General features: G+C 33.0%; 4 protein-coding genes and 1 non-coding gene across 7 annotated transcripts; 2 read left to right on the top strand and 3 right to left on the bottom strand.

The window, feature by feature from the left end:
• Positions 1 to 138: 138 nt before the first annotated feature.
• LOC129297005 (aldehyde dehydrogenase family 2 member C4-like) lies at positions 139 to 2,077 on the bottom strand (the record flags this gene model as incomplete). Its single annotated transcript, XM_054935402.1, has 4 exons — positions 1,906 to 2,077; positions 902 to 1,044; positions 370 to 757; positions 139 to 215 (listed from the first exon to the last, which is right to left on the bottom strand). Coding segments are annotated over exons 1-4 (717 nt in total), but the record flags the coding sequence as incomplete, so codon positions are not given.
• Positions 2,078 to 2,434: 357 nt separating this feature from the next.
• Positions 2,435 to 2,538, top strand: LOC129297006 (U6 spliceosomal RNA). Its single transcript, XR_008590087.1, has one exon. It is a non-coding gene; the product is annotated as a U6 spliceosomal RNA (small nuclear RNA).
• Positions 2,539 to 5,544: 3,006 nt separating this feature from the next.
• On the bottom strand, positions 5,545 to 6,751 carry LOC129297001 (multiprotein-bridging factor 1c-like). Of its 3 annotated transcripts, none has more exons than XR_008590085.1 (2): positions 5,994 to 6,674; positions 5,545 to 5,789 (listed from the first exon to the last, which is right to left on the bottom strand). XR_008590085.1 is itself a non-coding variant. In XM_054935399.1 (2 exons), the coding sequence occupies exon 2, from the start codon at positions 6,489 to 6,491 to the stop codon at positions 6,054 to 6,056; it is 438 nt and encodes a 145-aa protein (XP_054791374.1). In that variant the 5' UTR covers positions 6,492 to 6,515; positions 6,685 to 6,751; the 3' UTR covers positions 5,819 to 6,053. The 3 variants fall into 3 exon arrangements, 1 of the variants encoding a protein (XP_054791374.1); XR_008590084.1 differs by having other exon boundaries at positions 5,939 to 6,674; XM_054935399.1 differs by lacking the exon at positions 5,545 to 5,789 and adding an exon at positions 6,685 to 6,751 and having other exon boundaries at positions 5,819 to 6,515.
• Positions 6,752 to 17,504: 10,753 nt separating this feature from the next.
• On the top strand, positions 17,505 to 28,962 carry LOC129297003 (DNA mismatch repair protein MSH7-like). The gene is made up of 17 exons (XM_054935400.1): positions 17,505 to 17,979; positions 18,647 to 19,178; positions 19,313 to 19,408; positions 19,507 to 19,562; positions 19,915 to 19,981; positions 20,578 to 20,673; positions 23,211 to 23,339; positions 23,436 to 23,469; positions 23,567 to 23,614; positions 24,275 to 24,471; positions 24,564 to 24,690; positions 24,811 to 25,088; positions 25,613 to 25,807; positions 26,079 to 26,486; positions 26,766 to 26,862; positions 27,993 to 28,120; positions 28,271 to 28,962. The coding sequence occupies exons 1-17, from the start codon at positions 17,651 to 17,653 to the stop codon at positions 28,745 to 28,747; spliced, it is 3,294 nt and encodes a 1,097-aa protein (XP_054791375.1). The 5' UTR covers positions 17,505 to 17,650; the 3' UTR covers positions 28,748 to 28,962.
• A 1,405-nt stretch (positions 28,963 to 30,367) lies between these two features.
• Positions 30,368 to 33,110, bottom strand: LOC129297004 (trihelix transcription factor ENAP1-like). Its single transcript, XM_054935401.1, has 2 exons — positions 31,835 to 33,110; positions 30,368 to 30,664 (listed from the first exon to the last, which is right to left on the bottom strand). The coding sequence occupies exon 1, from the start codon at positions 32,886 to 32,888 to the stop codon at positions 31,836 to 31,838; it is 1,053 nt and encodes a 350-aa protein (XP_054791376.1). The 5' UTR covers positions 32,889 to 33,110; the 3' UTR covers positions 30,368 to 30,664; position 31,835.
• Between the last annotated feature and the right edge of the window lie 18,392 nt (positions 33,111 to 51,502).

Consider the following 51,502-nt stretch of genomic DNA (forward strand, 5'->3'; position numbering starts at 1 on the left):
ACCGGTAAAACTCACCTTCAAGACATATTCCAGATCTCTTTATCAGACAGGTAGTTCATGCACAAAAAATAAAAAAAATATAATAAAATAAAACCAATGCTATGAAACTCCAAAGTACATCACATGCATGCAAATTACCGCATCAATGTTCATGTGAGAGCTTATTGCAGCCCCTGCAGTCCGGCCAAACCCAGTTATCACATTGAGCACCCCGTCTGGGATTCCAGCCTTCAAAAAGAAAAACCCAATTGTCTTAAAGAAATTGAATCAATCTAAATATGCTGTTCAGTGTTCATCAAGTAGGTTGTTCCGTTTTCATATTCGGTCTAATTTATTGTCTCTGATCAGTCAAGTGAGCTTAAATTGAACCATACCAGCTTGGAAAGGTGGGCATAAAAGAGAGCAGTGAGAGGAGTTTGCTCAGCAGTTTAAGGACCATGGTGCAGCCAGCAGCCAAGGCCGGGCTAACTTTGGCGAAGAACATGTGGGTAGGGAAATTCCAGGGGATGATATGGCCAACAACACCAATAGGTTCCATTAAAGTATAAGCGTGAAGATTCCTTGACGATTTCAACACCTCTCCATGAATCTTATCCGCAGCACCCGCATAGTAACGAAGAAGACTAGCTACATGGGGAATGTCTACCGCCTTACATGTCGTGTATAGCTTACCCCCATCAATGGTGTCCAACGCAGCTATCTCCTCTACGTTCTCTTCAATTAGATCGGCCCATCTCATCATTATCTTCGCTCTCTCCTGCTTGGTATTTCATCGAACATTTAACATGGTACTTGCTAGTTACTAAACTGCTACTTCAATAACGGCTTCGAACTATATCCATTTGGATTGCTAATTGTTAAGTATCAAAAGAAGAAAAAGAAGGCGAAGACATAAACGTACAGAGCCGGTCATGCGTGGCCATGGACCAGAATCGAAAGCCTCACGTGCCGCCTTCGCGGCGAGATCAACGTCTTCTTCAGTCCCCTCTGCTATTTCGGTGATCACTTCCTCTGTTCTTGGGTCCACAGTCTCAAATGTCTTTCCTATTTACATTTTAAAAAAAGAAACATCCAGACAGCGCAATTATCAGCATTAAATATTTAATGTATGTGTATATATATATATATATATAAAATAAAAAATTTACCTGAAATCTATGTAAAAATTTATTACTTTTATAATTCTATATAATAAAATATATTTAATAAAATTTATAAAAAAATATGAATAATATGACTGTATTTTCGAATCCATATATCATGCAGAGAGAGAGAGGTAGTAAATTTAATAATTATCTATAAGGTTGGCAAAAAAATAATTACCTATATCATATTTGTCCTTAGCATTTTATTTTGATCTATAAGTAGATTTGAACCCCTAATTTCTATTCATATACAATTCCAACATTGTGCTTAGCAAATTTTAATTGTAGCAGCAGTCATTAAGTTTAATTCATTGCCTTCAGTTTTAAGTCTTAGGTTTCCACTACAAGTTGACTTGGATAAGATCATAAGTGGCAATTACAGCACAGAACTACGCGCTCTTTTTGAGTCAAAAAATATGAAATATTAAAGAATTATATTAACATTTTCAGTCCTTAAAATTATGTAATTTTTTACAAAACAACAACAAATCTAAGCAGGATCAGCTATGTGAAAATATTATATTATTGCACTCTATCAACATTTAAATAATTAATGTTAAGTTTTGAATAAAAAATATCTATGATTATGATAAGAACAAAACTAGATGTAAATCTCATATAAACTTCTTACAAATTTACAAAATATTTATTTATTGCAAAAGTAAACTGTATTCCTTATGAGAAGAAGACAGAGTTAACGGGGGAAAGGAATTTTAGAGACAGAGAAAAAAAAAAAAAACAGAAAAGGAAAAGTTAGAACCTGAAATGGAATCAACGAATTGTCCATTGATGAAAAGTTTGGTGAACTTTATGGTTGGAATGTTGGAGAAGGGATGAGAATGGACATCAATATCAGATAAACTTGCCATTTCTGTAGCTGCTAAATTACCTGTCACGTTACGTTATGAGGGCAAAAATCAGAAAGTTGAAGTAAAAAAGAGTATATATATACAAAGAGAGAGAAGAAGATCATGCTTTTAACAACTATAATGAATTGGTGTGTAATATGCATTTTGGTTTCATGTGATGTTTCTTTTCCTTTTTTGGTGCCACTTTGGAGCACCAATTTATGGCCAATACAAAGAATGTATCCATGAAATCCTTACTCAATTCTTTTATTTCCTCTTCGTGAAAGAGGATATTACATTTTTTCCCTAATGAACTATCTTGTATGTTTTTCCATAAAGCATATGGTATCTTGGACTTACCTCACTTTAATTAGAGAAATTATTAGTAGTCTAGACTAGTTTCACCCAAGTCAGGGCAAAGATCTACCACTAATAAACTATGTGCCTTTGGGAATATTTGACAAAAATGGATCGACATAGAAAAAAATTGGCATTGTCACTGTGCAAGGATGACACACATAAATTGAGAAATAAATTATTTATCTTTTTTTTTTGAAGAAAAGTTTAGCAAAGTTGACTCTAGGGAACTTACCAAGGCCATCCAAGGCATATTTTTAGGCTTGAAGAGTGTTTATAAAAATATTTATAAATTATTTATCAACAAATCCTCACATCAATAGCGAAATTTAAGTCACAATCTTATAAGTTACAAGCCTAACCCTAACTATGTCTTGTTAATAATTAATCCGACTTGATATTAGGTTGGTATATGAGGAAAAGCTATGTTTTAGTATGATTCTTTATTTATAAAATTTGAAATTAATATCTTATTTAAAAAGGGTTGAATCTGTTAATACTCAACCTAATTGACAAGTTACAAGGCATAACATTTGAATTTGATTATTATATACAATCATTAAAATTTATGTACTTAAAAAAACTAAGATAGCATAAAGAAACAAGTTGAGATTGAGAGTGACAAACTAAAATTTGAAACAAGAACAGATCAGAAACGATGGGCTTACCTTGTGAAAGACAAGAATGATAAATAAGAGCATACATGAAAGTGATGAAAATACCAATATATAACGATGAAGACGGAAAATTATAGAAAAGTTGTGACATTTTTCAGATAACTAGAGTGTATAATAAATTTAATGTTATAAAAAAAATTATAATAAATATGGATTTAATTAGATTTAGATCAAAATCTAAATCCTTAAATTTGTATGCATGGATCCAAATAGCATTTATCTCAAATTCAATTTCAAATTGAAATCTAAATCCCACTAAGTCTAAACATAGCCTTAACACATCTATTAAGAAACAAAATAAATCAGATATATGAGGCATGTTTGATTTGTTTTTCTACATAATCAAATGCACGAAAGTGTCAGAACTCAGAAGAAGGCTAGAAGTTAGAATATTACCTCAACCTTCTCTCTTCTCGCTGAAATAAAGCTATGAATATTTGTGAAATAATGAGAACCACACGAACTTGGTGGGGAATGAAGGGAGATCCCAACAGCCCTCTATTTACACACACACATATAGCCTTCATGACTTAAACTTATCAAGAAATATTGACTTTAATTCTATCTCACATTCATGTATTCAATTAATTCATGAATACATGTGTGTCCTTAAATTTATTAATCAATGCATGCATGTCCTACATTTATTATGGATATATTATGACTTTGGCCAAATTCCTATTTTTCTTGGTGTTTATATAACTATGACATTCCATATTTTTCAATATTCACATAAATGGAAAATTAATCCATTTGATCTTATATACTAAGAACCAATAATTTTGATTAATTTAAATAAGCCTAAAAAATCTTAACGCTTGGTAAAGGTCTTATTCCACTTCTTTCGCAGCTCGTCCAATTCTTTCAAAATTTAGAATGAAGCATTTACATAAGACACATCTCCAGCCCGCATATTAATTTTAATTTTAGAGTGTATTTGTTTGACAAATTTTAATTTTTAAATTAAAAATTAAAATTATTTTAGAAAAGATAAAAGATAATTTTAAAAAATTTCAAGTATTTGGATCAAACCAAACAAGTTCAAAAGTTTGAGAGGTTATAGTCGAATTTAACTATATAAATTTTTTTATAAACTCGAGTATTTTAAAACCAGCCCAAATAAACCCAATTCATTTGAATTTTTGGGCTCTAAGTAATAGTACATGCAAGCAATATAATCAAGTGAAAAGATGTTGTGTATGCATGAACAAAGAAAAATTATATATAAATCCTGTGAAGCAAATTTATTTATAAATAAATTTTACAAATATAAAAAACTACAGTCAAGTCCTTTAAGATTTAAGTGTAATTTAAAATGCAAAGATAATAATACCCTTATTAAACACATATTATGTCAATTAAATAATTAATTTATAACTACTTGATTAGTAATTTATAATTATAATTTAACTTTTTATAACTATAACTTCACATATAAAATAATTAAATAATCATGAGTTACTAACAAAGTTTAACATTAATTATTTATAATTACTTCATCAATAATTTATAACTATAATTTTAACTTTTTACAACTATAACTTCACATATTCAATAATTAAATTAATCAATTTAATTATTGAATATATGAAGTTATAACTATAAAAAAATTTAAATTATAATTGTAAATTATTAATGATATAATTATTAATTTAATTATTAAATATATGAAGTTACAACTATAAAAAATTTAAATTATAATTGTAAATTATTAATGATGTAATTATAATTATTTAAATGATGTAGTGTGTGTATGTGTTTTTTTTAATAAGAACATTATTTTTTTATTAAAATTTTAAATTATATTCAAGTCTCAAGTGATTTACTTGTGACTTTTAAATTTTATAAAATTTATTTATAAATAAATCAGCTCTACAAAACTCATAGATAATTTTTTCATGAACAATGACTCTCCTGTGCCTCCCTCTCTTTCTCGCCTCCTAGGTTTATCCCATTTTTTAAAAAATGAGTATACTGCATTCGAACAATTAATTTCCAAAATTTAACCAAGTGTATCAGGCTTTGAGCTAATTATTTTTTCTAAAAACTTATCATCCTGTTATAAAAATTAATCTAAAATGCAAGGACCTGTTTGTGTTTCTCTTTCAAAAAATTGTTTTTTATTTTTAAAAATAAAAAAATAAAAAAATTTATTTAAATAAGTATTTTTTATTTAATTGTTTCTAAAATTATTTTTATTTTTTATTTTCAAAATCAAAAAAATAAAAATAAATTTAAGTTGTTTTGATTTTATTTTATTTTTAAAATAAATTATATTTAATATTAAAAATTATAATTAACTTGATCAATTTTTATTATTAATTACTATTATTAATTATTTATAATTATTACTATTAATCATTTTTTAATCAAATAAATTTTTATTTTATTTTACTTTAAAAATAATTTTAAAAACTATATTAAAAATAATTTAACTTCTTGAACAAAACCAATATTTGAAATTGATAAACACAAGCAACAGGAGCAATGAAATCCAAGGTGTAGAATGGCGCAAGAATGGCCTGTGGAGAACAGGGCGCAAGAGAAATATTTTGAGTGCAGGTTCTTGTTCTTGAAAATATTTACATCACTGCATATATTTTTTCATCTGGATGCTATCAGTAAATGATGTTCGCCAACTTGAATTGTCTCGAGCTTGAATGAGTTTCTAGAATCCTCTGCTCGTTTCACGAAATCTTTGTCATGATCTGAGTTTTGTCTCCATCCAGCACCTTCAGATGAGTGGATCCGTTTCCAGAATACTGCATTTGTTTAAAGATTAACAGTCGTATCAAAATCATTCACTGATGAACTCAATCACACTCATACAATTCACAAAATATACCTCCATCAAAAGGTTTCATTACAAGTAAATCAAAACAGTCACACAGAATCTCTTTCTACATATTACATGTTTAATTTCACAGGCCGTTGATCACGCTAATTTTCATTTTACATCTTTTTACCGTCCACATCAACTGAACATGGCTAAATGGTGGCATGGCAATCTTCGAGTCCTTCAATCCTCACTTGCCGCTGATCTTTCCTCTGAGTTTCACGCCTAGAACTCTCTCCATCTTCGCCAGCACGGCCTGATTCGGCACCGCTTTCCCGTTCTCGTACTCCTGCACCACCTGTGGCCGCTCGTTAATCTGCTTCGCAAGATCCGCTTGGCTCATCTTCTTCTCCAGCCTAGCCTTCTGTATGGCTGTTCTCACCTCTGCGCGTACCTTCTCCAGAGCCGCCGGCTCGGTTTCTTCATCCAGCTTCCTCGTGTTGACAACCGGAGCGTTTTTCTTATTCGATCCGGCGTCAAACTTCTTGATCGTCTGGACCTCTGCTCCTGATCGGAGTGCCTGATTCACGGCCTTTGGGTTGCGCAGGTTCTGGGCCTTAGGCTTGTTCTTGTGTAGAACCACCGGTTCCCAGTCTTGGGTTATGGTTCCGGTTGATCGGCTTGGCATAGTCCAAGAAAAATATCAATGAAGCTGAACACAGATCGACAAAAGTTACGCTTGAGAGAAGGTGATGAAGCAGTGAACGAAATAAGAAAGGACTGGAAAGGGGATTTATAGAAGTGGTGTGTGTCTGGAACGTTCTAAGGGGAGGATTTGGTTATATTGGTCCGAGTTTTCTCTGGAAAGTTCGAGGACGTACCAATTTCCAAGAGACGGTTTGTGACACAATGGAAGATGTTGGAAAGCAGAACAAAACTGAATAATTCATTATGTTGAAAAAATGCCGCACACGGGCGTGCAGAATGTCAGCATGTATCCAGGCTGCATTGCCAAGTCAAAAGAAATATTAAGAAAGACAAGCTTACAAACTCGGCCCAAAACACTGAGAATGTCAGCACGGCCTACATAACACTGGCCCAATATTCAACTTTCAACACTCTCTTTTTAAGTTGGATCAAAAAATGTTAAAGGTTCCTAACTTGTGCAACACAAGCTCATGCATTTCTCTACCATGAGCCTTGGTTAAAATATTTTCTTATTGTTCTCCTAACACCACATGCTTTAAACTAATCAACTCACTTTAAAGCTTTTCGCATACAAAATGACAGTCAATCTCAATGTGTTTTATTCTTTCATAATAAACTAGATTTGAAATAATTTGAATTGCATCTTTACTGTCACAATGAATATACATAAGAGCTAAATCATAAACATGCAAATTTGTAAATAAACCAGCAAGTCATATAATCTCAGACACAACACTTCCCATGACACTATACTCTACTTCAGTAGAAGATATTGAAACAATAGTTTGTTTCTTCAATTTTCAGGAAATAATGGCCCCACCTAGTTTAACTAAAAATCCTGTAACGAATCTATGAGCTTCCAGGCATGAAGCCCAATCTGAATCACAATATCCTTCTAACTTCATGTTTTCAAAAGAAGGAAAGAAGAGACCTCTACTAAGGTCCTTTTTAAGATATTTGATACCATTTAAAGCAACCTTTAGATGTGATTTATTTAGGGTGCTTATAAATTTAATCAATAACTAGATTGTATAGCTTATATTAGGCCTATAGTTGTGGTCGAATATAATACTTTTCCTATTAATCATCTATATCTAGTAGGGTCCTTTAATAGGTCATCTTTTCCTCCCTTTTTAGGCTCACTGTGAAGCTTTAAGCTTGGATTTATAGGAACATGTCTTGGTTTTGAGGCTTCTAAACCAATAGTAGCTATCAAGTCTAAAATATATTTCCTTTGATTTAGTATTAAACCATTTTCTAATTTAGCAACCTCAATGCCAAGGAAATATTTTGATAACCCCAAATCCTTCATTTCAAAATTAGCATGCATAAAATCTTTAGTTTTCTTTATCCCTTCATGACTGTTTCTAGTAATAACAAGATCATCAACATAAGCTAGAACAATAATAAACTCATCTTTATTTTGTTTGGTAAATAGCAAGTAATCATGTTTGCTTTGAACAAAACCACTAGAAATTAATGCTTCACACAGCTTTACATTCCATTGTCTCATTGCTTGTTTTAAACCATATAGGGATTTATTTAGTTTGCAAACCTTTTTCTCCCCCTGTTTACTAAATCCCATAGGAATTTTCATGGAGACTTCTTGATCTACGTCCTCTTGAAGAAAAGCATTATCAACATCCATTTGAATCATGTCCCATTTATTATATATAGTAATGGCTAAAACTGACCAAACAGTGGTCATTTTCACAACAAGCGAAAAAGTTTTAGAATAGTCTATAGCTTCTATTTGACTAAAACCTTTAGTTACTAACTTGACTTTTAACTTATTTAAGGTTCCATCAACATTAAGCTTCTTCTTAAAGACCTATTTGCAGCCTATAGCTTTCTTTCCTGAGGGTGAATCCACTATTTTCCATGTCCTATTATTTCTAAAGAAGTTATCTCATTTTGCATTTCTCTAATCCATCTTTTATCTCTTACTACTTCTTCAAAAGTATTAGGTTCATTTATATCATCTGTTAAAACTATGAAGCCTTTGTAGGATTCAAAAATGTTTGCATAGCTAATACTATGTTGCATAGGATACAAGATCTTCCTATTTCTTTTCCTATCTATTTTGTTCAAATAGTCCACGTCAGAGCAATCATAATCTCTAACCCGATTGGGAGGATTCCTATGTCCAATGGGTTTGTTAATATCTGGGTTGCTGTTTGTTTTCTTAATAGAATCAAGATTACTATTAAACATGTTATTATCTTGATTTGATTCATAGGCTTACTAACAGATTGCAAGGGCAAATTAGAAGACATAATAGGACTAGGAATGTCATCAAAGATAAAAAGGTCTTGGAAATGTACCTAATTCTGTTGATTGACACTACATGACTGTTCTAGAAAAGGAAATTTATTTTCAAGAAAAACAACATCATGATTCACAAAAATGTCATGATTTTTAATGTCATAAAGAATATATCCCTTTTGATCGATGGGATATCCTAGAAACACACATTCTATAAACCTAGCTTTAAATTTATCTAACCTCCCAAGAATCTGAGCACATGCCAGACATCTAAACACTTTCATATTTAACAACTCAAGCTGCCTTTTGTATAATATTTCATATGGTGTTTTAAAATTCATGATCTTTAAGGGAATTCTATTAATGATATAAACAACAATTCTAATGGCTTCCCCCCAAAACTGAATAGACAATTAGCCTAAAACATTAGACTTTGAGAAACTTCAAACACATGCCTATGTTTTCTTTCTAAAACCCCATTTTTTATGGGTTATGCACAAAATTAGTTTCATGAATAATCCCATTTTTAGTGAAATATGTTAAAAAATCATGATTGAAAAATTCAACTCCATTGTCACTTCGAATACATTTAATTTTAGTAGAAAATTGATTTGTTATGAGGTGGATGAATTGTTTTAGATAACAGAAAGTTTCCCGTTTGTTATGCATGAGATAAATCCAAGTTGTTCAAAAGAAATCATCAACTATAGTGAGAAAAAATTTGTAATCTTGGTGAGTAGGGTGTTTATAAGGACCCCAAATGTCAATGTGAAGCAAATCAAAACAACAGGCAGTTTTTATTTGATTGAAAGGAAAAGGCAATCGAGACTGGTTTGCTTTAAAGCAAAATATCACAACTGGAAGAATTAATAGAAGATAATTGGCCTTGTAATGGAAATACATGTTTAAGAATTGAGTCAAATGGGTGCCTTAATCTTAAGTATCATATATTATCATCAAAAATAAAATTGCTAGTATGAATATTAGATGGTAAAGTCAAGCTTTCATCTACCCAATATAGACTAGATTGCTTTCTACCAATCATTTGGTTCTGCCATTAGAGAGATCCTATAATACACATACATTAGGAAAAAATGTGACCACACATTCCAGATCTTTTGTTAGGTGAGATATAGATATCAAGTCATAATAAATTCCAGGTGGATATAGAACATTTTCCAAAACAATATTTTCAAAAATCCTAACATTACCAATGTGTGTAACTATGAGTTTATCAGCATTAGGTATCTTTATTTTAAGTGGAGACCCATTGTATTCTTGATAAGTATCGAGAAAAGATAATTTGCTTACTACGTGACAAGATTCTCCTAAGTCTAATAACCAATGTGGTTGTGCATTATGTGTAAAGGTATGAGAAAAGGAATAGAAATTTGAACTTGAAGAGTTGCCCAAGTCTTTTGTAGTTATTCCTCCAACTAAGAGTGTCTTGGTTGAAAGAGATTGGATTTCCTTCTTCAAATTATCAATAATCTTCTCATAATTATTCGGAGTCAAAAGCTGGCGATCAAATGAAAAGTCCTGTTGTGGCTTGGAGACACTGTGGAAAGTGGAAGCTTGAATTTGATTTGTTCGACTAAGTTGATGTCCTCGTCCTTTTCCTCCTTGGAAATTTAGAGGGAATCTAATAATATGAAATTAATTATCCCTCATGTGGTCCTTTCTATGGTAGTAAGAATACTCATTTGAGGAATTGGTCTTACAACGGCCCTTTGCATATCATCCTCTACCTCTTGTAGTTGTAGTTGAAGTTGAGTAATTGAATGTTTGAAGGGACGAGGATGAAATGGAGCATTCCACTTCTTCTTGTGAAATTATAGAATATGCTTGATTAATTGATGGTAAGGGCTTTATGAGGAGAATCTTGCTTCTGATTGATTGATAGGAGTTGTTGAGTCCTATGAGGAATTGAAAGAGTTTTAATCACTGAATGTTCTTGGCATATTCAACGGAAGAGTGACATTTATAGGTAAGCAGGGGAACAATTGTAGAATATTCTTCCCAAAGTTCTTTCAACTTTATGAAGTAACTTGAAACGAATGTACCTCCTTGATTAAGTGTGTTGATGAAAGGATGAAGATTGTTGATTTTCGTTCCATTGATGACATCAAATTGCTCTCGAAGATCATTCCAAACGTCTTGGGCATTTTCAAAGAAGGTAATACTAGCTGCAATCTCCTTAGAAACTGAGTTAATAGCTACTAGAGGACGACTACATTGCTTCAGTCCCACTAACTTCGAAGTGCCTCATTTTAGGATTCTCTCTTGCAAGAATTGTCGATCAAGACGATCTTGTTCTTCACTCTAAGAGCCATTCTCATGGTGCGATTCCAGATAGCATAATTTGTGCTTTCAATAAGCGGTTGAGCGACTAGGTTTAAAGCTTGGGTGTTCAATGGGTAAAGATAGAGTGGATGATTCATATTGATTGCGGAAGCTGAGGATCATGTATATGGATTTGGTTTATGTCATGGTGAATCTTGGAAGAGAAGAATGATGATTTGTGATGTTTCTAATCGATAATGCAATTATTAAGTGACAGACAGAGAGATGAACACGACGGTGAAGGGATCAATGAACCAAGATTGCAAAGAAGAAGCAGGTTTAGGGTTAGACAGACGAAACAAATCGGGTCTATGTACTGGCCCATGTTGGACAACAGAACAAAACTGAATAATTTATTACGTTGAAAAATTGCCACACACGGGCATACAGAATGTCAACATGTATCCAGGCTACATAGCCAAGTCAGAAAGAAATACAAAGAAAGACAAGCTAACAAACTCGGCCCAAAACACTGAGAAACACTAAGACAAGATTACAAGCACGGCCCATATGAGTTATGACACTGGCCCAATATTCAACTTTGAGCAGAAGACTCTTGCATGTTATTCATCTTAAGTTCTTAGCGGTGATGAAGCTTGCGTGGATTCTGACTCAGCAAATGGATAATATGATTACAGGAGTGAATGCACGTAACATGGCGCGAGAATACAAAGGAAGAAAAAACAGTGAGATTAAAATTAATCATCAACCAACGGATTGATTAAATAAAATCATTAAAATTTGGAAAATTTTTATTTCTGTTGCGTCGCGGCGGTCATGATGGCATGAGTAGCTACATGACTTGTAACGGGTGTCCTAAATTAGGACTTAATCATCATACTAACCATGGTTAATCAAGGACTAACCCAAATGGATTATATAATACGAGATTAACCTAAATAAATTCTTAATATGTATTTATTTTTTTTTAAACTATTTAATATAAAGGAATCCCAAGTCTTTAAAATATTTTAAGAATTCATATCATTCGATTAAACATATGCGGAAGCATGATAATAATTATTTTTACTTGCACAAATATTTTGACCCATTAATATAATACAAGCATCAAAACACAATCTCAAGAGCCCAAAATACCTTTCCATCCTACACAAAACCCATAGTGCAAATGGATCAAGAATATATTATCCTAATTGGCAATATCATAAACTAAATACACATATCAACATAAAAGGAGAGAGGCCTACAGAAGTGATTATTATCACTTGGCCTATTGCTCCTTTCCTCTGTTCTTCTCAGATGAGCTAGTTCCTGTAATATATTAAAAGAGAGGGGTGAGTACAACCACTCAGTAACCAAGGTATATCTAAGTTATACAAATACATGATAATTAATCATGAATGCAAGTGACCAATAAATTTATCAAGATGACCATTCAAACAATCACATTAATAACATGTTAATCACATTAACATTGAACTCATATGAATAATTTCAAGAATAAAGTCAAGTATAAAATTTGCACAAATAGCCACATATACATTATTCGCATAATTACTACATGTTCTCATTTCTATAATTATAATCATATTCTCAACATAGCCATCAATAACTCAAATGGCATGATAATAATAATATGCATGATCAATCTCTTCCTTATATCCCCCCTTATTTCCTCTGACATGAAATCCGTGGGCCAACAACCGGAAGGGATCATCCATGTGGTGAGACTACCCAAAGCCTTAATCATATCATGAGGGGCTACCGGGCCAGGGTTACCTTACTCACTTATGAACACGGTTTCCCCCAAATCACACACTATGGGGTGTCATACCCAAAACTAGCTCTACCCAAAACTCCAGGTAGGCCAATAGGGTCAAGTCCCTTAATAGGAACAATGCTACAGTACCTTACAAGGTAAGTAGCGGCTATAACCCCTAGGATTATTGGTTAATAGCCAAATACCATATGGATTTTGTGTAATTGCTAACTCCTTCACTAAGGCGAACTCCCGCCATATGATCATACTAATAAAAAATACATTTTAAAAACTCATATATATAATTCATAATTTATAGTCAAGATTGTGCACAGCATCATCAACATCAATCTCATTACTTATACCAAGTCACAATTAACTTGATCACAAATCATAAGGTCTCAACAAAACCACATGCATTACAAACAACTATTTCAAATTTAAATATATATATATATATATATTCTTTTGTTTCACCAACATAATTAATTAATTAATATACAAATGCATAAAATAGATTTCCCCCGGTTACCTCAACCTTTGAGAGGTTAAAGGTTACCCCTCAAGTTACAACACTTCCAAAACTTTCCAAAGCTTGAATGGTGTCAAAAGAAAATTAATCTACAATTGATCATATCCCAATATGTCAATAATATTATTAACACAATTTTCACTCATACTCTAACACCTAAATATTTATTTTATTTTATTTTATTTTATATTTATTTATTTATTTATTTATTTATTTTAAGAAATTAGTCTTAGTCTCTTGAATTCTAAAATTTAATTTCATGTATTTGAACGTATCTACTTGGTTTAATAGTCTCCTTCACAATAATTTCATTCAAATATTTTTCTAATATCAAAATTTCTCTTTTTATTCCAAAAATTCGCACATAAAAATACCCAAAAATTGCAAACTTAATTTTTAAGCCTAGAATCATTATTCTATAGCCATAATAATTTATTTCTCATCTCAAATAATCATCTAAATATCAACAAATCAATTTATATTTTTTAGATTTAACTAAAAATCTACCCATAGAAATCTAGGGATAAACTTAAATGCCTCAAATTCTAATTCTATCAACAAAATAATACTTTAGAATTTTTATTACACTACTAACAACCTCAAAACCATATTTATTCAACATAAATTCATCCCTCTTCCAAATCCTAAATTTTCTACCACCACAAAATCAGAAACCAAAGAGAAAATATGACTAAGAAAAATGTTTAGAACACTTACCTAGTTTTAGAATATTTGAAATCTCATATGAAGTATCCCATTATGGAGCTTCACCTTCTAAATCAGTCAGCCTCTCCATCAATGTCGCTCGCTCTCTCGCTCGCTCTCTGCCTCAGCTCGCGCAGGGATGAAATGAAGAAATGAAGGAAGGAGGGTGATTTTATAAAAAAAAATACCGCGGGTCCCACATATTTTTTTTGTCTCCTCTTTCCTCTCTCTTCTTTTTTTTATATTATTATATATATATTGTCATGATTGCCGTGGGAGAGCACCGAAAGCAATTTCTTCTTCTCCTTCTTCTTCTTTCTTTCTTTAGACATTTTCTCTTTTTTTTAATAATAATAATAATAATTTAATATTTTTTTAATTAATTAATTAATTATTTTTTTAATTTTAATTTAAAATTATATCCTGATTAGATTTAACAATCATCTCCTTTTAATTTGCTTACCTCTAAATATTTTTTTTAAAAAATTTCTATTAACTCAAATTAACTATTAAAATTTAAATTGGGATGTTACATGGCTCTATTGTCTTTTTTTTTCAAAATTTTTTTACACATAATCATTTTTTCCCCCAAAAATTTTACCCGTAATTTAATTTCCTAAGAAAAGGAGACATGCACATATTTGTGTGCACACACAAACATGTGCATACTAGTTCAAAATCTAGAATTTCTTTCAAACGAGATAAATGACATTTCTACTACAAGATAACTAGTCATTGACATAATTTTAATGCACGTGCAATTGGTCTGCTACAAGTTATATATATATATATATATATATAAAATAAAAATTTATATGAGCTTGGTCTTAAATATTCATTAAAATTAAGGCATGCTTTAAAACTTGATGAGCGCTTATAAAAATATTTATAAATTATCTACCAATAAAGTTTATACATTGACGGTGAAAGTTGAATTCACAATTTTATAATTTATGGGTCAAATTCTTATAAATTAAACTAACTTTTATTTTACAAGTTATCTCATATATATAAAATAGTTTAAAAGGTGAAGATATGGGCATCAACCAAACCATATGAGTTGAAGTCATATTTTTAGTTTAAATGGACCAATTCATTTACTATTTTTTTTCCATTTTCCATAAATGTAAAAAATTACATCTAAGTAATACATGCTAATATGTCATGTCACTTAAAATTCAAAATAAATTATAATAAAAATACAAATCCGTGAGCTAGTAGATCCACTACAATCCAAAATATATATATATATATATATATATCAGCCATGCCATGTGTCATCAAAATAAAAATTTCAAAAGTGCGTGAGGAGTCAAAAATTTAGGTCGTCTGCTGAAAAGTACGAAGAGTCAACAAGGAGGGGAAATTGGAAACAATTCAACTTCAAGGCTCTGGGTTGAGTTCTATTTTTTTCCCCCAATATGTTTTTTTTTTTAGTGTGTAACGCCAGCATTTTATGTTATTGCTTTTTGACAAAAGCAGGGCTAAGCCCAGAATTTAAAGTAATTATATATCAAGAGAATAGGATCCCAAACAAATAGTAGAAACAATGCTCCTTATAAAGTTAGGAGTACCCTCCTTTACTAATCTATGTGCTGCTTGATTTTGGCCTTGTTCCACAAATTTAATTCTAACTTTCTAATTCCAATGCAGTATATTAATGATCTCAACTGGAACCCAGCTTCTCGTGTGGTTATGTGACCTTGCTCTATCAATCTGATCAACAAGGCTTTTGCCATCAGACTCGAAGGATCCCTTTGAAGCCGAAATCCAAGACCATGCATAGGATCTTTAGTATAGCCCACTCCTCTGCTTCATAGGCACTGAACGATCCCAAATGATGACAAAATCCCATGATCCAGTATCCAGTATGCTCCCTTAGAACACCTCTACATCTTGCTATATCACTTACGAGGAATATAGTTCCATCTGCATTTATATCCTGACCCAACCATTCGGAGGAGGACTCCAATTACTGGGTTGTGGGTGAATTTTAGAATGAAATGAATTCTTCATACTATGAGCATCCACAAAAGTTTGTCAAGTGTTGATAATTACCACCAATGGATTATTCAGTTTCTGAAAATCTGAGTCAAAGCTAAAACTATTTCTCCATTTCACAATTTACAGATTATGACACCCACAATAAGCCCCAGTTCAAATTACTGTAGATTCCAAGATTCTACTTCAGGTTAAATTTCATCCACTCTATCAAGGAATTAGCAAAGAAAGTAGAAGGATACCTTTGCTTCACGAGTCTTCTGCATATTCTCTGAGCGTAGGGGCAGTCTCACCTAATATGTAGTGTATCTTCTACCTCGGATTGACCCCAGCTACAAAGATGAGAGCTTTGAGACTAACGCCGGAAATTTTGATCCGTCCCTCCTGATTTCATCTGGATTAAGTGGGCTAACATTGGCCCATTTTAGTTCAAAGCGTAAATGGTATACGTTAAAAAGCCCATTTTCATCTAACACACCCACAGTCGCAAATCAAGGAGAGTTAAGTGGACTCAAAAAGACTAGTATCTTATAATCTGATAAATTAAAATTTAAATCTTTGTAGGCAGATGTACTGACATTTAGTATCTGACATCTTGAATAAGACCAGTTCTGATAAAGAGATACCCGTGTGTAAAATAAGAAGAAAACTTGTATATTTGATTTAAATTATTAACTTTAAATAATGAATAAAAAAATTTGAATTATTTTGATTTCGAATTAAAAAAAAACTGAATGAAACTTTTTATTTCCTGAATTACCAAAAAAAGTGTGTTAAAAAGAATATGAAGTTACAATTGGCCTGCTGATATTATGCAAATACTAAGTAATACTTCCTCAAAAAATATAAGAGATTTTTAATCAAATATCTCTATTAATAAAATAGTTATTTATTTTTAAATTAATATCATATTTTTATATTTGCCTTTTATTTAATAGGTTATTTTATTTTTAAATAAATATAAAATAATTTATTTATTATAAATACTTTAAAAAATATAGTAATTATACTTTAAAACATTAAAAATCTCTCAACATTTTTTTTTAAATAGAGCGAGTATTACTTGCTAACTGCTCATTTTATATTTTACTTTGGTTCACGGTTTGATTGAATTTTTTTTTTTAAGCACTTGATTTGTTTGACTTATTTGAAGGGAAGATTCCACTAAAAACCCCTGGATCAAAGATAATAATAAAAAGAACAACTAAATTTTTTAAAATTCACTATAAATCTAGGACATTAATTTAAATTAAAATTCTGTGAAAAATGACAAGATTCTCCCCATTGAAAGAAAAAAGAAATTTGCTCAATAAAATTTCAGAAATTTAAAGATTATTTTTATTATTATATCTGGTCCAGCAGTAAAATTTTCCCTTCTTTGAACCCATTTTGGTTCTTTTTTACTTGAAAGCCGAAAGCCTGAAATTGGAGTTGGAGAAAAGAGTGGAGCGAAGCCGATTTCCATTCAATGGGTTTAGCGCGCTTACCATTCTTGGCGCCAAAATTTGACGACTTATAATTTCCTCTTATTCGTCGTCAGGCGCTCTCTGTTTCTTTATTGCTCATCGAAAAGATGAATCGCCAGAGGTCTTTACTCTCATTCTTCCAAAAATCTTCGTCGACCAACTCAGATTCCGGCTTGGGCGGCAACCGTGGAGCTCCCAGTTTGCCGATTAAAGGAGACAAGCACAGTGTTCCGTCTGCTTTCACTCAACCGGCGTCGCTTCTCGCAAATGATTCATCCGCTGAAGTCAGGGGAACTGACACGCCGCCAGAGAAGGTGCCACGTCAGATTTTGCCGTCCACTTTCTCTTCAAATGATAAAAGCAATGGCGCTACTCCGTTTTCGAGAATCATGCATAAATTTGTAAGAGACGAAGATGGTGGCAAAGTTACTCGGAGGTATTTTTAATTTGTTTTTACCTTAGATAGTTTTTTCTCCGGTGAAAGAAAAACTGAGAGTACTAAATGCAATTTGAACGTCATTTATCGTCCCTATTTTTTTAGCACACATACTATCTCCGGGGAAGCTGAAATGTGTGCAATTTTGAAAGCTTTATTAAAGCCAAATTGCGTTCATGTTTTATTCATCTAATAGAAATGGTAATCCTGAGATTGAAAAGATTTATTCTATAACTTTCATGTAATTGAAATCCAAAAGGAGACATCAATATACTATCCTTCTTCAAGGATGATATTATGGAAATGACGCTTTCTCTAGTCATTCAAAATTTATAAGAAGTCCGTGCTGACGATTTGCGGGCGCTTCAATAAATTGATGTCACAACGTAGATTAACTTGAAGCACAGTAACGGATTTTCATACTCACACACAATTTATATTTTTGTTAACCACGTTAAATACACTATACACATTTTCACATGCGTTGCATAGAATCTCAGAAATAAACTACATTGATTATGACTTGTAAATGGTGTCACTTATTTTATATGTATGTATGTATGTATGTATGTATGTATGTATGTATATTCATATTGATGATTGTAATACTTTTGCTTCACATCACTTTTGTTTCTTGTAAAACAATGCCATGAGAAAATTTTTGCAGGAGCCTGTCATCCATTGACATATTGACTAAAACATCGCCAGCATCCGGAAGATGTGTGAATGCAAACCTTAAAGAACAGTCCAAACAAGAAGGAGCTTTCCAACCTATCATAAAAGATGATGTTGCAATTTCCAATAAGGCTGATCAGGAAGACATCATTCCTGTTGAACACAATGAGGATATTCCTAGACCTGAAACCCCAGGGATGCAGCCTCTTGCCTCTCGTGCAAAGCGATGTCGAGATGATGGTTCCAAGTTTAGTTCCTTGCTAGATTCTAGCAAAAGAGTCAAATTTTTGGAGGATTTAACATCCCTGAAAAGGACAAAAAAGGAAGTAGACATGGTTAGCAAGTTTGAGTGGCTGGATCCTTGTCGTATTAGAGATGCTAATGGAAGGAAGCCTGATGATCCTCTGTATGACAGGACAACCCTTTATATACCTCCAGAAGTTTTGAAAAAAATGTCAGCATCTCAGAAACAGTATTGGAGTGTCAAATGTAAATACATGGATGTTGTGCTATTCTTCAAAGTGGTTAGTCAATTCAGTTCTTTGAATATCAGCATATAAAAGCCTATTCTACCAAGTTTATTTATTTATATACTTTTGTTTTGATACTAAATTCATTATTTGAAATTTTATTGCACCACAAATTATGGTCACTTCAGGGGAAATTTTATGAGCTTTATGAAATGGATGCTGAAATTGGCCATAAGGAGCTTGACTGGAAAATGACATTAAGTGGTGTAGGAAAATGTCGGCAGGTGGTTCTAATTCAATGATTGCTTCTTCTTTTTTCCTTGACCCTTTTTTGGTTATTCGTCCATCTGGAAAAGCAAGTGATTTGTTATTTTTTCTTCAGGTTGGTATCCCTGAAAGTGGGATTGATGACGCTGTTCAGAAATTGGTAGCTCGTGGGTAAGGATGGAGTTGGAATTTTATTAGCCAGATCATTGTTTATTTCTGCTATTTAATGCCATTGGGATGATATAAATTTGTATTATATACAAATACAATTAATTAATGTGGTGTCTGAGGATGTTTAACAATGACTCATGAGATCACACCATGTCTACCACTTGTTAAAATTAATTAATGTGGCTGTCTGAGGATGTTTAACAATGACTCATGAGATCACACCATGTCTACCACTTGTTATCTTTCCTAACTCAAGATAAAGAGTACAAAAATCTAATCTTATTATAGATGTCAATTCCATAGTGCTTATTGTTGTAGAATCATGTGTTTTTTTTCTTTCCTCATTGTTAAGATACAAGGTTGGAAGAGTGGAGCAATTGGAGACATCTCAAGAAGCAAAGGCCAAAGGCGTTAACTCTGTGAGTTTTACTTTGCTTGTAATCATATTGTTTTGAATAAATTCATGCAAATTTTTTTGTGAACTAGTTGCGTGTGATAATTTTGCTTCAATAAAATGCTTCATTTGTATTTTTACTGTAAAATTATGATTTGGAGATTATGTCTTAGGATGGAGAAGGGTGCATATAAAATAATAGTATGTTAATATTTTTTTTTCCTATTCAGAGGTTAGTTTGTTAATTCCTTGACAGTCTAACCTAAATAACCTGTAATCTCCAGCACCCCTGGACGTGATGATTGATACTTTGATGTTCTCTTAGTCTCCTACTTTTCTTTCATTTATCTTTCCACTATCATTATCTCAGGTCTGTGTTTATTCACCTTAAATTATATAGTTCTCATGTGAGTTTATTCAAATACAAAAAGTTGCAGTTGAACTTGCTGTTATCATTTGAAAGTTGTTTTTATCCCAGTTATGTAAACTCCTGGAGTTGACATCTGATCTGACTTTATGTTATAATGCATCCTTGATGCTGTTGGATTCATCGAGTTTTCTTATGTGACTGCTTGGACTTGGATTTCCTTTTGCACGGTATGATTCACTGTCTTGTTGCAGATTATTCCAAGAAAATTAGTTCAGGTTGTCACTCCATCAACCTTGGTGGATAACAATATTGGTCCTGATGCTGTTCATCTTCTTGCAATAAAAGAGGTTCACACTGCTGCTGGTTTCTCTTTTTTACATAGTTGCCAGATTACATGTAGTAGCAATGCAATAGTAATTTTACTTTTACCTTTTTATTTATCTTGTGTGTTTGATGAACATTTTTCAACTTCAATTCAGTATATTTCTCCTAAATAATCGTTTTTTACATTCTGGCATATGTGGAAATTTGGTAAAAAGATTTATTCAGCTTTTGTTTATATCTTCAGAATTGAAGCTTGGCTTGAAATATTGCAGCCATCAAAGATTTTTGTTAACCCATAGTAATAGATGCTTTCAGATTGACGTTAGAAAGGACTCCTGACATTTAAAAAATGTTCAACATTCAAGAAAAGCAATGATGGAGACTAAGGTAGTATGGGGTGCGTAAGTCACATGGCTTGAGATACTCCATGGAAATTTTAAGTAGGTAGTTCAACCTCAATAGCTAGCTTTTGGGGGAGATTTCTTCATCCCATTTGAGCACCCATCAACTAGTAAGGTGTCATAGAGTGTGGATACCGCAAGTTTGCTCTCAGTGTGGGGCCAATTCATGGACACTAAGGTAAAAGTAGTATGGGATATGTCGCGCCCAATTCAGAATTTCCCGAGGAGGAAAATTGAATAAAAATAAATTTATTTGGAGTCATCACCAAAATTTTATAGATAATTTTGAAAACATTTTTGACATGTGATCTATGCATAGAGAAAAAGGTAAGAGAGTCGATTGTGTGGGAGGAAGGCGTTACAACACCCATTCATGTGAATGGTTACCTTAAGTTAACTATATAAATTTAAATATCCTTAAAAATATCTTAATTATCCTTAATAAAAAAATAAGATAAAAAAAGTTAGAAAATTAAAAGGGAAAAATTTTATTTATAAGTTAGACTTGATCTAGGATGAAACCCTAGAGCTTACGTACCCTTTTGAGGGATCAAAGCCCACGTAGTTCTGGGTCATGTCTCTTGGTTGGAAATTTTTTAAGAAAAATATTAATTATTAATTTTTTATAAAATAGCTTTAATGTTGGTTTGTAATTTTTATTTATGAAAATATCTTATTTCTTTATTTGTAACAAAATTCTGAGAGATAATCTTGGAAAAAATATTATAATAAGATTTTATGAAAGCTTCTTACTGTACATTCACCTTTGAAAAATTATTTTATTTTATGTGTTTTTAAGAAAATATTTTATTTTTAAATGAGGATAAAATATTTTAAAATATGATTATAAATTTGCGAGGAATCAGAAAGTCTCAAGCAACTGATGATTTTAAAACTATGCACATGCGATAATTTATCGGTATGTATAGGATAATAAATTAATTAATTTATAAAATTGCAAGAACTCTAAAAGTCTAAAGCAATCAAAAAAATATGAAACAATTCTAATGATGCACTGTGATAATTTATCGCCACTCATGATAAATTAATTAACTTCAGAAAGAGAAGAGAACTTTAAAGATTAAGGCTCATATGTGAAGATTCAAGATGAAGAAGAATAAAGCAATAGCTCCAAGAAATCATCTCACGCACACCATATTCGATCACACGAATACAAAAATTTGTAATTCAATTACAGGAGAGATCACGTACAGAGCTCTAAAGGTTCTAGACTCAAACTTTATGATTCAACCTTATGAAATACTTGATTAATGTAAAAGCATGCATGCCCAAAGTTTAAGAGAAGGTGAACTTACCTCTATAAATCTCAATCCACTTAAATCTCTATCGTCCTTTCTCCCATAGTTTCCTTAAGTCTCTAACTATCCCATGCTCTACCTTTGCTTTCCTTTATATAGACCCTACACTTAGGGTTTCTCTAGTATCTCAATCCTATCGTGATCAATATTAGTATTTTATATATTTTTATATTATTATTATTATTATTTAGATATTAGATATTAATTGTTATCTTTCCTATTATTATATTTTGATTATTATATTATTTTAAATCTTCAAATCTTAATATTAGATATTAGGTTATCTTGAAATCTTCAAATAAGATTAGATTATATTATCTTGAAATCTTCAAATTATAATATCATATTATATTATATTCTGATTATTTCAATTATTATATTGTGATCTAGCTTGAATATATATTTTTTTATTATCGTTGTACCCAACTTTTTTTTTTTATATTTTCTCGTAAAATTTTTTTTTTATTCTTATTATTTTCGTTTTTTTATTTTACTATAGATATTATCTTATTTACTTATTAGGACCTTGACAAAATATGGTGTTCACAGGATACCTAATTCCCACATTGAGTTGTATGGGATATTTTGAGGTATTTATATGGGTTGATTCTCCATCTTAATCGACAGCTTTTAGGGGAGGGTTTCCATCCGACTTGGCTACTCATCAAGTGGCAATTTGATAACTTCCTTTTTCCTTTTTGCCCCCCATAGTCTATATAAATTGGGCTTCTGCTTTGTTCTCAATTATTCCCTATTTCTAAATTATTTGTCCCCTCCTGGAAAATTATCTTGTGAATCTTGCAAGATGCTGACATTTTGTTGCACTGAAATTTTTTGCAGGGGAGTGACCTGAATAATGGTTCAGTTCAGTATGGCTTCGCTTTTGTTGACTGTGCCGCACTTAGGTTTTGGGTTGGTTCCATTGATGATGATGCATCATGTTCTGCTTTAGGGGCTTTATTGTTGCAAGTATGTTCTTCCTGTACTTATTCTTGCTACTTAGTTTGAGTGAACAGTTTTAATTTTGTATAATTGGCTAATTTGTTTCTGAGAGTTTGATTTTAGGTGTCACCTAAGGAAGTTATATATGAAAGCAGAGGTGAACAGTTTTATCTCCTTTTTCACTAGGCTTGAACTAACCTTGTCTCTAAAATTGACAAACCTGTGATTTAGTGCTGAAACATTATTTGCTGCAGGGTTGTCCAAAGAAGCTCAGAAAGCATTTAAAAAATACTCATTAAATGGTAAGAATGACAAGATATGAAAAGCATTGTTGGCTATACAGACACGGAATTTCTAAATGGGGTTTTTTCAGTTCTTTGCATTCCCTGGAAGTTGTATGTGATATATAATGCAACTTTGATGGGAAAAATGGTCTTCATTGCTTGATATATCTTATAACAAATGTGTCTTGCGTTTGTTAATGTGAATACATCATTCCTAGCTGCAATGAACTGTGCTTTAACTTTTGAGTTGACCAATTGTTCTAATTTATCCACCCGTGAACTCAGGTTCAGAGAGGTGCACTTTTTGTGCAACTTACAAAGTCAACATTTGTATTAAATTTTCCGGATTCTATTACGACTTATCAGAATTTTGAGTAATTATTGGTATCCAATGCTCTGAGTAAATAATTGAGAATCCAATTCGTGACACCTCACCTTTTAAATTAAAATAAAAGTTTCAACAGAATTGTTTTTAGTCCATGCTTTAAGTTCAAAGGGCTTTAGCGTGAGGATTGCATTAGGGATACTAATACGATTCACTCTTAGGCCTCCTAATATTAAAGCTTTTGAGATGCAAACAGGCTTTGAGTGCAAAATGTTTGTCACAATACTAAGTTAAGATTGTAAATTTTAAAAAAAAGTCAATGCATTTTTTAACAGGTTTTGTTTCTCTTGTAGGTTCCACGACACTACAATTGACTCCAGTGCAGTCGCTCACTGACTTAATATCCCCTGAGGTTACTGATTTAGTTCGCTTGAATGGATACTTTAAGAGGTCATCTGATTCACTAGATCATGCACTGAGCAAAGTGAATCATCCTGAAACCACCATGTGTGCTCTTGGCGGATTGATTAATCATCTCACTAGATTGATGGTATGCTTGATATTATGCCCATTTAGAGAAATGTTACTAATGGAACTCACAAGCTTGAATATAATGATGAATCGGTTCGACCTTTCTTTCAGTTGGAAGATGTCCTGCAGAATGGGGATATATATCCATACCAAGTTTATAGGGGCTGCCTCAAAATGGACGGACAGACATTGATTAACCTTGAGATTTTCAGTAATAATGCTGATGGTGGTCAGTCAGGCAAGTCCTAGCATTTCTCTCTCTCTGTTTTTTTTTTTTTTTAAAAACAAGGATCAGGATATTCTACTTATTTTTGTGAGCAACTCGTGCAATCCTAAAGTTTATCTGCTTCATCTTCAGGCACATTATACAAATATCTTGATAGTTGTGTAACCTCATCTGGAAAGCGGGTTCTAAGGAGTTGGATCTGCCATCCTCTAAAAGATGTTGATGGGATAAACAACCGGCTAGACGTGGTTGATGGTCTAGTGTCGTGCCCCGAGATTGTGTCACTCATTGCTCAACATCTTCACAAGCTACCAGATTTGGAACGATTGCTTGGCCGGATCAAGATTACCCTTCAGTCATCAGGTCCTCTCCTACTGCCAATGTTTCGCCAGAAAGTATTGAAGCGGAGGGTCAGTTCTGCTGCTGTTTTTTGTTTGTGAAATATTTCTTACTCTGAAGTCTGAAGTTCTCTTCATTGCTCGGATGTTTGGCTATAGCTCTTTCCCCTTTCGTCTGTGCTCTATTAAGAACAGATTTGTCGCTCCTTGGTCCCTTTCTTCTATGGTCTCATTTCTTTATGACATATGTCTCTTTCTGTTTCTCTGTGACGTTTTAAAGTAAACCCATTGATGTGTTGGAAAGGTTTTATTATAATTTTGGCTACCTTGATTTTCAGTCCATTACGTGTGATCAGTTGAATGTCTGTTTTAGAAGTGGGTCTTTCTTATTTTTGTGAAAATGCTAGGGGCACCATTGTAAATTCCTTTATGCCTTGAGCCTATAAATGGGCTCTCCTCACTTGTAAATGCATCCTATTCACATTGAAGATGAACAAACTTTCTTCTGTTTTTTCCCCCATATTTTTCCGATCTATTCGTAGTCTGTAATCTATGTCTATTATTGAGTGCACTTTAATGAATTTTAAGTGTTACAGGTGAAGGTGTTTGGGTCACTTGTGAAAGGCCTTCGAACTGGGTTGAATTTATTACTGCTTCTACAGAACGAGGGACCTCTAATGTCATCCTTTACTAAAGTTTTTAAAGTTCCAGTTCTGACTGGTAGCTGTGGGCTTGATCAATTTCTTAGTCAGTTTGAAGCTGCTATAGAAAGTGACTTTCCCGATTACCAGGTATTTTTCTTCCTTATTCAGTATCAATTGCCATGGACAGGAGCTTTCTCCACATACATGTTCTTCGTACATTTTGATTTAATCAATGATTTGAACTGTTAAGTTTCTTCTGTACGGAGTTGGCAACTGTCAAACTGATCCAGTGGATGTAGCACAATGGATATTTTAATTAGCGCTATATTCTGCAGTCATTCATGTTCTTTAAGGCAATTTATATACAGTGCAGAATGTTTTTATAACATAAACGTCTGATTTTTGTATTTGGTGACAGAATCATGAGGTAACAGATGCGGATGCTGAAACACTTGCTACACTCATAGAAGTGTTCATGGAGAAAGTTGCCGAATGGTTTGAAGTTGTTCATGCCGTCAATTGCATAGATGTCCTTAGATCTTTTGCAGTCACTTCCAGCATGTCATGTGGAACCATGTGTCGGCCAGTCATAGCGTCTTCATCAAAAAGCACAAGTCAAGATTTTGTGGGACCTGTGCTTAAAATGAAGGGGCTATGGCATCCATTTGCCCTTGGAGAGCTTGGAAATTTGCCTGTCCCCAATGACATAAATCTTGGTGAGAACACAGATGTCCGTCATCCTCATACGTTGCTGCTGACTGGACCAAACATGGGTGGAAAATCAACACTTCTGCGTGCCACCTGTCTAGCAGTTATTATGGCCCAGGTTCCCTTTCATTTTATCCTTTTAATTATATTAAGCATGCTGGATGACCACTTGGATTTATAGAGATTATGCTACGCTCATTTTTGTTGCATACGAAGTACAGAAATTTAAGATACTTTTCCCCTGATGGAAGTTAAAAATATTCCACAAAATTGTAAACAATAGGTCAAGGGAACAATATGTTACATTTCCTTCATTTATCATCTCGTACTGTCAGACATATTATGATGTCCAGTTAGTTTTCTTTTTATGATAGATTTGTCTCTGATGTCTCTGCAGCTGGGCTGTTACGTGCCATGTGAAAACTGTGATCTCTCAGTTGTGGATATCATCTTCACAAGGCTTGGAGCCACTGATAGAATCATGACCGGCGAGAGTATGTAGTCTTAAGCATAAAAGCGTGCTTTTTTCAATAAAGTGACCATTTCTATCATGCAATTGCGTTATCAATTGCTTTTTTTTTTCCCCATTAATTGATCTTTTTATCAAAAAAAAAAAAAAAACCGGTGTGAAAATTTGCCCTACTTGCTCTAGGCCATGATATTTCTAACACAACATTGGCATTTGCTTTGGGAATGGAACATCCAGCAATAATTAACTGGTAGCCTGAACGTGTCATTTCGAGGGGAATATCCTTATGGGCTTGCTAGTTGGGATAGGACTTGCTATTGCCGAATATATAACGTTGAAAATCTGTGAATATAACTTAAATGGCTGACATTTAAATTTAAAAAAAAAAACCTCTTCTTTCTCGAGCATAATCTAAAATATAAGTAGACTAGGGAGATTTTTCTAATTATATTGAAATTGCGTGGTATCTTTTGTCTGTGTTGATATATATATACGTAGATCTCTTAAGAAAACAAGCTGCATTACACTTTTTTTTTTTTTTTAAGTTGCATTACACTTTAGTTCAATTTAAATTTGAACTAAAATATGTTTCATTATGAATACATTGTTAAAAAAAAAAAAACTAGAATGCGTTCTTGCATATTTTTATGATGGTATTTGGTTAAAAAAGTTATGATTGGACTAAAGTGTATGTCTAGAAAATAAAAGAGATGCCTATAGAATTTTAACGAAGTTTAAAATTATCTATGTATCTAGCTAAGTGAAAATGTATATTAGAGGGTGAAACTAAACTTTTTATGGTCAAGTGCCTATAGAATTTTAACGAAGTTTAAAATTATCTATGTATCTAGCTCATTGAAAATGTATATTAGAAGGTGAGACTAAACTTTTTATGGTCGAGTTGTGACATGCCTTGAACATCAAAGGGCAGACGATATGATTGCATGGAAATTGGCATACATATAGATGACGCATGCAGAGGATATTGCCTTCCTAAACACATCAAAGAACAGTAGGCTCGATTTCTAAATGAATCAAACCGTTCATGACTTGGGAATTTTTGAAATCTGATATTTAGAAGCTGACATGTGCGAAGCTACTGTTTGTCTCAAGGCTTGAAGGATTGCTAATAAAAAGGTTCACTTTTGTTTGCAGGCACCTTCTTCATTGAGTGCACAGAAACTGCACAAGTTCTTCAGAATGCGACTCAAGATTCTCTGGTCATTCTTGACGAATTGGGCCGGGGAACTAGCACTTTTGATGGCTATGCAATAGCATACTCAGTAAGTTGCTGCTTTTAACTACCTGAATTTTCTTGAAGTGTTGCTGTTCTATGTTTACTTGTTAAATTTCAGGCTTAGTTAAAATATTTTATTGTTCTCGTCGATTCTTTAACACATGACTGAATAGTGTGAATCACTATCCTGGTTCAGGTTTTCCGCCATCTGATCGAAAAGGTCAACTGTCGCTTACTATTTGCCACACACTACCATTCGCTCACAAAAGAGTTTGCCTCTCATCCACATGTTATGCTGCAACACATGGCCTGTGCTTTTGAGTCAGAATCTGATGGCCATTCCAAACGTCGAAAGGAGCTAGTCTTCCTGTATCGACTTTTCGCCGGAGCGTGTCCAGAGAGCTACGGATTGCAGGTGGCTCTCATGGCTGGGATCCCTGAAAAGATAGTGAATGATGCTTCAAAGGCTAGCCAACGGATGAAGAAATCAATTGGAAGAAGTTTTTGGTCAAGCGAACAGAGATCAGAGTTCTCTACTCTTCATGAAGAGTGGTTGAAGACCCTAGTGTCCATCTCGAGAATAGAAGATTGTCTGACCTTCGATGAAGATGCTTTCGATTCGTTGTTTTGTATGTGGTGTGAGCTGAAGACTTCGCTTAAATCAGGAAACTAGGAACAAGGAGCAGATTAGGCAGAGTAAAAAGTCTATAGGATTGCATGTATATTATGGTGTTTTAACTTTAGTGATTGGCAGATTTCAAGTAAAGGCTGCTGCTTCCCACATGCGAGATGGCTCGAAATGTTTCCTGTGTGAAATCATCGATAAAGCATTCTTCATATCTATGCCCTTGTGTTACACATTGATACGTGATACTTACAATTTTCCCACTCATCGATCCTAAACAGCCTTGAAACGGCCAGTAACAGAATTTGTCATGTCAGACATGACTATTAGTGCTAGCAATTGGCTTTGGCATTAATTGGTGGTGGCAATTGGAGTCAAAGCTATGGTTAGCATTTGGTATTGTGCTATTTTTTTAGCCAACCTGATGTGTTATTTTGATATCTTAATAACTTAAAAAATATTATTAATATATTAAAAACCTCATTACAGTGTGTAAAAAATAACGATCTTTGTGTTGTTAAAAATGGCCATAAATTCTTGACATTTTATATTTGTCCTGCTCAAAGTGGCCAGCATGGGTGAATTCTTAGTTCTTACCATAAATTCTTAGAAGCATGTCGGGTCTAACATCACTTAGCGAGTACTGCCAAAGCAGTTAAGGACCCAATTTGTAATTTTGTAATCACCAACTTTCGGGTAACATCAGTGGTTAAAGAAAACTGTACAAAAATATATGCTCGTTACCATTGTCCCTATTATAAAAAAATTTCTAATTACTTCACCAAAATCAATAAAAAATATTAAGTTATTAATTTCATCTGAAAATAAAATAAGCTTTCCATTTTACCCCTATATAAATGAAAATTTTTAAAATTTACATTATATTTTTTATAATTAATGAGTTTAAATAAAAGTAATATTAACAAAAATATTTAATATCCTATTAAGTGCCTTATATTAAGGATAATTTTTTAAAAAATACCCCATAATAGAAATAAGAGAGTATCTTACATTTCAAAATGGTAACATCTTAGCATTGGATAAACGTATAGCTTGTTTTCGATGTTATGGAGATGAAAGAAACGGGAAGGAAAAGACCAAAATTGCTTGAAGGAATCATCTGTCCTTCCAATTCCATAAAGATTAAAAGGAAAAAAAAAAAAAAAAAGGAGCCCTCTAGAAATTAACCCCAAATCAAACACACAGGACTATCTGAGAACGCATCATGCATAATTGAACCGTCACAGTGATTATGTATTTAAAGAAGCGAACACCAACACTAATTGGTTAACTCACCAAACTAATCAAGACAACTTTGACATTCTTTTTAATAAATTGACCAAACCTAGGTCATATTTGCTTATTAACATGAAATAAAATGAAATAGATTGAAAAAATAAAAGTAAAAATAAAATAATCAAAGGAGATAACTAAGTAAATTTATAAGGAGAAGGAGCAATTTAATTCATGAGGTTGAAAATCACGATTCTTGAGATATTTACAAGGTGTGATGATTTCTATATTTATAATACATATTAATGAGTTTTATCATGTTTATCATGGGGAGAAAGATGATTTAATTCATTTTTGTCTTAATTTTTTCCATTCCATTCCATTCTCCCCCCCCCGGCGGGGGGGGGGGGGATGAAAATTCAGGTGCGATGCATGTAAATTTTGCAAGTTATAAGCATCAAGCTACCAATTTCTTGACGACATAATAAGGACCAAGCATCTGGCTGAAATGGGCAACAGTGATCGCAACATATGACAAAAAAATGAGAGGTACCCCGTCCCCCGTTCATAACACTACAAAACTATTAAACCGTGGAAACAGTTTCCTAATTGTAGGAATAAATACAGATGGTTAAAACCTTGAACTTGTACGTCACACACTCACTTGAAGGCGATCTTTTCATCCAATAATGTTGCACCAAACATGTACGACCTTTGCTAAGATTCCAACACCTAAAACAAAGTAAAATGAAGCAAATACATGTAAAATGTAAATCAATGTCACTTTAATCCAATGTAATATTGAACAGTCAAATATCTTGCACCATTTACAATTAGAAATCATGCATGTATGTAATGAAAAGGCTCACCCTTTAATCCAAACAAGGATCTTACAATGTTAACGAACAGTAAATAAAAGATGCAGCAGCTTGAAATAAGACACAGATGTCTACGTTTGAGACATTATTAAAACAACCACCTCTTTACGTAATGCGTCGGGCAGGTGAAGGTAGTCTAAAATGAAAAACTCTCCTAAGAACAAGCTCGACAAAATTATTCCACATTTTAAAACCAAATTACCAAGGTATGGAAAGTTACTTCCTTTGCAGCGGTCTCACATACTAAGCAAGGTTAAGAAAAATACACACTCCGAATGCCATTTCTTTTACAGGATTATCTTACATATCCCAATCAATGCAAGAAGAAAGCATTATTCATCTTACAAAGTTTGGAACTTCCCCTTTCTAATTAATCTTAAATCTGTTTCTGTCAACAACACCAGTCTCGTTCTGCGACTCGCTTGCCACTACCACTCCATATTATGAATATATAACCATTTCATCATTCTAGCTATTCATTCAAGTAAATTTCCCGTGTTGAAAACAACTTATTTATTAAATAAGGAACTAAACGTGTCAAATAATGCTAACTCATTTCTAACAAAAGCTTTACGACAATCCACTGAAAGCAGCAAGTGAAATTAACTAAAAGCCATTTACACCAACAATAAGGATAGCATTAACAAGACAGAGGAAGACTTAGTACACAGTTTTAACAGAAATAACATCTTAGAAGTCATCTTCATAACATGAGAGTACTGTATTTAAGTGAATGCCTTGTGTGCCATGAGTGAAATATATACTGAAACATTAAACATGTAATAAAAAAGGCGTACCAAAAGGTAACACAATCAATGTCTTGGTGTTAAAGTACTTGAAGTGAAAGAAGGAACAAATAGATTCAATAATCCTTTTCATTCAGCAATTTTCCAGCCCTCGTAAGTAACACAATTACCCTAGACAGCATAACGAATCACAAGCAACAAGACAAAGGATGCAAAAGTATCCACGTTCAACAAGCAATTCAAAATTCAAGCAAGATAACTTAACAGCAACCACCTACATCATTCACTAACATTCTCTGTAGATGTGTCCGAATCCTCCTCATCTCCTTCTTGCAAGCTGGCAATTTCAGCCTGAGCTCTTTCCAAAATCTGCTTCTTCTGTAGCTCTAACTCCCTATTAAAATCCAATCTCATCTTCTCTAACTCCATCATCTGCCGCCTCTTTCGATTCTCAATTTTCTCATATATTTTACCAAACTTCTGAATAGAATCCGCCAACTCCCTAAAGGAAGACTCTTCCCCATCATCATTATCTACAATCCTAGTCCTCCTCGGCGGAAGCCCATCCGAATCATCTTCAGACGTCTCTGACTCCCCAGGGCTATCCCTCATCTCATCCAACCCATTCGATCGATCTAAATAAACCCTTGTATTCATGAACACATACTCCCCTGAATCCATTCCACAGGAAAGTCCATATTCTTGCCTCGCTGATGAAGCCATTAACATATCCATCTTCTTAAAATAAGCCCATTTACTAGAATTCAACCCCATTTCATCCACTTTCGCTTTCTCTTTCTTGTACCTTCTTTTCAGTTTATCCAACATATTCCTACACTGTGCCACAGTCCTCTCCATCTTCAGCTCCTCCGAAAACTTCTCGGCCACATCCTGCCAATCCTCAGACCTTAAGCTCTTTCTCCCAAGTTGAAGAAATTTGTCCCCCCAAACCTCCAGCAGAACAAACGTCGCATGCTCCGTCCATTCATCTGTTGGGCTTCGATTCCCGTGTGAAAGCTTCCCATGAGGTACCGACTCATAGTTCGAAACAGACGGATTCCGCAATTTCCTTTTCTTCGGGTTTCTCTCAAACCCGTCATCGCTGTCAATATTCACACCATTTTCCCCATCACCATTATCGTCCTCCAGGTCATTCCCTACATCATATTCATCCATTTCTTCATCTTCACCGCCCTCGTCGTATCGACTGATCACTGGTCGATGATAAGGGGCAGCGCGAATCAAATGCTCTTGGCGATGAGAATAATTAGGACGGTTCGAAACGTAGGGCTTTCGAGGGTACGTTGCATCATCTTCCATAATATTGTCCATGTTTGGTAATATAGGAACAGCTAAGCGATTTAGCAGAATCGCAATTGAATATTTTCTGAAAATTGATGGAGTAAAACAAAGAATTTAAGAAGCTAAACACAAACTAACTCGCTAAGCAAGATTCAGCATTCAAAGAGGAAAAGAATTTTGGAGACGATGGAGGATGAATAGAACGCGAATTCGTTAGGGTTTTGGGTGTATACCGAACTAAAACGAGGCACACGAAGGAGAGATGAGGGTGAGGATAGACTAAATGGGCTGAAATGTTGTACAGTGAACCAAGGGGTCCATAAAGGTCTGGTAATGAAACTAGTCAAACATGGGCCTTCATGGACTCAAATATACATCAACTGGGCCCATATGCTTCTAATGTTGATGGGCTTAAAGAAAAATATGAATTTTGGCATGGTTAAACTCAAATTGTGCTATTCAAATTCAAATAATGATCACAAACTAAAAGGCTCCTGAGAGATGTGTTTATTTGCCATGGTTTTAAAAAACCGTTGAAAGGAATTCTAATAAAAGGGATTATGAATAACATCCAAATCATCAGCCTTCAATGCAAAACCCAATATCATCCACAATCTTCAAAATCTTGCTAAAATTCTCCTCCGTATAGTTGCTAAACGGGGAGAAATTATTGGGTTTTTATCCCCTTGTATGAATCTGAAACAAAGAGTTGAGTTCTATTTATTAAGCTGATTGGAATCTTATTTGGGGGTGATAATATGGAAATTATGGAACTGGAGGAATGAATTTATCTTCAAATCCAACTATCATAAACCCCAGGACCCGGTTTCTGTGATCAACAATACTTGGAGGCATTTTGTTATGGAATCTCCAGTGGCTTCCTTTGCCGAAGATCAATATGATTTTAAACATTGGTGCCCACCTCAAATATCATGACTTAATTTTAATGGGATGGAGCAGTTATTCAAGTGAATAATAAAGCTGCATTGGTGGTTTGTTGCTTGATAACAATGGAAGATGGATTGTTGGATTCTCTTCCTCTATTGGACCCTGTAACGTGGCGGAAGCTGAAGAATGGGGCTTACTGCAGAATGGGTTGCAAGAAGGTGATTTTTTAATCAGACTTGAAGACCTTAGCGGACAGTATACAGCCAGATGATCTGCGAGACATGAGATATAGCTCAACCTTGCTGGAAATTAAACCCATATTGACAGCTCAAAAATATTTCCAGAGAAGTTACATTCCAAGGAATACCAATCGCGTTGCCGATGCCACGACAAGGAATGGATTTAGTGAATCTGAAGTGTTTGATATAGCCCCTACTTTCCTTAGGGCCCTGATACAAAACGATGTTTTGGGATTCAATCCCTGCCATTTTTAATTTTGTTGTAATTTTAGGCTAGTTCCCTCTCTTTATACCTAAAAAAAATTTTTCTCAACTTGTATAGTGATTTAATTTATTAAAGATAAAAAAAAAAGTTAACACCTCCTTCATCTACCTCTTTCTAATTAGGAGGGAGTGGATTTTGAAAGGTTTTGCTACTTTTTTTTTTCTTTTTGTATTTTGTTTGTGATTCCTTTGTTGGTCCCTTGTACTTCTAAAGTAATATAATAGCTCACCTTTTCATTAAAAAATAATCTCACATTTAAAAATTAAAAGATAAAACATGAATAAATAAAGTTAAAGGTGTGATAAAAAAAATTACTTAAGATATTTTGATATAGTAGACTATCTTTAAATATATTTAATGTAAAGATTCTAACAAGGTGTCAGGGCCATTTGATAGGGGACAAAAAAATGACAAAAAAAAAAGAGGAAAGAAAAAACAGAATTAATGGATGAAAGATAAAAAAGAAGAAGAAGATTGAATAAATCTGAAGCCTTTGAGACTTAAAAAAATAGTACAAACTCATGTAAGAAGAAAATGAAGAAAAAAGTGTAAAGGGAATATTAGAGATAAAAAACTTTCACATCTAAAAATTAAAAAATAGATTACATCCTAAACTTTATATATTGATTATCTATCTTCTAATTTTTATATGTGTGACTTCTTTTATTTTTTATATTTTCTCTACTACTATCTTCTTCATTTTATTCTTGCTTAGACTTGTATTTTTAAAAAAAAAATAGAGAAAACATAACTTTGATTTTTTGAATTTTACTTGAGTTTTACTATAAGTCATTGTACTTTTTTTGGACTTTTAGGTTCTTATACTTTTATTTTTTGTTATTTTAGATCCCTTCATGAGTAGTATTATAGAGACTTAAAATACCAAAAACCAAAAGTGTAGGAAATTATAATACTAAAAAAAAGTATAAGGATCTATAGCAAAACTCGAGCAAAGTGAAGAATCTAAAATTATGTTTTCCTTAAAAAAAATATTAGAGATGAAAGAAGTCTCCTAAAAATTAAAAGTTTGATTATGAATATGTAAAACTCAGGATGTCTATGTTTAACCAAATGGCTTAAGTTATTTTGATGAAATAGACTATACTTGAGCATGTTTAGTATAAAGATTTTAATATAATCAACCTATCAATGAGATTCTTCTTGCCTCATTCCTTTAAGACTTCTATACCTTGTTATTATGAATCCTTTTGAACTCAAAAATCAAACCTTCAACAGTAATACAATCATCTCCCCAATTGCTTTTCACAAGTCTCAAAAGGTCAGGATGATTTTTCAACCAAACTATCTCAAATTTAAGGCAAAAACTATCCCTTTTTTATTTTTTTTATTCCTTAAATGTCTTTACATGTTTTTTTTTAAATACTACAAGGACAACTTCATTCACTAGAATGTAAACGATTACAAACAAAGAGAAACCTAATCAAGAAAGAAAAAACTCAAAAGGACACCATAGTAAACCAACAACACACCTATTGAGATGGTTCAGTGTACATAATAGAGTCACAAGGAACACAATAAGCCAGCTTAGCTAGATAGTCGACTTCCTTATTATCGTCTCTATAAACAAAATGAAAATTGACTGACCAATTCCCAAGTAAACAATCTTCTAGTAGCTTGAATAATATCATAGAAGGGGTGATAACTATGATTGTTCCATGTGATAGTCGGTATAGCATAAACACAATCACAAAAGATCTCCACAGTTCTAAACCCCTTCTTCCAACATAACTCCAACCCATGAAAAATATCAAAAATTTCAGCAATGCAAGCTGGAACATGGTCAAGCTTTTGAGTAAAACCTAAAACCCAATTACCATTTATATCTCTCAGAAGTCCTCCACACACACTACACCTATAGCAAGAACTAATCCACCCATCTCTAATCTAATGCTCTCATTTCTAGGATGATGAAAACCATCTTCTTACCTTAAGCCATGGCGGTTGTCAAATTTGGCATTAATCTTGGAGTTAGCAGCCACTTTGAAAAGGAAAGAAAAAGGGTCTTTCAGTGAGTCTCCTTCCTTTGTCTGGAAAAGAAACTTACACCTATCCTTCTAAATGTTCCAGCAAGTATATGCAAAGAGAATATTCCAAGAAACAACTCTAGTGAAATGATTTCGAGCATTATGTTTTAAATTCCATGAAATCCATACTCTTTTATCAAAACTAAAAAAAATTTCCATTACATCTAGATGAACATATGCAATCTACCATTTCCTGGCATATAGGCAATCTCGAAAGAGGTGTAAATGTCTTCTGTAAAGGAACATCCCAAAGGGCACTTTTCATCACCCGCAAGTCCTTGTTGCTGCCTTAACTTCATTGTATATACTTGATCATGCGCCATCAGCTAGAACATTGTTTTGATTTTCTCAGGTATTTTCCATCTCTAAATGTTGCGCCAAAAGGGATCTCTATGATCTTCCCTACTTGTAGAGAGAACATAATAACCAAAATTTACAGAATAATTACCATCATTAGAGTAAATCCACAAGTGTTTATCCTCTCCTCTCTCTTCAAAAGGGACTCTCAAGCTAGCAATGATATTTATGACATGATTCAATAACCAAAGCCTCATTTTGGGTGTATCCCATCTACCTGAAGGAAGAACATAATCCTTAACACATTCATGCATATTGTTGCACCTAAAAATGTGACGTGGATGGTGCGTGAGAGAGGAAGTTTCGGCTTTCGGAGCGAAAATCGATGAAACAAGAATTGCCATTAAAATTTTGAGGAAAATTTTAGGAAACTGTTTAAAGGAGATAAGGATGGTGTGCGAAATGAGAAACAAGTTTAGGAGTCAGTTGAGTGTGAAAAAGGTGTTAGGCACCCCACAACTGTAACACTTGCCTCGAGTGTTATCCAAAAATCACACAATTCAATAAACTAAGTGTGCTTAAGGAGTTAATCCTAAAATCAACTTAGGAAACAAACTATTTAAATCACTAAGTAGATACACGATTGCAAAATAAACATTTAAAATCTTTTTTTAAAAAATAATTTATAGGTTTTACCTATAGCGCACGGAAGCAAGTTAGGCAAAAGCGAGGTAAAAAGATGCTGTCATAACAGCAGAAAGCCCTCCCAGGCCAACTTTCGGGAGGCACCATTCTGTCATTCGGTCCCCGATCGAGTAATTTTAAAAGCTCATATGTCACATTCAAAGGGTACTATAAGTGTATCAAATTTTGAAAAGATCCAACGGTCAGATTAAAAATTGAACATGTTACAAGTTTGGTCATTTTTGCTATCATGATAGCACCTCCGGACTAACTTCCGGAGTGCACCATTTTATCATCCGACCTCTGATCAGAGTGATTCTAAAGCTCACATGTCACTTTTAAAGGGTACTATTAGAATACCAAATTTTGAAAAGATCCAACAGGTGGATTGAATTTCATGCATGTTGTAACATCATTATTGTTGCTGTTATGACAGCTCCTCCGGACCAAATTTTGGAGTGTATCGTTTCTCCGTCCGATGTTTGATCAACATGATTCCAAAGCCCACACGAAGTTATAAAATTTTTTACTTGTGATCCAAATTTTAGAGAAATCCAACAGTCGGATTAAGATTTGAACACCTGGATGCAAAACTACAATTTTTTGATAAAAACTATTTTTAAAATTATCTAAATCTCACCTTAATGGTCACAAACCTGTGGAAACACTTTAAACACATCAAATAGGATTAAAAATACTTGATAGAACATTTAAATGATAGAAAAACCCTTTATACTAAAATTTGACCACCCAGGTGCAATTTCTCAAAATGGACCCTAAACCCCCAAAATGCATAAATCACACAAGAGTGGTCAAAAACTATTCCAATATCATATATATATATATATATATGAATATATATGCTAAACATTTTCACTTAATTTAGATATCTATGTGGAGCCCACACACCCACTCTCTATCCAAGGTGTATGTTTGCCCATAGCACGCCATTTGCAATGCAACCACTTTGCATTTGCTTGTAGAATTACATATATATCAAAATAAATATTTGCTTGTAGTGAAAACTTTGTCTACTAAATAAATCCATCAAAACCACACACCACAGCCAAGTTTCCTAGCCACAAGTCTACAAGCAAATAAAAATTCATACATAAGCCATACAATCCACACATACTCACACACATATATATAATCACATCCTACTAGTACCCTAATTCTAAATACATTACAATAGATTTGCTCAAAAGAAAGGGGTTGTAGTTCTTTACAATTCACAAACAACCCCTAGCTCTGCTCCTTCCCCGCCCTCCACTGGTTCCTTCGCCTAAACCTGTAAATATTAAAAAGAAAGGGGTGAGATAACCATAGTCTCAGTAACAAAAAAATCTACATTAATTATTACAAAGTAAGCTATAATCAAATAAACGAATAATAAATTCAACATAGCATATAATTTAGCCATTTAAAATGTATGAATGCATGACATAAGCCGGTATGGCCTTTCATGACCTACAGAATGCCCCTTGGCACTCTTTAACTCGCAGGTAAACCTTATATCCACTTGTACCTCCACAAGCACAAAACATAATCTAAGACATGATATAATCTACCAAACCGCCTATGCCCCTTCGAAGTGAATCCTGAGCAATCAAAGCTAACTCCCTCCTAGAATTAGCCCGACTTACTCTCCATGTAAGGGTTACGTTGGCCTAAGCACTCAACTTCACACTTCATATGTCGGATTCCCTCCCCCATTGAGAGGTGTCGAATACTCAATACACTAACCACTTTAGTGCACTGAACCCACAATACATAAGGTAACACTGAGTACTGGCAGTGTGCCATAGAATATCAAAAGTTCACACCTTCTCATTGGTGAACTCCCACTGAGATCATGCCTTTTACTCATGTCTACTTTTTTTGAGTATTGACCACCTCAACACTCTAAGGTAGTATAATATTTATAAATCTCTCTTAAACGATTTCTTAGCCTATTTGAGATACCTTACTTAGTTACACTTCCTTAAGTGCAACTTCTATTCTTCATGATTACAATACATGCAAACAAATCTCGTTTCCATAAAAACATTATTGTTAAATAATTAGAGAACATATTTTGCACTATAATTAAAGTAGTACCCCATAACCTTGTATAAAGAACATTTAATCTTTTAAACATGTAATGCATGATAGCTAGTAATATTTATTTAAAAATAGCTGAAACAAAATAATAAGAAATATAAATAGGACTTGGCTTATTCCTTAACTTCTCAATAAGTTCTATCAACAATTCCCTACAACATATAAGTGATTCACATCACTTATCATGACAAATAGCATTAATGAAGACCATAACTCATACCACACAACTTGGGTTAATGAGCCATATTTTATCCCAATGGTCCACATATTAAACTAACTATTCACATAATACCACTTAACCATCAAAACCATTTATTAGCCATCACTAGGCTAATTTTCAATTCATATAATTTAATCAATTAAAACTTTCACTAAGTGTCACTAATTTTTACCATTAGCCCTTATAATGAAAGCCAAACCTTAATTTAAATCTTATTGGGCTCAAATAGCATGATTATAACTAAATCAATAGACTTAAACTATTGAGGAGCAAAACCCAACCTCTTGAGGTTTGACTTTTGCCCTAAAACTCCATTTTTCATCCAATTACCCGCTCAAAACATTAGGGTATCATGTTGAAACTAAAAACAACCTCCCAAGGACCCAAGAAAACTAAAGCTTACAAGCATAAAGCCTTTTGAATCAAAATCAAGAAATTCTCTCTTTCAAAAATTGAAGAAAATTAAGAGGAAGGGAAGAGGATTGAAGTAGGGAGTTTACCTATCATGTAACCAACCTTGCAATGGCCGCATTGCCTCCAAAATCCGAGCTCTAACTCCCTCTCTTCCTTCCTCTCTCACTCTCTTATCCATTCTCTTTCTAGTGCGCTCTTTGTTCTTTTCCTTATTTCATTTCTATGTTTCTATGTTCAGTTTTCCCTTTAAAATGCTGATCTAATACTTTAGAGAAAATTACAAGAAAGGGCCCAATATTTTTTTATTATAATACAAAAGTTTGAGTCAACCTTAGTAATTTTTTTCATAATTAAAAATCAAATAAAATCAAACTTTTGCTAAGAAAAATTTAAACTTTGGACTTCTATCAAATTATTTTTAATTTTAATTTAATTATAAATATTTTATTTTATTTTTAAAATAAATTTGAGTCTTAAAATTTTGGGATATTATAACAACACCCATTCATAAGAACGGTTATCTAAAGTTTGTTATGCTAAATTAATATGATTTTAAATTTATTTTAATTATTTCTTTCTTATTCATGCAGTTGATATAAAAATGATAATAGTTAAGTGAAAAATATTCATTTATTTATAAGAGTGGACTTGACTTAGAATCATACTTTGAGGCCTACGTATACTGTGGTGGGGATTAAAGTTCACGTAGTTCAAGATTAAAAGTTTATTGGTAAAAATATCTTTTTGAAGAGAAAGTAATTAGAAATAATTCACTATTTTACAAATAAAATAATTTTCTGAAATTTGATATGTGTGTTTTAAATTATAAAAAAAGTAATTTAATTTTAATTATTTTTCCAATTTTGAATGAAGAAAAGAAAAGAGTATTATTTTTTTTTTATGTTTTATGATTGAGAATTTAACCATTATACTTGCAGAGATTTATTGGGTTAAATGATAATGCAATTATTCTAAATATATGCAGAGATTTCAAAAGCTCACATGATAAAAGAGTTTAACAACTTAATTTATTTATATTTTTAAGTGTTAGTAATAATTTGTTTAAGCATGTATATATATATTTTTGAAAGAATCTTAATCGTTGTACCTGTAAAGTCTTATTGATTTATATGATAATATGATCATCCTAAATATCTGTGAAGATTCTAAAATCTCACACGATAAAAGAATTTTACAACTTAATTTATTTTACTTAAACTTTTAAGTATTAATAATATATTTTAAGTGTGTATATACATATTTACATTTTTTTAAAGACTCTTAATCATCATCCCTCTAAAGCCTTATTGACTTATACGAGAATATAATTATCCTAAATATTTACAAAGATTCAAAATTCTCACACAATAAAGGATTACATTTTTAATTTAATTGATTTAATATATAATGTATATATATTTTTTAAAAACTTAATCGTTATATCTGCAGAGTCTTATTAACTCATACGATAATACAATTATCTTAAAAGTCTACAGAGATTCAAAAATATCACGTGACTAAAAGATATAGTTGGTAAATGTGATTATAATTTAAATACATTAATTTGATTAATTAATTTTTCTAAATTATGTATTATATCATTATTTACAAAAATTATTTATTTATTATAGAAATTAAGAATCACTACATCTGCAAGGATTTATTATCCCACACGATAATGTAATTAATTTAAGTCTCTATAAAAATTTTTAAAATCTCACATGAGATTTAAATATTTTATTAATTTAAATTATAAAAAGAGAGTCAATTTTAATGGTAGGCCATTAGAACCCATATAAATATATACAAGATTGATCCTCATACCAACAAAATCTTATTGATTTACATAGTATGAGATCAGTTTAAATTTAAATGCTTGCAGAGACTCTTGAAATCTCACACTATAAATAAACCATAAATATATATATATATATATATATCTCTCTCTCTCTCCCTCTTTTCTTTTTATACTTTAGCCTCTTATAAAGAAATCATGACAACATATGAAAATAGAAAACACCATGAGGTATATGTATGTTGTTAGCCACGATTACTGTATGCATAAATAAACTACTGTAAATGAACAAAGATTAATATAGAGATCAAACCATGCCATCACATGTTGCATTTTTCTAAAACATAGTAATTAAAAAGATTGAAAGGAAATTTGAGAATCAACCATGCAAAACTAAACGTACATAAATTAGATACATTGTATATCTTATAATACAAACCATCACAAGTCCATTTTGCAAACACAAACATCACAAGATGAAGAACTTGTCAAATTTTTAAAATTAGTAGGCAAGCTTAGTGAGTAATTCCCAAGTGTTAAAAATCTCAAAATTTAAATAGAACTATACCCTTGAACCATTAAGACATGCAATATTACACAAAATATTTTATAAATAGCTAGTCAAGGAGTCATGTAAAATCTTGAAAAGAAAGGGAAATGGAGAATAATATTATTTAAGCTATAGCCTATACCTACAACCTTTTAACAGGAATGGTGTTTTCAATAAGCTCTTCCTCCAAGCTCTTAGTCTTCTCTCTTTTCCTTTTATGTGCATCTCTTTTTTTTAGTCCCCTCTTATCTCAAACCCAGATCACCTTTGCACCTCACGTAACACGTCCCGCGCACCCTCTTGCACAGGTTCGGCTTTGAATGCACGCTCAAAGCCTTCCTTAATTTATGTTCTGCATCAGCTTTCTATTCCCGTCCTTCACTGCCACGGCATGGCGGACTTCATCTTCCTTTATTTGCTCTTCCTAGATTGAACCCATATGGTAATGGCCCTTTCACTGATATGCTCCCTTAGTTCGTGTACAAGGCTCGAAAGGTTAGCTATCCTGCTCTCATTCTCTTCTCTATCTTCTTTCGGTCTCCTCTTACTTCAGCCTCTCGTTCTCCCTCGTTCGTTCTCGCCTTTTCGAGATAATACCAAGTCCTTTCTCTCCGTTTTTCTCTGGTCTTCGTGCTGCGTCTGTGCTCTATTTTTCTTTTTTTCTGCAACGCGCATCTCTACCCTTTTTTTTTCTGCATACGTCTCTGACTCCTTTTCTTTGCGTGTGTGCGTGCTGTGTTTCTGCTTCTTTTCTTTGCATGTGTTTGGCTGTGTTCGTGTGTGTGTGTGTGAGTTTGCACTTCTGCACCCGCTCTCTGCTTCTTCTTTTTTTTCCTTGTGTTTTCGTGACTGGGATTATGCTCCTTTTCTCTACATGTGGCCGAACGTTTAAGTCTTCTTGGTCTGTAGCTCTGTTTCTTTTCTGCATTTCTTTTGCTCGTGTGCCTGCGTGACTCACCTCTGCTCTCTACTTCCTTCGTGTCTGCGGTGTTGCTTGCTGCCTTTGTGTGTCTACTCTCTCTCCAAAAGACCTTCATCTTTCAGACTTTTCTTTTGTGTGTGTGTCTACACAAGGAAAGGAGGCCAGGGTTAGGTGAAACGTTGCAAAGATCAGCATTTCACTCACCCTTTGTATTTTTTTTGTTTAATTTTTTTAAAATATAATCCTAAAAAAGATTAAATTTCATTTTTATATTTTTATATTTTTTAATTGTTTTAATGAACTCAAAAAAATAAAATCCTAACCAACAAAAGATAAAATTAAACCCTATTAATTAACATTTTTTTATTATTAAAAGTTCATTTTTTTGGTTGATTTTATTATTATTTTTATTAAAAAAAATACTCGGATAAAATACAATATTCATACATATCAATGAGATCTCAATTAGAAATTTTTTGTTTGGAATCAACCTATTGAATTAGAAAGAGGTATTTCTTCCTGACCTTATGGATTTTCGAAGGCCATCTTGGAAAGACTCCTAAACTCTCATAATACTTCTCCAAATAAATGAAGCCCCTACTCTTTTCTTAACTTTAGAAATTATCCCATCACCACACTTGTACTTGGATTTCATAACTTATACCCAAAGACCCTAACATAATTTCGAGATGAAAGCTTTGTTTTGAAATTTCAAGTTTCTAATGCCCAAGCCACCTAAATCCTTATGTTTTTGCAATACATCCCAAGAGATAAGATGAAATTTTTGATCCACAGTATTGTCTCCCTAAAGAAAACCACGGCTAATCTTTTCAAGGTCATTAAGAATCCCTGTTAGAAGAAGAATAGTCTACATAATGCAAGACAGTAGAGTCAAGAGGCTAGACTTAACAAGAATATATCTTCCTGCCATAGTGAGGTAATTACTTTTCCAACCTGACATCCTTTTTTTAGCTTTCTCTAAAATGGGGACAAAGAGGTTATTTGTGACCCTCTTATGAATAAGCGGAATGCCCCAATATTTTTCCAAGTCCTCAGTCAGTCTAATTCCAAACTTGTGACTAAAAGCTAGTTTCCTTTGTGAACTCATATTAGCAGAGACAAAACGCTTAATCTTTGCCTTGTTCATTTTTTCCCCAAAGCTAGCATAAAAGTGAGACATACACCCATCCAAGATATCCATTTGTTTCTGAGATGCTTCCCTAAACATCACAAGGTCATTAGTAAAGAATAGATGTGAGAGTTGAGGGCCATTTTTAACCAGTTGTATCAGCTTTCATTCTACTTCTGAGATCGCATCCTCAATGATATGGCTCAGCTTCTTCATACATAAAGTGAAGATATATGGTGATAATGGGTCCCCTTATCTTAGGCCTCTAGTAGGGATAAAGTCTAAAGAAGGTTTTCCATTCTAGAGAAGTTTAGTAATAGGAGTGCTAACACAAGCCATAATGATCTCACATAACCTATCTCCTAAACCTACTTCTTCAAGGCCAATTGTGTGTATATGTGTTGTAATATGTATATAAATGGTCAATTAGGTGTGTATTGTTCATTTGGATGTGATTAAGGTCCAAAAAGTGGCTAATGACATATGATTTCGAATTGAGATGCTTGAGTGACAAATTTTGACTCATAAAAATCAAAATGCACTCAAGTATCTAAATTTTAAATAGGATATCGAATTTAAATGAAACCAGTGTCATTAGTTAGATTTTAAATAGGTTTCGTGTGGGAGCTTGAACTACCCCAATCAGACATCAAATGCAAAAATGGTGCACATTTAAAATTCACACCAGAATTTTGCATTTTGATAGCAAATTCAGGTGTGTTTGTCACAGTGCATGTATTCGCATGTTGTGGTGCACAGCATAGAGTGGGTCGCTGTGGTCTTTATGCCACATGCCATAGCGCATATAGGACGAGCCATAGTGTATTGCCCGAAATTTGACTTAATTTGATTGTAATGCACATGTTTTCTTGATCTTTAATATACTTATATCTATTGCTTCTGCTGTGTGTGTATAATGTTTTATAATTTAAGTAATTTGTGAAATGATTTTAAAAATCTTTTCTTAGGATCTTAAATTTTTCAAAGTAAATGATTTTGGATTGGTTAGTGATATAGTAGTGGAGCATATGGTAATGTCAGTAAAGGCATTATATGGTACACTGGTATTGTGGAGGCCCCGGTGCTCAGTATTATATAGTTTGAAAGTCCTAGTATTATGTGAGGTAGATTGAGCATCGACATCCCTAGTTTTCATGGACGGGGGGAATTTGTAGTTCATAGTGGGCGAAGGCGCTCGTGGTTGGGCATGCCTCCTATTAATAGTGAGCTTAAGCCAGTCCAATCACACGGGCTTAATCTTACTGAGTTGTTAGCCCACAAATTCAGTTGGAAGACATAAGGAGGGTATAAAGTGAGGTGTGGATTATGCATACCATATTATAACCATATGTGTGGATATATGACTCATTATATGTTTTTAATGCTGCTTCACATACGCATTAGTTGTTCTCACACATGAGTAGTTTGATTAGATTTTTTTGGTTACTGAGTCCTTGACTCACCTTTAGTTATATTTTAAGTGAAGGCTCTAATAGGGGTAAAGGAAAAGAAAGTGGGACCAAGCATTGAGGGGACTAGCCAATGATTATATAGTCATTCTCATTTATTTTGGATTTGTAATGAATTGTATATACATATACCAATTTAGGAATTGTATATATTATTTTGTGTCACACTTGCATGATTTATATTATAAACTATGGGTATCTCAACCATCGGTGTGTAATGGTTGTGAGAGGTCGGGATACTAGTACAAGTATTAGTTTTGTATTGGTCCAATGTTTGTTTAGCCATTTGCAAGATGTTTGTATTTTGTACCCATTGTGGAATTTTATGTGAAATATAGGGTTTGGTGGCCAAACCTTATCTAGACTGTTGTTGATGTAATTGGAATGCATGTATAGGTTGCTTATAGTTTATTTGAGTTGGTTCAAGTAGTTCCATGATTATTGGCACTTGGTTTGGGAGTTTAGACACCTTGGTTGTTGTTTAGAAGGAAAAGGTGCTATTTTGGGTTTAGGTGTCAAAATTTCTTTTGGTCTAGTTTTAGATATGGGACTAGTGCCAATAGCTAGATGGCTCTAAGAGCTACGTGCGGAAGTTGGTTTGGAGAGCTGTCATGATAGCAAACTGCTATCATGACAGTAGATGCAAGCCATGGTGCATTGACCATCGTGCCATAATGCAAGGCACAAAGAGGGACATATCCCTCTGTCTAGTCCATCACGGCGGATGGAGCCTTATGTCGTGATGCACTGTGTCATTTTTTGGACAATTGTTTTAGAATTGTCCCCTTTGTATTTTTTATGTTGGTTATAGGTTTTTATGTTTTCGTTGTCTTGTTTGATTAGTTTAAACTTTAGTTTGATCTCAAACAATCTTTTAAAAAGATTTTTCTAGAGATCCCAACTTCTTAACCTTTTTATAACTCTTATGTTATGATGATCATTTTTAATGGGATTTGATTAATTTTAATTATCATAACGGTGTTCCATATCTAGTGTTCTGGGTGTTTGGTAATGTCATAAATGATGTTAAATGGTACCGAGCCCATCTCTAAGGCTCCATACTATATAGCTCCATTTGAACTGGATGAGTTGAAAAAGAAATTAAAAGAGTTGTTAGAGAAAGGATTCATCTGGCTAAGTGTATCGTTGTGGAGTTTGCCTATGCTATTTGTGAAAAAGAAAGATGTGAGTATAAGGCTGTGTATTGATTACCGATAGTTGAACAAGGTAATAGTAAAGATCTAATCTTCTCTCAATTCTCTTCATCATTGCTCTTAACTCAAGCAGTACATCATTACTACATGTAGAGGGTATTGGTTTTTCAGACCTTGTCTCAAATCTACTTGATCTTCTTTAATCGAGACCATCTCATCTTCTACATTTACTAAGACTTCTTACTCTTATCTTGATATATTTGCTAGGAATATTATCGGCCGTATTTTTCATTTGCACCATTTTTCGCTCCTAAGGATGGAAGTAATCCCAAAAAAAGAAAATTATTAGTACTAGCTTAACATAGGAAAACAATATATGTATAATAATAATTGCCAACTCTATATGCAAATGCACGAACAAGCAGCATAACACAACATATAATCCACAGACTAATTCTCAAAGCAAGAGAAACTGATACCAAGTTGTGAAATTACAAATTAAAATCTCAAGTTTTCAAAATTTAAAACTCTTTAAAATATCTTGACAAGTCGAAAGTCAGAGTTTAATTAAGTTGCGAAAGCATGAGATTCCAAAAGAGTCAGAGCATTTGTATAAAGGTGGAAAATAATAAAACAATGTAGAAAATGGGCATGCGCCGCGGCTTGTATGCTTCTGTGCTTTGCACTGTAGCGTAGTACATGAATTTGACAACAATAGGAGCAAACTTTTGACATACTCCATTTCTTCGTCTGATATTCAATTGAAGTGATCTAAATATCTACAGAGAGCTTTTTCCCAAACTTAGCCAATGGCACTAGTTTCACAATCAATTTTTTCTCAGTCAAAAATTAGACACCCATTTCACAATTCACTCCTTTACACCACTTAAACACAATTGGGTATCCTAATTTTATACAAGTGACAAAAGCTTCAAACACAATCCAGACCACACTCAATTGACTATTTCAAACCTGTGTAATACACTATATCACTAACAATACCCATAAATTATATTTTTAATACTCAACCCCTTAATCATAAAAACAGAAAGGGGCCTTAAATTCACAATTCATCATATCATTCCACAAGAATCGCAATTTCACTAACTTCCTACTTGCACTAGTATTTTGACACTATGTAGATTCATAATCAATATATATACACTCTAAGGCTCAAAATATACAATTTTAACATTAACAAAACATATAATGCAAGTAGGTAAACATAGTTTGTCCTAGTTGGTAATATCACAATATATTATACACATAAATTTAAAAATATTAAAGCATACAAATTAGGATAATGTCTTAAGCCTCAGATCATTTCCCTCAGTGTTGACCTGATAAGCTAGTTTATGTATATTGAAAAGAAATGGTTGAGTACAATTACTCAGTAACTAAGGTTTATCTAACTTATAGTAAAACATGTTAATTAATTTAAATGCAAGTGGCTAATATAGTCATACACATGACAAATTCAATATGTTCAGCAAAGAATTGCACTCTACATCATTAGGAGCATATAATCACCAAGTAGCAATACAATAGCTCATTTTACATTATTATGTACTAGTCACATGTTTTCATCATAAGGATCACAATACAGATAACAAGTGCCCTTTTATCATAGTATGCATGATCATACCTCCCTTATATCCTCCTTATACCTTTAACATGAAATTGTGTGCTATAATATATTGGAATGATCTATGAATTGAGACTACCTTAGCCATTCACGTATGAGAGACTACCTAGCAAAGGTTGCCTAACTCATGTGTGGGTTGCAGTTTTCCCCCAAACCTTACACTATGAGGTGTCATTCTCCTTAGACTAGCTTTCTCATTAAACAAGTGAAAAATTAGCTAGTTTTGAATTACTCGTTGAAACTAGTGGGACAATCCTTGTCAAATAAGTGGGAATATCATATAAACAATCCGAACAAACCATCGAGTTCTAAGGGAAGCTTACCAGATGGATTTCAACTCACTACTCCTCTTCTTAGGCAAACTCCCTACCTCTCATAATCATGCAGTGCCTAATGCAATATCACCTAGCATACAAAATTACGTAATGTTTAGGCCTTAATATCATTATCGTAATACATTACATATGTTAATCATATAAACACATCTCAACAAAGTCATTAAATTCTACTTTACTTTGTATCATTGAACTCCTCTATACACATTTTATTTGGACTCCATAAAAAACACATCATTGAAGTCCACTTTATAACATTCATGGAACTCCTAATTTCTCACATTTATCGAACTTCATATTTTACACACATCATTGAACTCCACAACCATATCATTAGACTCCATTCGCATGCATATGATCATCAAACTCCATTACACATATTCATATCTGATTTTCAAAATGTTCAGATAATTTTACAAACTTTAAATATAACATTTTTAAACAATAAATTAATTAACATATAAAAGTATAAGAAAGAGTTTCCTCTAATTACCTCAAACCTTTGAGAGGTCGAAAGTTTACATCTCAAATTTTATACTTCAAAAACTTCACAAGCTTGAATAGTGCTAAATATGCTTACTTTACATTTAATTACAATATTAATCATCAATATCCCTTTTCAGATAACTTCACTATCTAATTTAACACTTCTTCACTCTAAAGATTCAAACCCTTCACATAAAAAGATACCTATAAGATTTTCTTGCTTCTCTTCTCTAACTCCCATTAGCTCATAAACTCCCAACTAGCCATTAATGGAGCCGCATTGCTCTAACCACCTTATTAATGTGGATTTGTTACCCCACAACTACCAAAAACCCACAACAACATAGATGCTAGATTTAAATAGCTTAAACAACTCACATTAACTCTATTTAAATAATGGGTTCAGACCAGTAGCCTTTATAGAATCGAAAATCATCTTTTCCAACTAAACCGTAACTCCCAACATCATAAAAATGCAAGAAGAAGAGAGGGAAAGAGCTTAGAAACCTTACCTCTATGTTTAAGAGCTCTAAATATTCTAAATGCTCAAATCCTCTAAGCCCTAGAAGAGCAATTTTGCTTATTCTTTGTTTTTTCCTCTTTTCCTCTTCTAGTTTTCTGTCTAACTCCATATTTTTATATAGAATATTTAGCCATGTACTGTGGCAGACGAATCATATGCTGTGGCACAAATTAACTATTTGACACATGTGCACCTTGACAGATAAGCCAAAGTTGTAGCGAATGGCATAGAGCCACTCTTCAAATTTTCTTCCTTTTTCATATCTAAGTGACCCGACTTTACTTCGGATCTACATTTAAAGCTGAAATCACAGCCAAACATGCCCATTAGACCTCTCTGGCCACACGCCTCAAAAATAACTTACTTAATTACTCCTTTACATCGGCTTAACTTTGATTGATTTTCTAGGATGTTGTAGTAATCTCCCTACCTTTTTTGTCAACCTTTTTTCAAATCAACTTGTTCAACTTTTCCAAATTTTGATGCATGCTTTTTTTTTTAAATTTTGTTTAATAATCTTGCTAGCCTTTTCACTTTGGAAGCTATAAGGAGAAGAGATCAAAAAATTAGTAGCAAATCGAATGAGTTTTTTTTCTATTTTTTTTATAAAAGCGGATGGATAGAAAAGGATATAGAATATATGAATGATATAGAAGAAGGATGGATAAATGAGAAAAATGAATATGATAAACAATGAAAAACCATAATGAAAGAACACGATAAAAGGACACAATCCTAAAAAGCAACAACTTGAAATCTTACAATTTGTTATCTCATGAAGAACAACACTAATCAAAAATTGCTTCACAGTTTGAATAAAATCAGAACTATATTAATCAATTCTTGTCTTATTTGAATTCAAAGGAGAGGTATTATATAAGAAGATTTTGACTCTAACCATGAATCATAATCATATTAGGATTGTTTAGAAAACACCTAATTTGAAAATCTTAATACACAACATAAGCCCAAAAACGCATAAGAGGTTATTAAGGCCTAAATCACTAACTTAAAAAATATTTCAAAAATAAATGATGCAATGAAAAATATAAAAAATGAAGCTTGATGAACAAAGTGGACACTAATTAAACCTAATTAGATTGGTCATCATGTAATGCATTACATCAGCTCATGTATGTTTGAAAATCCTGTAGAAAATCTATTTTGAGTTGTGGCCCAAGGGACATTTCCTTAAGAACAATCCCAACAAGTTACAACATCTAAATTTTTGTTATCAGATTAGATTATATTACCAAGGGAAATTAGAAGTAATAAACAACATGAATGGACTAGGTGTAAGGTGAGCAAGATTTAAGGCTTAAGAGTATATTGAGGGAGAATTTTAAGTCCTTGTCCATAACCATCCATGGTTGTAACCCAAAGGTGATCACTATACGTGGACGAGTATCACTGGAAGAAGAGTTGCTTTTTATCCATAATCGTTTATGATTAACTCTTTTAGTAGAGATAAATATTCATAG

Source organism: Prosopis cineraria, unplaced genomic scaffold (assembly GCF_029017545.1).
Source record: "Prosopis cineraria cultivar Desert tree isolate PC_DT_omini unplaced genomic scaffold, ASM2901754v1 PC414, whole genome shotgun sequence".
Lineage (NCBI taxonomy): Eukaryota > Viridiplantae > Streptophyta > Magnoliopsida > Fabales > Fabaceae > Prosopis > Prosopis cineraria.

What these genes read in the sequence shown, in the direction of transcription:
- LOC129297003 (XM_054935400.1), top strand. Translation starts at nt 17,651, where the DNA reads ATGAATCGCCAGAGGTCTTTACTCTCATTCTTCCAAAAATCTTCGTCG. An exon ending in TGCTGATGGTGGTCAGTCAG is followed by an intron (nt 24,691 to 24,810) that starts GCAAGTCCTAGC and finishes CTTCATCTTCAG; the next exon opens with GCACATTATACAAATATCTT. An exon ending in AGAAAGTATTGAAGCGGAGG is followed by an intron (nt 25,089 to 25,612) that starts GTCAGTTCTGCT and finishes TAAGTGTTACAG; the next exon opens with GTGAAGGTGTTTGGGTCACT.
- LOC129297001 (XM_054935399.1), bottom strand. Translation starts at nt 6,491, where the DNA reads ATGCCAAGCCGATCAACCGGAACCATAACCCAAGACTGGGAACCGGTG.
- LOC129297004 (XM_054935401.1), bottom strand. Translation starts at nt 32,888, where the DNA reads ATGGACAATATTATGGAAGATGATGCAACGTACCCTCGAAAGCCCTAC.